Source organism: Amblyomma americanum, chromosome 11 (assembly GCF_052857255.1).
Source record: "Amblyomma americanum isolate KBUSLIRL-KWMA chromosome 11, ASM5285725v1, whole genome shotgun sequence".
Classification (NCBI taxonomy): domain Eukaryota; kingdom Metazoa; phylum Arthropoda; class Arachnida; order Ixodida; family Ixodidae; genus Amblyomma; species Amblyomma americanum.
Window position 1 is genome coordinate 37308516 of NC_135507.1, and position 72089 is coordinate 37380604.

Here is a 72089-nt window from a genome sequence, read left to right on the forward strand (position 1 = left end):
GTCGCCGAGGATTGCGTTTGATTCATTTCGAATACTGGCGGTGGCCGCGCATTGCATGCAGCAACGACTTTCACTTCATGAATTAATTCACGGAAATACCCGCATGTAGGATTTGTCAGCAAGAACACGGCCGTAATAATTACTGGTGGTAGGAGAGGTTTGCTTTCTAATACATATTTTACTTAGAAAAATTGGTACACTCAGTGCTAGGACATGCCAAGAGCCGGCACTTATGCGCTCAAACTAGTTTCTCAGAAAATCGGCAGATCGGGTAAATCTCTCGCGGCATGAACATATCCTCCTACCCTACTGAAAAATGTATATAGGGTTGAACGGGTCAGCAAATAGGATTATGGCACATTTGGTTTGGCTTTATAGGATGGACGTCCCAAAACGGCTCAGTCTATGAGGGACGCTGTAGTGAAGGGCTCCGGATAATTTCGACCCCCCTGGGGTTCTTAACGGGCACTAACAATGCACAGTGCACGGAATTTTCCCATTTTCCCTCCATCGAACTGCTACCGCAGTGGGCGGGTTCGAAGCCATGACTTGCATGCACTGTAATTAAACACGGGTAATGGTAGTTATACAGAGCCCTCCACTAAGGAGTCACTCAAAGGCTGAATAGCTTTGGAAGCTTTATGCTATAATTTTAAACGAAGTGTGCCATAATCATATTTGTCTCCTATTCAAACCTGTACACATTTTTCAATAGGGTATGCACGGACATAAGGCGCATCCCGCAATAGCAGACTACACAAATGAAACGTTTCTATTTTTCACAATACGAAAACAGAAGCTTCTAAAGCGTATTTTAAGCGCTATCAATTTTTTTCAAAGAATATTGGCTGTGAAAGGCCTGTCTCGCAAACGCAAAAATTATTTTCCGTGGTTGGTGCATTTGGCGGCATAAAGAGAAAGCCTTCACTAGCCATGATCAAATTCCGTTATTGTTTGCTTTTATGCTCACTTATTGCAAGGTACAGTGAGAATATTTTATTTCAGGACATACCAATTGCAGAACAAGCTTCCTTGCAACATATATTTGCGAAAATTTATATTTCTGCCTTCGTAGTCATGTTTAGGGCCAAGCCATGTGCGCCTTTCTGTCTTCCCTGCATTCCTACGGTGGATGAAGTGCTCTTTCGTGGCTTCTTCAAAAACTCGCTTTGACGGTGGCGTCAGCTTTCCCCCTAGGTAATGTTTAGAAACTGTATGGCGCCGAATTTCCGTTTCATGCGAAAAAGAACACCAGATATTTGTGGGCTCCTGGGCTTTATAAGATAACTTTTTTTGCTTTAAAACAAATATTGCATTTTTGTCTCTGCGGCTAACAACGCGCCATTCACGAAATCCGCCATAACTTCGCTAACTAAAAAGTTAATAATAAATATTATTAACCAGTAAATAATTAGCACGTCTTTGAAACTCACTGACGCCTGCCGCAACTAAGAGTTTCCTTCTGAAGGCGTATCCTTCTTTTCTCCAATGGCGTATTTTTAAGAATTTTTTTTAGCGTTCGCTGCAACACCCCGTATACCTTTACATATGCGTACAGTCTTTGTCAAAAGTATACAGGCCAAGGGGTCTGCTTTTGAGCACTCCAGCGCAGCTCTTTTTGCATACTCAGAGACCTTAATTTGATGAAGGCGGGACCAACATCTCAACCCTACCTTGCTTAAGACTGTCAAATGTGCTTAAAACCCCCGCTACATGGATTTGAAGCAAAGTCTTTGGGCTGCATATTTTTGGCAAGGACTGTAGATACGCATCCTCTGTGTGCAGCTGCCTGAGGTCTCATGCACACTGAACGAGACCGCAGCACCATAGCAACAGTGTGCGGCACACCTGCGAATTTTTCGTTTTCTGGTCTAACGTAAATGCCGGCCTATATTGAAGCTGGTCGGCTGGCAGCACATGTGTTATCTTCTCGTTGTTAACAATACTCCATAGAGCTTTATTTTCTCCCAGCGCTTGTGTATTGCCAGAGAATTTTCTTTACGCAAGCGCTTCTTGGCGCAGCGACGCTGCTGAACTTCGGTTAGGGTAAGTTATGAAAGCAGCAGTATGCTGAGAGCTCTCCCCATACCGAATGTAAGTATATATCCGGGTACTCCAGCTGCGCAGACAGCAAATGCGGCAGAGCCAGCAGAAAAAGAATAAAATCTGAGGCATCAAAAACTATAGGAAAATAAAATAATCGCAACTTTCTCAGTGTAAAGAACCAAAAGCACAACTTACTTGCTTTTATTTTTTATTTCCTTCGAAAAGGATGTTGTAAGCCTGTCAGAACCCTTTGTGCATCAAAGCACGCCTATGGGTTCAAAATAGTGTTGATTTTCTGCAATATTCACCAATTTCTCACACTCATCGACCCTTCAAGGATTTGATATGTGAGGCCGGTGGTATCCGCTTTGTAGGCCGTTGGGGCATTGCCATCTCCTACTGCATAAATGATCAGTTCTTTCAGAGCACTCTGAGAAAGCATTGGCCTGATGCTTATTTGTCTGATGTTTCCGCTACTCAAGTCAAGGTAGTCGCTCATTTCAGTTTTATGGTTCCAGATAATAAGTGGTCGATTGTTCCAGTAAGGTTTACCCGGGTTAACTGCCGAATTCGAGCGTTGGACCTAATTCTTTCCCAATCTCCTGCATGTGTCAAATTTTTTTCTTTAACTGCCATTGTTGTGCGGGTCAGCTCATTCTTCTAGCCAGATTACTACACATTCCTCGTATAAGTCATTTTTCGCGTAATCTGCCCATGGTACCAGAAAAATCTCACTTCTGTTCTCACTAAACGTTGCGATTCGTCTCACGTTTTTTTCGTCCTCTACTGAGTTCCTTCAATACTACTGAGCGCTTCATGATTTTCCGCGGTAGCGTAATGAGCTCGTTCCGCTGAAAATTAGACATCGACCGTTGTCCGGCATCAGTCGGAAAAAATCCTATGATTCCTGCAATCAGAATGTAGAAAAACAAAAAAAAACCGGCAGTGAGGTTTGAGCCCAGGACCTCTGTGGGCCAGGCGGACATGCAACGCTTAGGCAACGAATGTTCTTTTTTTTCAAGATGATAACTATTACAATAATTCCGTGTATTATATATATATGAGCTATGTGCAAATGATCGTTCGTCAAACGTGCAAGAGGGTCTCCTAGTCAACACGTTGCAGTGTGTATGACTTAGTAGCGTATCTTGGGGATTTGTACTGATCTTGTAATAGTTAAAAAACGTAACATGCTCCTAAGGCGCCCTAAATTGCGAGGAATGAAAAGGCCGTGTTTTGGTTCTTCATACTTCACTGCACATAGCGGGGAAAAGATCATTTATGCAAGCTATGATTTCTTTACACCTGAGATTTTCGCAGATATTTGTAGCTTTTGCAGCTCTACTCCACGTATCAGTATTTTTATTGAATAACAAAATTCTTACTTCTTGTTCCTGCGCTAACCATGGGTCGATTTTCAAGTGGAACGGATAATGGGGAGGGCGGCTGAACCCGAGATACGTAACTGTTAATTCGCGCTAATAATTCATACAGTAGGTATCGCGGAAATTGCAAGAACAATTGCTTCTCGGAAAGCTCGCTTGGAATGCAGCGCCTTCCAAGAGAGCCTCATGAGTGTTTAATCTCGCTCTACTGTACACTCGCTCTCCGGCGTTGCTTTTCATTTTTTCCTGCAACTGCGTTCAGCCGCATATTGATTTCGTGCTCGGAAAGCTGAAAATAGGTTTTGGGGGAAAGGTTTAGGTTTAGGTTTAGGGGGTTTTACGTCCCAAAGCAACTCGGGCTATGAGGGACGCCGTAGTGGATGGCTCCGGAGATTTCGACCACCTGGGGTTCTTTAACGTGCATTGACATCACACAGTACACGGGCCTCTAGAATTTCGCCTCCATCGAAATTCGACCGCCGCGGCCGGGATCGAAGCCGCGTCTTTCGGGTCAGCAGCCGAGCGCCGTAACCACTGAGCCACCGCGGCGGCTCCATTTGGGGGAAAGGAAATGGCGCAGTATCTGTCTCACGTCTCGGCGGACACCTGAACCGCGCCGCAAGGGAAGGGATAAAGGAAGGACTGAGAAGAAAGGAAGAAAGAAGTGCCGTAGTGGAGGGCTCCGGAGTAATTTCGGTCACCTGGGGAGATTTAACATGCACTGACATCGCACAGCACACGGGCGCCTTTGCGCTTCGCCTCCATCGAAACGCGGCCGCCGCGGTCGGGTTCGAACCCGGGTTCTCCTGATCAGTAGCTGAGCGCCGTAACCACCGAGCCACCACGGGGGGTAAATTTCGTGCTCGGCCGCGAAGTTATATTTATGACTGCTTGGGCTGTTCGACGTGTGGTAAGCCTCGCTCACATTAAAACCTTGGCGTTGCGTCGGGGCGCATAATCCGCCGTCTCATCTTCGAGTTCAGAGAATTGAAGGTCGCGTACGCCTATCTTGTCTTCCTTTATCTTGAATGATTCGGCTCCCTTTCATGGCGATCGCTTACGTATACCTCAGGCGTCAACTCGAAGGCGCAGAAGAAGGAGCTAATCATTGACGAAGGTAATATAATTGTTAAGGAAGCTCTTTATGCGTTTAACAACCTTTCACATGAGATTCTTCGGTGATGACCCATTGCCTTCAGGCATGGAAAATAAAAGCAGCGACATGCGTTGGAATCTTGTTTGAGCCACTGTGATTAGAATGCATTTTTCTGCTTGACTGGTTTTAACCGTGATATCCCATAAATTTTCTTAGAGTCTTGCATCCATTTCTGCCGCTTGTTTCATTTCGTGTTTGAATTAGATTGCTTGCTGAGTATTTAAAAAAAAATGCGCCTCTGAGTTCGCCGGAAGTGGCAACTAAATGTTTCTCGTCCTGAGAAATGTTGCTTTATTGATTTGAAATTTGTTTATCATAGCGGAGAGAAGGAGCGTGGTGGAAAGAAAGGCTGGAAAGGCCCTAGTAACAGGCGCGTTTTGCAAAGGGGAACCAATTTGTAGGGCTTTCTATTAGCAGCAGCTATTCAAAATTCCTTTGTTTTAGCCTCTTTATATCCACGCGGTCTCTTAAAAGACAAACGTGACTACTCTCAGAGTATAGCGAACCCTGCCGATCCAAGATGCTAGATGTACAAAAAGTGGCTCTGTTCGCATTTTAACAGCTCAATAAAGCAATCTATATTTCGCAAATGACCGACACTACGCAAGAAAACATGGTTTCGAAACAACTTCACTCATTATGCTGAAGGTTATTGCGCGCTGATGAGATATCAGTGGAGGTTTGTTACAAAATCTGTGGCGTAAACATTTCGAAGGAGCAGTTTTTTTTATCATAGTACAAAGCGTGAGTTTTGTGATCCAATCTAGTTCCAAGTTCTGATATTCTCAGGCCACTTAGCAGAAACGTCTGGCTTGAGACAAAATAATAGTTATTTCTGCGAGGGTACTGTGAAAAAATGTTGGACGACTCCTTGCTGCGCTTATGCCTTGACTCAATAGCGTACGCCGTTTGGTGCGTCATCTGATGCTGATGGCCCTCTTTAGAATTTTTTTCACAAGATTTTTTTATTCAAACGAAGATATACACCAATACTTAGCACCAGCAAACTTTGGCTTTCCACTCTGAGCAGTTTGACATCTTCGAACTTATTTTTTATTTTTTATCAATTGTTTCATTTATCAGTTTATCAATTACACGTCCTGCATTTATTAATTTGCATCTTCAAGCATTGACTTTTATTCTGTGCATTTGACACCTTTCAGCCCCCTTTTATATATTTTTTAACTTCTTTAAACAAGCAGTTACTCAGTTACAATGATTTCATTAACTCGTCATCGCCTCTCACACACCAATCAATCATCAATCATTAGAACCACAAGTTACCATTATACAATTTTTCTTACGCAGCCACTGATTAATTCCGAGAAGCGGTGCCAACTACTACTACGGCGACGGCTTTTCGACCGAACGAGCTATCGCTTAATATGCTATGCTATCCCGTAAAATATTAGCTCTGTCTCGAACCAGAGGCTTGAGTATATAAACGATGCTCACGCAGGGTCCAGAAGCTTTTTATATAGCATCATATATAGCAAGGCGAGCAACCAGAAAAGCATATATATTCAAAGTTAACTACGGAAATGCATACCATCAGTGAGCAGAGGATTGTCTGAGGTACAGGCCACTTCAGTATGAAAGGGATGAGAGTTAGATCATATAGATAATAAATACTGCGTAAATACGCATGAAACTCCCTTTTTTCTTCTTACGAAGTAGATTTCTTTTTTTCTACAACGGTCAAGAAAAGCATTCAACTTTTTTATGGAAATTACAAAAGTGCGTCTTATTGCGGAAATCTGCTGTTCCTTTTCCTACCGGAGGGACCTGCACATTACCCTTGTAGCCTAAACTGGATATGCTTTCCCGATAGTGAGCGTTATCGATGTCGGAAGTTTTTTCCGAAGAGATGCAGGTCACAATCGCTATAGTTTTGGTTCCATATACAATGCAAGAAAGGGTGACGAACCCTCAGGTACCTTTCGACTGTGAAGACAAGTAAACATTTTTGTTGTTCCCGCTGAAAATTGACTCCTGGCTTTGAATGAGCCCCGAGAGAATAATCAAAATAACCTTTTGGGCACTTTTAGCGTGTAGGTCCCGAATCATGAACATGAATTCATTTATTGAGTTAACTGGGCAATACTAACAGCTGATTGGGTTTTCCTCGGGTGTTAGTATTTCCTCACACTCTTAGTAGCAAGTATATCTTGATCACTGGGTCAGCGGACACATCTTTAGCGTTGTGTGTAGGCAGGAGCGTCCACATAAAAATGGGGAAATTATGCGCATTTCCCTTCCTTAAGACCAGCTCAAAGTTTAGACTTCGTCGATTGTTAGGAAAGGAGAGGCGCATAACTGGCTCTGTGGGTGAGTGGGCACCTCAATCGCGCTTTCAGTTACGTTGCGATGGTTTTCACCTACAAAGAAGCGTGTTTTCGCTCAATATTTAGAAATTATATTTGAAGATATGTGTGCTGCAGACAATGACGGACCCTGCAAATTTCCTGTCGTTCTAATCTGGCCAGTTAAACTTAATTAATCGCATCCAGGAATTGCCAGGACGATAGAGGCGCAGCTGCAGTACCACGAAACAGATAGCACTTCGCAGCGGCAAGAGATTTGAAATGATGTCGATTTCGAAACTTTCCCGATCTTAAGCTCAGCAGCGTAGCTGAACCTCTGAGTTCTTACATTAAGAAATAAAGCATACAATGCACACCTGCAATGGAGATGGAAAATTCTACGCTCGAGACTTTTACGTAACAACAAGGAGATAGCACACCTGCTAGCTGCTTGCTTTCAGCATATGTCTGCTCGCAGTAAATTTCGAGGTCTGGCAGGTGGTTAGCTAGGGTGCAGAGGTACGCTCTAGACATGTATGCAGGATGAACATGTACATTCATGTAAAGGTATATCTTCGCGGCTTGATCTCTCCATACAGGCATATCCGCAAAGTCTAAATGTTCATGAAAAGCAGTAGCTGAATAAAAAAAAAATGTCTTGAGTAAGACGGGCATGACAGACATGACATGACGGATGGCCTTCATAACATTCACGATAATACAACCCACTTATCTATAGAGTATATCATGTCAGCAAATTCACCATTGGTCAGCAGGAAACAGCAGCACAGCGTTTAAACGGTTTTCATCTCACACATAAACGCAATATGCCGCTTCCCTAGAAAGGTCGTTGGTCAAGGTCAGGGCTAAAGCGTTCGACACCATAACAATACCACATTCTATCTTTGGTTGGGCTGAAGGTCGTTCAAGGTCTTTGTGTTGCCTACGCGAAGGCTGCTTGACCTAGCGTAGCGAAGCTTTTCGCTTCAAATAGTTTGCATGCTGTGCGCTCTCAGCTAATGCTGACGAACTGCAGGTGGTTTATATTTTTCGAGAGTGCATCGCTGCGGCAGCTCTCAGTGCCTCGGTGTCAGTTGCGAGCATCAAAACCCTGAAATTCACATTTTTGAAACTTTCTCTGGTTAAATCATGTTGCAAACAGGGGATACACCCAGCCTCCTTTATGCTTTTCTGCTCACGTGTCACCGACGATGATGCCGTACTTTTCACTGAACGAGAACCTTAACGCTATAGCGTTAAAACGGTTTCTATGCATATCTCGAGCATACTTACTTCAGCATTTTGCCTACGAAAGAATGACATATGTACTGCCAGATTAGGTATAAATACAAAAAAGCAGAAGAAAAAACTCCGACCGAAGTGTTTTTTATATAAGTATATCGAAGTGCCTGTAATGTCCATGAGTTGCGGTATCAACATAGCCTCCTAAATTACCCCATAGCTTAAAACCCTGCAGTGTATTGAAAAGATATCAATTTTCTGTTTTGAACAGAAGCGAAAGGAATACACAGATAAAGGAAATGCACCCAGTTACCTTTGCTTTTAGCAGTATTGTCTCATATTTAGCCACATTTGCATTTTAGGTATGTCTTCCACAGTGCATCAGTAGTTAGTAAACGACTCTTAGCGCGCTCAAAACTCCTGATTAAAGAAACACTTATTTGTTTTTTTTCTTTTTTCGAAATTCAGGGACTCAAATCTATGAAACCGCTATGGAAAGCACGCCAATTTTTAGTGCGCTAACAGTAGAGCTACCACTCACCCATTTCGCTTATATTTGCACTTTATCTGTCCAACACTGAAGAGCTAGGGGCCTAGGTGTACCAGCCTGTGTGGTAGGTGGGCCCCCTAGGTTACATGACCTAGTGACGTCATCAAAACATGACAACCAAATTGTGAGCAACCTAGTCCTCACAAGGCACATCACTGCAGCACCTGTCATCGCAGGGCAGCGGCGCATCTTCTAACCACTACACCCCTGCTCGAGGAGTGGTACGAGCACTCCAAACGTTGTATGAATGCAGAGTATAACCACTACCTTATAAATGACAATTATTCCATGAACGCTATTCGTCATTATCTTAAGGCGAAGGTTAATTGTTCATTCTTGTGTGCGTATGTGTCCACTTTTTATGTGCTAGCATCAAAAACGGTGACGTAATCACAGAATCAAATTGCGGTTGCATTCAAGCTCACCTGCCTTGCGTCGTCGAATGTTGTTAAAGAGTGATTACGGTACCCAGATTAGTCGCTATGCTGAGCCAGGGCAACTTTGTTAAGTCGAACCGATTTAGATCATAATGAAGTAAAGAAGAAAATCGCATATGTTTTTATATTCAGACAACCTCTTTCTAAACAGTCTATCTGTTAGTGTGTGTAAAGCTACTTATCCTTATTCTTTCTTCGGTGGCATTTAAACAGGCGTCTTTGCCACTAAAGAACGCACTGTGCCTACTGAAACAGCAGCTGGGCTCTACAAATCTTATAATTTTCTGTGCCCACTGACAAAATTTTTTCCTATTGAAAGGACGAACTGTGTTTCCACAACGGTTAGATTTTCTGGGCACTACCTGTAAAACACTAACTGTAAAAATAGCAAGTGTTGGCATTCTGCACATCATCCTTCACTACGCGAGTCTTCATCTTCAATATTCAAAATAAGGAGGCAGCTGTTCAGCTAGAGGGAGGAACATGTAAGTTGAGGATTCAGTGTATTCGGTCAAATGCCAACCCCAATCTCATTGGCTAGTTAACAAGAGCGTACGTTATCGCTCCTTTAATTCGAGCCTTCTGAATACTTGGCATTTCATTTCAGTTTTATTTCCCTAAAGACCCCTTATTAGGCGCACTACATAAGGTGTGGGTACACTGTTTTGCGTGTCATACATAGTTATGATATGCTACAATCACAATAGATAACTGTTGGGGGCTGATATATATCCCCCCGCACTCCGGTTCAAGAGGCTGCGGAGAAGCTGACGAAAGCGGCGGTCACAACTGTGATCCAACCGAAGTTGCTAGGAATGCCTCTTACCGGACATGCCGCTTATAGAAAATCAACCTGGAAACATTTTGCGTGCGACCTTTTCCAGTGACACCTGCCGAACAGTGTTTTTACAGGAACTAGTGGGCATCGAGGGGGGTCTCATAGTGCTTGGTAAAGTTAGGAGGACCGACAAAGTATACAGAATGTTGAAGGGCAGGCACGCAATATGCAATCGCGATTTTTCGGACAGACAAGAACTAGGTGACTAATTTCTGTAAAAAAAGGTAACTTGTAGGTTTGAGCCCATCTATAACATTAACGATAAAGGTACAATTTGAAGGTAACACAGACCAACGAGTGTAGATTCAGTCATGATGGCCAGATAGTCGAAAGAGTCTATAAAGACGAGGGATCGGCAGGGGAGTACGGTAAAGACGCATTACACTGAACTGATGAGCAAGTTTCTTGTCAAGGTATAGAAGAAGCTTGCGCTGAAAAAACCGAAAATATGTTTTTGGAATAACATAAGGAAGTCATTTAGCAGACTCGCAGAACGCAATGTTTACACATTATGAATACCGTTGCTGCAAACCTAAGAAAAGAACGAGGACGTGGAAGGACCGAATGACGATATTATGAAATAAATAGACGTAATATGGTGCGTATACCACGGTATAGTCCACAATGCGCTAGTGCACGGCAACTTGAGATGCAAAGACCCTAGGCAGGTTAGGTCTCGAAGTATCCTAGACGACAAGCCAATAAGCAATCTACCCAGGAAGATTGTGATCAGTAAAGGAATTCAGGGCCTCTCTACGCCCAGTTATTCCGCTTTGCCTTGGGCGACGCTCATACTATTTTAATAATTAATGATAATCTCACATACATTTACAGTGTGTGGAACAGAGGTTGGGGGCAAGGTACCTGGAAGGCATACTGATTAGCTCTCTGAGGAGCCTCCGTCCGGCCTCTCCCGCTGCGATGCTACGCTGTTGTGTCGCCTGTGGCTGGGAGCGGCATTCACAAATGTCAACTCCCACTTAATCGCAATGGCAGACTCTCCTGCGTGTGAGATCTGTGGGTGCGACGTAACTATAGGACGCATTCTTTGTAACTGCCCTCGGTTTCAACACTGTTGCAACGGCTGCAACACTCCGCCGTTTAGATCCTCGGCCTCTTAGTGAAGCCAAGATTCTGGGTCCTTGGAGTAAGACTTCATCGCAGAGTACAGCTTTGAAGACACTTTTCAAGTTCTTAAAGGCCACAGGACTGAGTGCAAGGTTGTGAACTATCAGTGTGTGCCCTGTGTACCCTGCAACTAATTGCCAACGGACATGTAAAAAAGGGATCACCTCCCTTTGTTCTCAACCCCTTTCTATCTCTCCCTTTGTTCCCCATCCAACATGTATTGTAGCATACCGGGCGCTGCCTAGTTAACCTCCCTACCTTTCGTTCGTCTTTATCTCTCGCTCTTTCTGAGGAGGTGAAAAATCAGAACAAGCCAAGCTAATGTATGAAAGCCTCTTGACAGCTTGACCTCAACAGACAGAGCTGAACAAAATAATCAAAAAGCACACAGTAACAAACATAAATGGGCGCAATATTTAGATAATTTAGAATGTTCGGAAGAACACAAGCAGCATAATAATGGCCAGCAGGCAGCTTGACATAGATAAAAATCAAATCTACGAGCTGACAGGGAAGCCAACCAATATCATTATGAATATGGTTAAGATAAGTACCCGAGCAGTTCTAAATTTTTACTAAAGCCGAAATAATCAGAATAGTAATGATAGAGGCATATCATTGAACATACAAGAGCACAGACATTTGGGCGAGTTTGTGCATTGCAATCATGTACAAGCGCTAAAAACAGGGACAAAGCAGGCCTGGACAACACGAGCGCTCATGTTGTTCAGCCCTTCTTTGTCCCTGTTTTTTGCGCTTGTACATGATTGCGTTTAACATACAACCAGAAACAAAAGAAGTAAGTAAGACCTTAAAAGCAACACAAAGGGTTCAAAGCAGCTGTTGAGAATCAGGAAACTTCAGATGTTTTAAAAAACAGCAGAGAGATTGGGCTAGAAAAACAGGCCATCCTGCGCAACCAACGTATGATAACATCGAACTTAACAAAATCTTGGCTGAACGATAAAAAAGTTTAATAATCTATAGGAACCTCGACGTGACGGACTTTTTCCGTCCGAGCTGGTTACTCTCCGTAGCCAACAATGGCAAACACAGTCAGAGCAACCTAGCACCTCAGTCAATGAAAGAAATATGCTGGTTTTGTTAAAGGCTTTTCGAGAATATCCATATTAATTCACACCATTACTCAGGTACCTGAGAAATACCCAGAACATATCGAGCCCATTGTACAGCATAATTTATTTGTTTGTTTGTTTATTTTTTATTTATTTAGAAATAGTGTCAATCCCCGGCGACATTTTTACAGGTAGGGAAGAAACACATACAAAAAGTCAGACAATGTTTTAGCAGTGTTTTACAGCAAGAACAGTAATTTGTAACTCAAGTTAAAATGCAGTAAGAAATGAATGAAGAAAATGTTAAATGTACATCATTAACCGTATTACAACGCTGTAAGATAAGAAAATACAACATGAATATTGACTCAGAGATGCTATTGATACTGATCATTAGAAGGTTACAGTGAAAAGATATTTGACTAAAATACGTAAATTGTGCATAACACAGAAAGCTTTAGTACAATTTCCAAGTCATTAATGTATGCTGATAAGGAAAACGGAACATAACATTCAAGAACTTGTGCGCGAGAAGTCCTCCACTAACTCAACAGATTCAACTAGTGTTGAACTGCATGCAATTGATGGTTTTAGGCTGTTCCACTCCCTAACTGCAAGAAGAAAATGAGTGTTTAAAACTGTCAGAATGACATAAAAATTCATTTACAGTCAAAGATTGTTCACGGTGCGTTAGTCTTTTATCTGCGGTGGTTATGTATGTTGATGTATATATAGTAAAGTGATGATGCAGGTGTTGGTAAAAAATTCCGGGCGTGCAAGTACGGCGCGTTTTTCCAGGCTCACAATACCAGCTTTCTTAAGTAGGTGATTTGGTGAGTCAGTCAGTTTATGTTTGTTAAAATGTATCTGATTGCCTTCCTTTGTATCCCTTCTAGCTTTGCTTGTTTGTTTTGTTTGGTTGCTGGGAGCCATATGAAGTTTGCATATTCTAATGTTGATCGTTCGAAGCGCACTGTAAGCTAGCAATTCAGTTTCGCGTGGTGCAAATCGGAGACGACATCTGAGGAAAAGTAACCTTCGTGTAGAAGCTGCGGTGATGGTATTTACGTGCGAGTCTAATCTGAAATTGTGCGTGAGTGTCAAGCCAAGGTATTTGTGCTCACAGACTGGGGTTAGCAGAGTACTGTTTATGCTGTAAGAAAAATGCAGGCTATGTTTTTTTTTGTTATTGGTAAGGAAGCGCATTTGTTAACAATTAGTACCATTTGTCACTCGGTACACCATTTTGGAAGTTTCCAGTGCCCTGTTTAAGGCGACGTAGTCTCCTAAGGAAATAATTTCACCGTAAAGGATGCAGTCGTCTGCGAAAGATGATATTTACATGAATATTTATCGGAAGGTCACTTATAAAGATCAAAAATAATATTGGTGCTAATACACAACCTTGCGATACTCTAGAAGTAACAGGTACTGTTTGTGAGTTCTCAATGTTTACTTGCTTAACCTGGAGCCGATTTGTCTGGTAACCCTGAATCCAATCTATAATAGGGTTTTCATCGAATGTGGATATTAATTTCCTGTTTAATTGTACAGTCGGGGTCAAAAGTCTCTGGACCACGTGTTCCTCAAATGAAGCCGATAGCTCTACTATCAGCCGGCGGCTGGAGATCAGAATTGTAGAGGTGAAAGTCAGAATTTTGCTCTTTCATGTCCACAAGTGTGGTCTCCAGCCGCCGGCTAGTAGTAGAGCTATCGGCTTCGATTGAGGAACGCGTGGTCCAGAGACTTTTGACCCTGACTGTACATAAAAAAACGCGATCGAAAGCTTGAGAGAAATCTATGAAGATGAGGTCGATTTGCATCTGGTTATCAATGCTAAGCGAAATATCGTGTATTAGTTCAAGTAGTTGCGGGACAGTTGATGGCCTATTTCGGAAGCCATGATGAAAAGGTGATAACAAAGGTTCGTGTTCAAGATATGTGTTTAAATGTATCAGTACTGTCATGTGTTCTAAAAGTTTGCAGACTGTAGAAGTTGCTGATATTGGGCTAAAGTTAGAAACATCATCTTTGCTACCGGACTTGTGAACGGAAATGACCCGTGCTGTTTTCGATTCTCTTGCTAATTTACCAGTTGTTAGGGATACTCATAAATATTTCGCAACCTACTGAGAGTACCTGTTGTTTAAAATAGCGGAAATAATATCGGGCTTCATTCCTTTCTTGACATCAAGGTTTAGTAAAAGGTTTAGCACCCCCATTAGGTTCCTGAGAGTGGTTTGAAGAGATTTGTGAAGCTGCAGGGGTCTAAATTCGGGGAGCTACCATAATCTGTCGTAAAGACAGATTGGAAATAGCTGTTATGCTTGTTTGCGCTAGTTTGGTGGCCTTCGTTGAGATTAAGAGAAAGAATTTGACTGTTCAAAAATCAGCATTTCTGTTGGAGAAAAGGTATTCAGAGATCGTGAATGGTGAGAGGGGATAAAAAAACGAAATAGAGAATATTTTACTAATACGCTGCTCGTTGATGACATTGCATTGTCAAACTCAAGGAAATAAATAGAAACCGTGTTGCATAACATTTATAGGCTAACATAGTACAGGACCTTTGAAAAAATTTTAAAAATAACACTAAAGCAGTGGTCAATACTTTAGATGTCAACAGTAGTTTGCGATATGCATAGAAATGTCGCAGTAAGTAGGGGCTGCATTTAATTATAGGATATGGTGACCGAAGCTGCGTGCTTGGAGAATGAAACAACCAAAGCAATAAGATTGCGTTAGCTCAGGGAAGGGTATTCAACTCTGTTCCTTAAGAGAAAATGATATATCCACTGTATCTGGCAGGTAATTACTAAACCTGTTGAAACAAGCAGCATGACAGAAAAAGTTTTAGTTAAAATGAGGACAAAGCAGCTAGTTATCGGAATGAAAATTACCCTTTTATGGGTAGGGTTCAGAAAAGCGCCGAACCGTAAAAGGAATAAATGGTAGTTTGCATCCAAATATAAATCAAGAAAATGAAATAAGAATTTAAGAAAGATTGTGCGATAGAAAAATAATCGTAGGTATTTCGAGTGCAGATTTCAGGAAAAAGCAAATGTAGCATAAGACGAAAAAACATCATTTGGGTGGATATGATTTGGAGATTTGCAGAGATAGGGTAGACTGGCGAATGGATTCAATAGAACGATATGAGAGAGCTCTCCGTTTTGGTTTAGCGGCCGTCAAGTTGACGCTGATGATTACTACTTTTTAAACGGCAAGTGTCAGGGAGCCACCCATTATCAAGCGTATTTTGTTTTTGTTCTGGCAATCCGGTCGTTTACTAATTTCATAGGCTCCCGCAGTAGGCTTTGATAAGCCTTAAACATCTCCGACGCGTTTGTTACGGCGTTCTGCGCGCAAAAACTGACCGGTACGGGTGTGCATTCATGCGCACTATTTAGCAGCCGGCGGTGCCGTGAATGTAGCAACGTTCTGTCCATGCTTTCGGCACCGTATTGTTCTACCCCCCCCCCCCCCCCCTACACCGCCGCCGCGGTTGAATGGTCGTGCGATTGAGCACTGCAATACTTCGTCTGTTAGCGTTGCGCACATGATGGAGTAGCAACGACCAGCAGGTTGCCGCTTCACAGCATCGCTTGCCTTCAGATATCGCCGAGCAGTATGCTTCCAGCAATGAAATCAAACTGCGCCTATCCTTTGCGCGCACCACGCCACTCATCTTCATAATCATTTCGAAAAGCTTTGCCGGCGTCCTCATATACATCTGCCTTCTCTTTGTTTGCGTTTCATTGCGCATGCACGACCTTTAGGAATATATGCATGTGCGCACTCTCTCTGGATTACATAAAATAGTTGGTAGCACCACCTATGACCACTATCGCCTCCCGGTCTTCGTTAGGGCCTGCTATTAGACAAAGATTTTTAATCATAGTCATATATATTTGAAGGATATGAGTCCTGGCACTTGATTCTTGTAGGAAAAACCCACTTGTGAAATCAAAGAAAAAAAAGAATGTACTGCCTTTAACGCTTTTAACTCGAACTTCATATGTGTAGAAGCAATCCCAAATGCGCTTAAAAAAAACACAAAGCGTTCAGGCTAACCTGAGTCATGCCATTCGCAGCTGACATGAAGTTAACGAGCCTTTGAAGTACGCAACGCATCGAGACGAGCAGCTGTTGTATGGTTATAAAACCTGGGGCTCATGCGACCCGGGAGCAGTTATTGTCGTCGATGTCCACATTTCCCGTCTGACGATGAAGTGCTCTCATTGCCTGTGGCGCATTGCCTGTATCCTTTGTGGTCTCTGTCTGCCGGCGGAATCCCAGATGCCAGAACTTTCAAGTATGAATCCTTGCACTGTAGACTTTCTTTTAAGATGCAAAAGGAAAAGCTTCTTCGCTTCCTCTCGCTTCTGTATTAGCACACATGGTATGAGCAGCTACCAATGGGCGTGGTCTTCCCACCTTTCATTCTGCTCAGTATGCACGCTTTGAGCCCCTCTTTCCTTTTAATTTCTCTCTGCCTCGTGAGGATGCTGTACTAGAAACGGTTCGAGCATTCTAATAGCCACATTTATTTCGGGGACTTTATTTCTAACATTGCATGTTGCCAAAACCTCCACTCTTGCTGAACGTGATACTGTAAGCCATGGCTATCGCTCATAGATGCAGGGCATGCATTTTATCAGAATAATATGAAGGATCAAGAAGAAATCCAGCAGTCAGTAAAACCAAGGAAAGCATAGCGGAAATGACATCTCCAGTTGATGAGCGCCAGAAATTAGAAGAAAACAAGAAAAAAAACAGTTTTAGCTCCCATGCTTTCCTTCGTTATGTGATTGTTGGGTTTCTTCATGCAAAGCCTCTCACTTTGCTACACTCTAAACAGCAATAAGCTTATATGGGAGAAAACATTGAGTCAGCTGTCCTCTTGCACACTCCACTTAAGGGGAAATGCATGCTATCAAATTCCCGCATAAAATATTAATCACTGAACTTAGGCAATCCTTACTCTTTGCCTCAGAGGCATATTCGCACCTTATTAGTTGATGCAGTTATCAATGAGGAGGGACCTTTAAACGTGGCACCGCGGGCCTTAAGCTTAGCAAACATAGGACATTAAACCTTGTGTAAAATCTCCCTAACATCAGGAAGTTTCCACAGTTTTTTTAACAGGCATTTTGCTTCCATTGCCAAGCGTAACTATTTAACATTTTTACTTATGGAAATCAACCCCATCGCTGAAAGCAAGCGGTATAAAGGCAGCGGACTATACGACAGCTTACTCCCTTTTTACTCATAAGAGGCTAATTTATGTTTAGAGTGTAGTGTCTGCTCGTGAAAGAACGTGGTTGTTTTTTCGCCTGGCAAGGGAGATGTTTTCTTTTTAACTTTTCTTAACTACGACAAATGATTATACGAACTATGTTAACCTATATTTATATTGTAGTGATAACTACATTGCGGTAGCATTTTGAGCCTTCAGCGTGGCGGCGCCGCCACGCTGTCACGTGGTTGGTCACGTGGTGCGGAGCAGCTGCCGGCAGTGCGGCTGATCACGTGGTTGGTCCCGTGACCAAGTTCCACTCAGCGAGCTGTAGCTATCTCGTCACTCCAGGTTCAAGCAGAGCTAAACCATCGTCAATTCTTGTTATGCATGAAAGCAAGCCCGCTTTTTTGATTCTGCACGGTAGAGGAGCTAAAACTTTGAAGCAGCGCTCATACTGCAGGTCTCATGCTTCATTTTTTTTTTTTGCGACAGATGCCGCGCAGCACTGTTACCACTTGATGTTCGTGTTGCTTGAAACTTTGCAGTATCGAAGCCTCGCGGTGCAAACGGTCTCCGCTCTAGTTTGCCACCAATAAAAATGTTAAAATTTGACATGTTGATTATACAGCCTAAGGCACAACTAAAAGAGGACAGAAACAACCAAAGACACACACAGCGCCCGTGTGTGCTGTTCAGTGTTTTTGTGGTTATGTCGTTGTACCTCGCGATGTACACTCGCCATGCAGAACCAAGTGGCCCTTCAAATCGTTCTTGTAAAGCTTGAAAGGCCAAGGCAAGAGGTTCTTTGATACACCTCGCTATTATTCCCGTGAATATTACACAGAAAAGTAAACTACTTTATTTTTTTGCCTTTACAGGATGCGATCCAATTACTTTTCCTATCCGAGACCTCGTAAGTTACGAATGCTCTTTTATTCAAGTAGAATATATTTTGCCAATTTTTGCACTTTGGGCTAGAACTTGAACGTGGCTATATTTTGTGCTATCTTTGTGCATACGCACAATAACCAATTAGGTAGAAGTTCTAGTGGTAAAGAAGTATTTGTCCTCAAAAGAATACATAACCGTCCCGCAACCCCCCTCATCGGAATCGTCCTGTATGGCGTTGCAGGCTATATATATATATATATATATATATATATATATATATATATATATATATATATATATATATATATATATATATATATATATATATATATATATATATATATATATGCATATGTCATCGTCCGCATTTCAGCGAACGACTCAACAAAACCAGTCGATGCTTATCTGGAATGCGCAGTCCGGCTTTGCGGCGACCGTGTGAGGGGTCGCAGCAGTGGTTTATAACGTGTAGTAAAAGAATACATCGTTCGTAAATCGGGAAACATATAAAAGCAAGTTTAACTTAAGCGGCTTACCTGGCCGAGATTACAAATATACATGGCCGAAAGAAAGTCGACTCATGTCTTGTAGTTGGCAAGAATGAAGAACGTTATTCAAACATTCGAAAAAAAACTTTTTCAAATAAAATTCAAATAAAAACTTTTTTTTAAAACCTCCATGCGTCCCCTTGAATGATTAGAGAGGCACTTTAGTCTAGACGCTTTCAGGGGGTGTACAGACAAAACAGCTAAAAACGGAAAAACTGGTACGAACGGAGGGGAAAGCTTCTACGAAATAAAGAATATGAGTGCTATGCGATACTGCGCAATGGGTTCATAGCGTGGTTCAAAATTTCTTGAGAGTAATAATTGCTGCAAAAAGAATTAAATGCACTTGACCAGAAAAGGTGATCGCGGAAAAACGAGAAATGTTCATCATCATCATCATCAACCTGACTAAGCCCAGTGCAGGGCAAATGCCTCTCCCATGTCTCTCCAATTAACCCTGTCCTTTGCCAGCTGCATCCACCCTTTGCCTGTCAACTTCTTAACCTCTTCCACCAACCTAACCTTCTGCCGCCACCTGCTACGCTTACTTTCTCTTGGAATCCACTCCGTTAGCCTTAAGGACCAGCGGTAATCTTGCCTTCGCATTACATGCCCATGTTCATGGTACCAATGTTCAGGGTATCAATTAAAACACCGTACTGACCGCACTATTCAGCTTTAAAACATTTTTAATGTGCCTATACTGGATATGTCTGTCAGATGTCTTACTGTCATATACGTGCCTAGCTTGGCCTGGTGCCTTCGTGTACAAATATCATTGCATCAGATGAATGCCGTGCTGGTGCGGCTGCACACCTGCCAAGAAACAGGCGACGGTTGGGGCGCATAAATTTGTAAACGAGCCAACAGATGCCAAGGTCCATGCCTGCCTCACCTCTTTCATTTCATTCTTCTATTCTGCCTGCACTCCATTACTTCCGCTGCCCTAGCTCAGGTGCTTCAGTATCGATGGCAAATGCCGGGGATAGCGAAAATATTTCCCTTCCTTTTCATCATTATTGTAAATATAACCCCTTACTACTACATTAACTCAGCACCAATAAAGAGCAATAAGCGTGGAGAGACGCAGAGCGTGCTCTATAGCCGGTGGGAGAGAAGCGGCTGGCTGCCGCAACGAATTAAGCCTCAAAAACGTCCCAGAAAACGAGAACATTGCCTACTAGAACCACCGTTAGCCGTCTTAGAATGTGCTGCGCAGTACCTGCAACGCATTTCAAACTAGCTTTTATTGTCGAGGACGAGACAATTCAATTTAAAGCCATAATTACAAGTTGTATTCGTAAACATGAAATATACCCTCTTGCGAACATTATCAGTGTAACCCGTCATAAAGAAGAATACGTCGTCTCGCAAGTTCCTGGTTTTACTTGTATTTTCTCTGTTACAGCGTTATACCACGCATTTACACAGGCGCCAACCACGTACACAGTCGCAGTACGTGCACTATCTAACTAAGCACATGATAAGCACAAGCACAGGAAATTATGACTTATCGTGTTCAACCTGTTAGCTATCAAGCATTGCGCACAACTCTCCAGTTTTTTGAAAATGTGTGATTAATCCGCGATTGCTTATTCGCTCCTTAACGCTCTGCTACTAATATTATACATTTTAGGAGCTTTTCTACTTCAACCTTGAAATTGATTCAGAGAACTGTCAGCGCATCCTCGCAACACTCACACTCCCTTCGCAACCACGCTCTGGAATCGTTTGCCACACCGTTACTTCAGATGCAATGCTTCGTTTATAAATAACCACATTTTTCACTTGAACTATAAGAGGAATAACAAAATTAAGCCAACTTGTACGCATTGTTTTGATGTTCATTACTGAAATTATGTTACTTAACTGTTTCAAATGCACATTTTCTATTTTTTGGGACCCCTTCTAGTGAATTCATTTCGTTTATTATGAAAACACGTTAGACAACTCTGCACAGTTCTGGTGCCCTGCAGTGTAGCATACCTATTGAAAACCGCAGACCAACAATAGAAGCTTTCTGCTGATTTCCAAGTTGCGATCTATTCATCGTAAGCACAGAAGATAGATGCATATGTGTATTCCATTGTTGTTATGCGTATACGTAGATGTTCTTGTTTGTAAGATGTTTCTGTGCGCCGCTCATACCGTTCGGAGGAGGATTTGTCCTGAGCCTCATTCCTCTATAAACAGAAGTAGGCAACGGCTTAAAGGAAATAAATTTGATGTCACGAGCGTTTAATAAATAGGAGGTGCATTTTTTGCTCAGACATTATTGTTGCTGATGAAATAAAGAACGAAATCTCCAGCCCTGGGAGGGCTATGAGCGGCAAGACAATTTGCGAATAGCGTCTATGTAAGGTATCTGTGGAATTTCTAGTCCTAACGACGCTGCATGAAAGCCAAAAGAGATGCACCTTTCGCCGTGAACACATCGTTATTCGCGGTTCACGTCGCATATGTGCGCATGCTGGAAAATGAGGTTGCTTTCATTTCTTTTACAGCTTCCTTCCGAGCGTAACCTCAGGAAAGAAAAATTGGTGAGTACGGAATGCGTTCGGAGAGCGTTATTGAGGAAAATGCATGTCATGTGAGCTGTGTCAAATATGATTCTCGTAGATTACTTTGTGCTACATAATATGCGCTATTATCGCGTGAGGACATCGTTCTCCAGACATAACGCTAATATTCGGAGTTTAGAGAGTCCTTTAATAATAATAATAATTTGTTTTTGGGGAAAGGAAATGGAGCAGTATCTGTCTCATATATCTTTGGACACCTGAACCGCGCCGTAAGGGAAGGGATAAAGGAGGGAGTGAAAGAAAGGAAGAATAGGTGCCGTAGTGGAGGGCTCCGGAATAATTTCGACCACCTGGGGATCTTTAACATGCACTGACATCGCAGAGCACACGGGCGCCTTACCGTTTTTCCTCCATAAAAACGCAGCCGCCGCGGTCGGGTTCGAACCCGGGAACTCCGGATCAGTAGTCGAGCGCCCTAACCACTGAGTCACCGCGGCGTGGTAAGAGAGTCCTTTCGCCAAAATTATATTACAAAATACCACTGTTTTGAAAAATAAAAGTATTACAGGGCGAAATATAAAATCGAACGGACACATCAAGATCGAAAGGCAGATTAAAAGCAATTTACTTCAGGGTGAGTACAAACTTAGAACTCTGATTTTAGTTCGGGAATGGCAGCAGTGCTTTTTGAAGGTGGCGAGACACGCCATTTGTGTTCCTTCTCAATTTTACTATATATATTTAGGCTGTTATGTTCTTGTCTGCACTTTACGTTTGCGAAAAGTACAGTACTGCTAAGTGCGCAAAGTTTAAGCACGATATTTTGTAGACTGAAGGAAAGGCGACATTGATCATTTTTGTCTGGGCGCTTGGAGTCAACGAAGTGTTAATTTCTGCATTGAGCAGGGAGAGTGATAGAAAATGGAAAGAAGCAAGATTGCATAGGAAAAATTCTAATAGGTTGCCTTAAGCCAAGAAGTGCTTAAGGAGTGCTATGCACGTTAAAGATACCGGATGTCAATAAGACACGTACCCGCCATCACCATTGATGCAAAAGCATCTCTTCACTTCATCTGCAGATGCAATTCAATTTACCTGTGGTTGCTGTGTTTTATATCAAAGCAACATCAAAACATCTCGTTAAAAAATCTTCTACTGAGTGCCTTCAAGGCACGAATTTAGCCATATGTAGTATTTGTTAATTACCCGAGGTATTGTGGCGCCTAATTTTCTTTGCATATTTGCATTGGAACGTTGTGTATTATCATTTCTGTACTTCCCAATGTTCTCGTGCGGGCAGGAGAAATGTCTGTTTCGGCGCATTTTTAATCAATTATGTCGAACAAACAGTGCCTCGAAAGCTTGGGCAATTTCGAAGGCGTCATTATGAAAGGACGAGCCTAGTTTCCAGCCAGCTTCAATAGCGCTGAGAGCTCTAAGCAAGCTGATCATGGTGAGCAGTGCAATGCCCGTGCAAGCCATCCATAAGCACTATTCAGAGATAAGATTAAAAGATATCAGGTTATATATGGACTCTGCAACACATCATGCACCTGATACAAATTCTGCTGGAACGCCATATGCACACCCGGCGCAATCCACTATGAAACCAAGTAAATCTCTACGGGACCTACGAAAGGAAATTGGCTCCACACGTTGTTTCAACGCGATTTGGCTCTGGTTTCCCATATTGCCTTGTTCGCTGCGGACAACTAACATTTCAGTACTAATTCTCAAATACAATACAGCATTATATCCTCTGAAGTACTGATTCCGGGCTTGTATCTGTTTTGTTCTCCAGTACGATTATAGAACGAGGCCCGGAACATGCAAAGAAAACTTGGTGAGTAAAAACTGTGAAGCGCGCATATCTGAAGATTAGTCGCGCACGTTAATGCACTACGCGTAAGAACATGGAAAGAATGGTGATTTGTTGTTCCATTGTGTAGGAGTTTGCGATATCTATGTTCCAGCCTAGGGTCTGATAGAGATATGCGCAACTACATTCAGTGTAAAAGCGCTATAAAAAACTAGAGAAGAGTGTAACTACGGTCTAATAACGAAACCGTAGTCATCTAAGATAATGATTTACCAAAAAGAAACCGCAGATCTGAAGAAGAGACTCAGAAGAGAAGAGGATAGAAGCGATATCATCTCACAATTCTTGAAGCAATGTATGGAGTGTCAAGCACGCAATAAATAGTCGGCAAGAATATAATAGGTACGTTTACGGTCGCTAATATAGATGCCAAGCGTCAGGTGTCAGTGATCTTATGGTTTGGAAAGGTGAATAGTACCATGGAAGAACATTTTGGACGGGAAACCTTATTCGTAGAAATATAAACCTTTGTCCGTAAAGTTTCAAGACTGATTTATTTTCTCAACAAATTATTACCCAAAACAAATGTTGGTGCGTATGTGTAGCGCCATCTTTTCGGGCTAACCTGAGCTATTTTTGTTAATTGCTGTTACAGCCGGTAGATGGCACTACGTGTATAAAAATACGTTTTCGCTAGTCGTCTGCACATATTAGTGTGAGTGAATTTGCAGAGATGGACTTCCACATCGAACAGCGTGTAAACATAAAATTCTGTGTGAAGCTTGGCAAGACAGCCGAACAGACGTATGAGCTCCTTCGTGACGCTTACGGCAACGAGTCTTTATCGCGGACGCGAGATTTCAAGTGGCACAACAGGTTCGTTTAGGGGAGGACGTCGGTAGAAGACGACAGAAGGCAGGGGCGCCCTTCAACCTCAGGGAATGAAAACAACGTGGCTCGGATCAGGGAAATCGTACAGCAATACCGCACCATTTCAGTCCGTATGCTACCAAATTCTCCCGACATCAGTAAGACAACATGCCACCAAATTTTGCGTGAGAACTCGGGGAAGCGAAACGTGAATGCCAGACTTGTGCCGCGCTCCCTCATACAGGGCCAGAATAACACGCGGGCATCAGCGAGCGCTGATTTGCTCTCCAAGGGCGAGAAGGATGCCGCATTCGTCGACAGCATCATACTGAAGACGAAGCATGGTGTTTTCAATACGATCCTCAAACAAAAAGGCAGAGCGCCGAATGACACTTCACAAGCTCTCCGGCGTCGAGAAAGGTGCGGCAACACAAGACAAAAACAAAGACAATGCTGATAGTTTTTTATGCCAGAGGTGTCATACACCCAAAGTTTGTCCCACAAGGGCGTACGGTGAAACAGGAGTTTTATATCCGCGTCCTCCAACACAAGCGTGATGCACTGCAACGCCGTCGCCGTGACTTATGGGCATCTGGACAATGGAGCCTTCTTCACGATAACGCAAGGCCGCACACTGCTCTCAGCGTGGCAAACTTCCTCGTCAAGCACATCATTACTGTAATTCCCTATCCGCCGTACTCGCCTGACGTCCTCCAATGCGATTTTTTCCTGATTTCTCGTGTGAAGAGAGCCCTAAAAGGTTGCTGGATGGGGAGCGTGGAGGCCATTCAGGACACCACGACAAAGGAGCTGACAGGCCGGCCAAACGAAGCGTTTTTCACCTGTTTTCAGGACCTCAAGGAGCGTTGGAAGCTGTGTATAGACTGCAAGGGAGACTATTGCGAAGGAGTGCTGCACAAATGATTTCAATGGTAAACGCATTTTTTTGATAGACTCAGTCTTGGAACTTTACGGACAAAGGTTGTTATTGCCCAGAAATTCTGGACAAAACCATTTTTGAGCAACCGTTTATGGACGCATTTTTTTCCATATAATGTAAGACTTCACTATAAAGATCAACATACCCGCAAATCACCCGACGGCAGTCTTTTTTTTTTGCTATCGTCAAAAGCGTTCCCCATTGGTTTTCTATTCCTAACTTAACTTATCGATACGATCGATGGAAACAGTTTGAGAGAAAGATTTTGCTGCACATCAGAATAATAGACCTATGCCTTCAATACTTTGATAACACAGTCTTATAATTTTTTCAAACGTTTGCAAAAGAAAGCTGGACGTAATGTGACGAAGGCACTAGGACGACTAGAGATGAGACGTTTATTACTGTAAGAGGGAGACCATCAGGAAATGTTACCAGTGCAGAATAGCGATTAGGAAGAGGTGCCCCTGAAATAAAAGCTAGATAAACCGACTGAAAGGTATAACATTTTGAAGGCAATCGAGCACAAAGCCGCGTTTTTAGCCTGCTCATAATTTGTTTACAATGGATGAAATTTGCCGCATTTCACGCGGCTTTCTTGGCAAGATCTCGGAAACAGCCATATGAATTGATGCGAAAATTTGTGGCATTCCTACTTCACTGTTTTGTTGTTGTTCTTTTGTTCTTGGTTGTTCTGTAAGACACTAGGTTTGAACTTCATTCGACAAAGCGTTGTTATTACGGTGAAATTGTGAGCTTAGTGCGCATGAGCACTTTTGTCATTTCCTCCTAATCGAGAGCAACCAACACATATGGGATTCGATTTCGTGACAATTCTCACAACAGTCGACGATCTTTGCTATTCAGCCACTGCTTTTTGTTGATGAGGCTCGTCTTGTAGCAAAGGTAAAAGGGCTCAAAATTTAACAAAAGCCACAAAGAAAGACAGACTGGATGGGTGCTGACTCGAGCTGTGTTTACTTAAAGCCACATGTTGCATATTTATAGCCCGAACAAGGTGAGCGCATACGCATTTCTCTAATGCTGAAAAAAGCAACAAAAACCACCGCACAGACAAACTCACTCATTATCGCGTATTTTTCACCAACCTATGTTCACTTGCTCGTAGTGAGATAGAAGTGGTGCTCACGCACATGTACCTTTCTCTGATAAAAAAAGGCTTCTGTCAGTTATCAAGCTTACCTATGTTTACTTGTAGCAAGATATTTGATCTCCCGAAAGCGTGGCTCAAAGTTTTTTTGTTTTTATCAATGCAGGACCAGCAATGGCCGGGTAGATTTTCTAACGAAGCCAATGCGTTCCCTAACGACCTTTTATGTTCCCCAGCACACTCTTTGACGCAGCGTAAAGTGTGACCGACGTACACCTTGCCACGTGTATGGGGGATCTCGTAGACCATTCCAGTGGCGCACCTTACTTAGGGCTTCGATTGTTTCTTTCCACACCCAAATGTTGCTTTAGCAGCGCTGATAATACAGGGGCCCATCTTGGCCACTTTGCAGGGGGCGGAGAAGACCGTGGGAACTCCGTATTTCTTGCCAGCTCGTTTTAGATTGTGGGACACCTTGTGAATATGCGGTATCACCACTGGTTTGGCTTCGTCGAAATCTTCTTTCCAGCATTCCCCTTTGGTCTAGCCTTGAGTTCTTGCAGCAGTACCTCGGTCACGGCTGCCAAGACGGGGTCAGGGAACCCTGCTTTACGCAGTCTATTTACCCCCCCCCCCCCCCCCTAAAGCCCGCCCGCATCATGTGAGAGCACGACTAGACGAGTGCTGATTCCATAGAAAGGGTGGCAGTAGCCCTCTTAACAGTTTATGACTGGGCCGAATCAAACGGTAAAATTCCGTCTTGGCCCTAGGCCCAGCAAGAAATACTGTTAATAGTCTTGAAGCCTTGGCGTATTTTAGTTTAATCATATTCACAGCGGTGGATATTATTTTCTGTGCTGCCACAGTATATTCTTTCTTTTTTTTCCCGATCGGCTGCGCATGCTGAATAGTTCCTCAACACTCTGCCGTTTCAACTAAACGTAAGTACTCAACGTGTTTGTTTTTTTTCTGGTGAAGAAAATTTGACGTCTTGTTTGTTAGCCTTTATTTGCATATATTGGAGTGAAAAATTAATTATTCTCCTTACAATCAATCACAGACATTATGTGCACTACTCGGGAGACTTGAAAACTAGGCTTAGGAACCTGGTCCTCCATTAAGACTTCATTAGGCGCACTTTATCTGCCTGGTGCTGAAGGGGTAATATTAGTGGTAATCAAGAGGTAATAAAGTGGTAATATTTTTTTACTTGCTAAAATAATGACGTTGGCGGACACATCACTCCTTAAGTTTGCAGTGTCATTGTTTTTAATTGTTAAGGTTTTGTTCAAGGTTTTCTTCATTGTAGTGTATTAGCCGAAGCCGACTCTGCGTTAGCAATGTAAAATTACCATGATTTCAATGAGGCGGCAAGCGATGCAGTATTTCTAACGTCACTAATCATATACTTCGTTCTTTGACCTACAAAAAAACTTTTTTCAGCGCACTTCACGTTCTCAAGACTGGGAAAGTGCTCGGATGATTGCCAAAGTGTATGCGGATTTCCTTTATGTCATAACAGGAGAACTCGAATTCTATGAAGGTGAGTTAACTAACGGCTGCCCCCACCCAAGAAAAATCTTAGACTGAAATGGAGCATGAAACTATTGAGTGAAAAGAATCAATTACGATCCTTTCAGCGCATAGCGTAATTACTCGCATCTAGGGCGACCGTGTTTGTAAGCCGACATCCGAAATTTGAAGGCCAAATCAAGAAAAAACTTTCTACGAATGTAAGCCGGCCGAAAAGAAAACAATTGAGAACAACAGCAGGGATATTGCGTGCAAACGAAATTTATTTCGTAAAAACCAGCTCCCGCTCACTTGTCCTCGTCCTCACTAACCTCCCTATCACTGTCTTCTTCGTTCATTGCACACTATTCGTGCCACCAAGTGCATTGGAAATGCTGCACTTTCAAAACGAGCGCACAACCAAACTTACCGGGATGCCATCCCAGGCTGCAGCGATCCAGCTAGCTAGAACTGACGACGCACGCTGTATACATGTCTTGTTGGTTTTAGCTCGTGCTGTTCACTGGTCCCGTGGAATCAAAGTTGAGTTCGAATACTCGTATCTTAGGCGACCTGAAAACACTATCAGTTTTGAAAACACTATCGGTATTGATTCGAATATATACGGTTCCTAAACGGCGATCCCAAAATTCCAAAGCTCCCTGCTATGAGCTATAGCTGGCCCAGATGCGCGGAACAAAGCAACGCTCGGTTCCCACTTCAGACCTGTGTTTCTTTATTCGTGGCAATGAGGTGTGGCTAACAGTGAATGGTAGCCTACGTTATAGCATGAGTTGCTTGCATCATTGGTGCATTCTAATCTACAATTAGGCACTGCCTCAAGACTAAAAAAAAACTTTTTTGCTTCCTCAGTTGTTGCGCTATCCCGCTAGTGACAGGGTGCGGTGACCCCGAGAACCCATCCTGAAGGTGCCAGAAAGCCCGCGAATGGTAAAATCTACAGAAAGACAAAATGAGGGAGCTTTACTTGCCGAAATCCACATCTGCGAGTGTTTTCGATTTGAGGCCGCACCGATGAGGCGCAAACGCGCGTAAATCAGGAACCCGGTGTGCGCTGCTATGCTACACACACTTTGCGAGCCTTGCAATCAGAGTGCCAGAAACCGACTGGCAGCAATGCTGTATTCCTATTAAGACGGCTCGGCTGCTGACCCGAAAGACGCGGGTTCGATCCCGGCCGCGGCACTGGCATTTCGATGGAGGCGATATTCTAGAGGCCAGTGTACTGTGCGTTCTCAGTACACGTTAAAAAACCCCAGGGGGTCGATATTTCTGGAGCCCTTCACTACGGCGTCTCTCACAGCCTGAACCACTTTGGGACGTTAGACCCTCATAAACCAAACCAAACTATTAAGACGCTTTTAGCTGCTATTCTTAGCAAGGTAAACTGAACTTCTTCCCAAACTTCAATTTCACTGCAGCGATCAAACTGTCCCGTTTTTCTATTACGTACAGAAATACAAAATACAGAAAACAAAATATTTGTAACCGCCAAAAGCCGTATTCAAAGAAAGGCTTGCGTGAACCTGCTAGCGTACTCGATTGCCCCCTCAGACCACTGGGCCAGCGCAACACTTTTTAACTGTGTATTCCTTTATGGACATTTAATAAGGAACTAGCAAATAAATGCAGATTGCATGGGAATAAAATGGCAATGACGATGCCATTACATTTTTAAAAAAGCCACCTTGACAACTGGAAGCTCACAATAGGAGGATACAACTCCTTTAGGGATAACAGTTGCTTCCAAATGTGTGATTTCATATGGCACTAGATTGCGCTCTGCACGTGAATCCAGAAACTAACCCCTAGCTTGCGAATATATTGCCAGAAAGGTAGGACATCAATGTCTGTACAAATCCCCGGCATTGTAGAAATTTTATCACAGTAAAGGACATCTAACTTCCAGGTCACTGTCCACACACTCAAGGAAAGCTCCACTCAATCCGAATTGAAGCGGAGTTCTTTCCACAGTTCCTCAGAAATATCCCATAGAAGTCGCATTTCGAACATTGCAGGATGTGCCCAGTCGATTTTTGTTCGCGGCACAAAAAAAAGTAAACTGCCCACAAAAAAACATGCCCTTTTTCCTACCGCATTTTTCTTTCAGTATGCCATTGAAAGTGAAAAAAAAAAGAGACTTAGGTTCATGCGTCAGAAGCACTTGCTTCAGTGAATTTGATGCGCATAATGGACTTCACTTGTCCGCGTTCCGCACTGGAGAAAATATATTTTAATCGGTTTTTACAACTAATATGACCACAGCCTCACCCTCAGTACAAAATGACTATAGACCTTATGCCCGAATAAATTACAGTCCCGTTGTCTGGGAGCGAGTAGAAACGATTTTTTTTCTTTTTTCGGCCTCCCTATATTGAGAAATCATTGAGTGGTTGATTCAGCGGTATATATTATGTACCATAGTAACAAAATGTAAGAGACCGTTCCTCCACCTGCTCGCGTTCCAAACCTTGTCGCTCAGCATGGGGGAAGAGTGGAAGGCACTTACAAAGCGCTCCTGGTGTCGAGAAGGAAGCAGCTGGCGTCTCTCGACACCAACAACGCTTTTTGAGGTGCCGCCATATGTTCAGAAGGGAAGTTCGCGACACTAGTCTCATTGGATCTCTTACTTTTGCTGACGATAATACATTCGTACACGCTGCGAGCCAATTACTGGTATTTAATTTCGATATTTTCTCATCTCTCGGCTTTAGTGGCTGTGCCCCTAAGAATGGAGCTGAAGAAGATAAATGATACCTTCGAGGATCGTAATTGCTCGGTTGTGGCACAAATGTCTGTGCCAACTAGCCTACAGTGGGTAAGCACACCTCTAAATTATTCATTGTTTTCAGGCCCAGTATGCACATTCTTTCTTATTAAAGATTAAATTGATTACTTTCTTGATTCTCATCATCTCATCATCAGCCTGACTGCGCCAACCAGCGGCCTTCTCATCCGAGAAAACTTCTTAATCTCGTCCTCCCACCTTACTTCCTGGCGCTCCTTGCTACGCTTTCCTTCTCTTAGAATCCATTCGGTTAACTTTAAGGGCCGCATTACATGCGCTTTATTTCTGAATTAACTTTAACCTATTCAGTCTCGCTGCGGGAAGTTTTGTATATATTTTGCATATCTTTAATTTAGACCGTGTGGAGACAGCCAGTAGTTAGAGTTGGCATCTGTCCACCTAAAAACTGTGCTCCAACTCACGCGAGCATTTCCTCCTAAGCAGGCACAATGATGTTTGCCCAGGGAAGTTGGTGGTTCATCTCTGTGCAGTCCACAGAGATGCGGAATGAATTGTTGCTCTTCAGTGCAGCTATTCGTTGTGCACAAATTTAGTCTCAAGGTTGAATCTCAACACGTCTATTTCTAGGAGTCACTGCAACTCTCCTTGTAATTTAGGCAAAATTTGTTTAAGCACTTGTCTGTGGCTCCTGATTTGTTATCTTCCCCGTCCCATCGCACACATATAAAAAGAGCGTTGATTACTCCTCAAGTATTTACTCTACCGGGCCACTAATTTTCTGCTTTTCTGCGTCTAAATTTGGCACCACCGGATAAACTTGGCTGGCCTTTCCAGAAACGAATGTTTAAATCTATATGACTGATAGGGATTTCCTAATGCCGTCTTTCCATTCCATGCCACTCTTACAAAGAACTTTCATCATGTGCTCAGCGGAAACAAGCCTGCTCTAAAGAGGCTTGTCCCAGCCCTCTGCACTGTTGACTAGGTGGCTCCGTCACGCATACTCTGTACTAGGACTCTTACGTAAGCACCATTGCCCGCATTGAACGATGTCCACGTTGGGTATCAGTGCTAACGTGCACAGGCTGCCCTGAAAGGATTTCCTTCAACATACGACCTGACTGCTGCGGCCTCTGTTTTGAAAGAGCCGACTTGGAGAACTGAAATGCATCCAAATTGCTGAACTTTCTTGCAGGTGTTCCATGTCCTGGAAAAAGTTGTTTGTGTGTCTTAGCAAGCCATCACACTATCGGCAATTCAACCACGGTATTTGTTGGTAGAGCGTAGAGGGTCTCTGGAATGCACACACGCGGGGTGACTAAACTGTGCCGTATAAAATGTGTCTATACTCTTCTAACTCAGTGACCGTCTTCTGCGATCACAGAATGCGGAACTATGTTAGTTATTGCTTTACCCTCTTCTATGGCGTGAACGCCGTGATGTTGCTCTTTAGTGTTAGATCGGTGACTAGTTGCACTTTCTCACGCAATCTGATGCCTTGCGCGCACTCAAAGATCCGACTTCGGGTGAGCTCATCCCACAGGGAACCCTGGTTACGTGTACCAGACAAATTGAAAATTGAAAAATTGGTTTTTTGGGGAACGGGAATGAAGCAGTATCTGTCTCACATCTCCGCTGACACCTGAACCGCGCCGTAAGGAAAGGAATAAAGGAGGGAGTGAAAGAAGACAGGAAGAAAGAGGTGCCGTAGTGGAGGGCTCCGGAATAATTTCGATCACCAGGGGATCTTTAACGTGCACTGACATCGCACAGCACACGGGCGCCTTAGCGTTTTGCCCCCTTAAAAACGCAGCCGCCGAAGTCGGGTTCGAACCCGGGAAGTCCGGGTCAGTAGCCGAGCGCCTAACCACTGAGCCATAGCGGCGGGTTGTACCAGACATCCGGTAAAATATTTTTTGTGAAAGCAACCCTGATTCTCCGGTGAAATATTTTTGAGGTGATACCCTGTAATGGCTCATACTCAAGTCCGTTACAATTTAGGTCACGTGACCTTGTGATGTCACGTGATCTCTCTACCACGCTCGCACCAGCTGCTCTTCTCCTCTGTGTTGAAATGAATTCAAGCGCGGCAAATTCAAATCAGTGCATTGAGTAGCGAACGGCTTTCGCCTTCCCGCAGCTAAGACATATCTAAGTGCCTCCAACAAATTTTATGAAAGCCGCCACTGGTTCGCCACTGTCTGCTTTCTTGAAACAAAACTTCGCGTTTTCGAAAAACGCGGTCACGTGTAACACGAAATGAGCCTGGAAATGATCAAGTAGGATTCCCGTCGTGTTGTCTACGAATTTCTCGAAGTTCCGAGAACTTCTACTTCTCACGTAGTTTCTTGGCGAGTGGGTGGAATGATACGCTACCGATAGTTAATATTGCCGGAATACTACAGCGGTTTCGAACCATATCTGCGTCCGAGGCGGTGGCTTCCTAAAGCAAAGTTCATTAAAGTCGGGTTTGACGCTTCTAGGCTTCGTACTTGGAGTATTGGCACCTTCCGGGAATCCTGAGGCCTGCCGGACACGCCTCTCCTCCCCAGGCTGCCACCATGTCGTGTACCGAGAGCCCCATGAGGACGGCGCTGGTAAAACTCGGGCTGAGATGTACGCACGAGCTGCTTTATTACTCAGACATCCCAGACGAATAGAGATGCCGAACGAAACATTCAGTATGCGCGAGGAATAAAATATTTTTCACGCCGTTGTCCATAAGCCGACGCGCATGCATAGAGCGTCCGAGCATGTGACGCATCCTGCTACAAGCGCCATACTTATGTTCATCTTGTGAGCAGCCCAGAGGAAGCAGTGAAATTTTGCCACGCTCGAGCTCCGTTTAACATCTGGGTTCTGCATGCTGCGCTTCCTGACTCAGCGCAAATCACCAGTGATCGTCATTTTCGTCAAATGCAGGGTATACAACCGCGAGACTGCGTCAAAGAGTTGCGAGAAAAAAAGGCATGGTTTCTCTCCTATGTCCAGTTTAGTCACTGTCACTGTCAGGGGAAGATAGTATGTAACTAACTATATCCATCACCACACTAGTTCCTTAGCAATCGACAGGTAAGCCTTCCGCGCAAATTTGTAACACCCACTCTCCCCTCTTCTTTCACTGTTTCTCAGTAACACCCACTGTTCCTCACTTCAGCCTATACTCTGTGTTCTGAACCTCTCCCTTCTGCTCTCCGTCCCCTTTCTCATTGCCCGGCTTCTCCTCTCCCGCGGAGCCTAGAACACCTAAAGGCCTGGGATGATATGGAAACAATGCTGCGCTCCGTGGCCCCGGTCATGCAGACCATCGCTACCTACTGGGATCCCCGCCTTATGCCTAGAAGGGACACGGTTTCTGCGGAATTAACGTCCCAAAGCCACTTAAGTTATGAGGGACGCTGTAGTGAAGGGCTGCAGAAATTTAGACCACCTGGGGTTCTTTAACGTGCACTGACAACGCACAGCACACGGGCCTCTAGAATTTTGCTTTCATCGAAATTCGACCATCCCGGCAGCGATCGAACCCGTGTCTTTCGGGTCAGCAGCCGAGCGCCATAACCAGTTAACCACCGCGGCGGCTGGACAGAAAGAATATTAGACAGCTTAATTCAGGGGGGCCGAGCGGGGATCCGGGAACCTCCGTGCTCCAAAGTCCTCAGTTATGATAATAAGGTTTTTCGGATGATAACGAAGGAAGTTAAAAAAACTGATGTGAAAGGAATATCGCCGAAACCACATGTGCCGAAGCTGCGATGACGGTTGCTTTTCCGATGTCGCTCTCAGGGACCCGCATTTCTTAAGCCCCAAGTATGCTTGATGTCTACTAGAATTTTAATGCTCCCGCTTAACTTACAGCCAGAGCGCTGATTCCCTTCACTCTTCACTTATTTGTCCTCTTCTGCCCTGTTTTTTTCTGCAGTGCGTCCGCCAGTCTGGACCCTGCGCTGTAAGTAACCACTGAAATATTTGGTAGTCGTCACTTGGCCGCAGATTATTTAAGGATGCACAAGCTAACAGTCATTTTGTAAAAGTTTTATTTCCGGTTTACGAGTGCTGCACGTGTTGTTATTTCGCAATTAATGTACTGTGGCCGACTTTAGACGTAAAACGCTGGGCTGTACACACTGAATGAAAAAACAATCTTGCAATGAAATTCAATTTATAGAAAGAGCTTTGAAAGTCTCATTGATATTGTACATTTCCTTAAGACGGTGCGCTCTTTGTGTCATCTTATACAATTTGGACGAGGTAGAATCTAGTGCTAGTGCTCAGAAAAAGAAACCGGCACTTGGCAGGCAGCCTGTACCTCAGGATACGCAGATTAGGGGTTTAACTTTATGTAGGCCTTGATGAACAAGCGTAATTGCCCAGATCGCGTAGTTGAGGTATTCACAAGAAATGTTCCCTTTAAATGCGCGCGCGCGCGCATTTAAAGGGAACAGTTACACACACGCACACGCACGCACGCGCGCGCGCGCACACACACACACACACACACACACACACACACACACACACACACACACACACACACACACACACACACACACACACACACACACACACACACACACACACACACACACACACACACACACACACACACACACACACACACACACACACACACACACACACACACACACACACACACACACATTAATTCCACCACCTGTCTAGCGTGGCACCAGGGAATATAGTCACCGACAAAAGTCTCTGGACCACGACTTCCTCAAACGAAGCCGATAGCTTTACTATTACCCGGTGGCTGGAGACCACACTTGTGGAGATGAAACAACAAAATCTTGCCTTCCACCGCCACAAGTGTGGTCTCCAGCCACGGGCTAATAGTAGCGTTATCGGCTTTGTTTGAGGAACACGTGGTGCAGAGACTTTTGTCCCCGACTGTACATTTATTTTTGGAAGAAGCCGTATACCAGAAGCCTTTAACAGTCGTGACACATAAATATTGCCATGATACATATTTGCGTATGTATATGGTCTGTATATATGTATCTAGATATCCATAGTTATGTGCATCATATCTGATGTTTCTGACCTACTCGGTCTTCCTTACTGCCGTTTTTCTTTCCTTGTCTTTTCAAATATTGCTAAAAGTTCATTAGTGTGACGTTTTGGGAACAGATCTTTGGTTCATATGCCCTCCTTAACGCCCTTACGGTATATGAAGTGAAAATAATCAATTAAGATAATCTTCTTATTTCAAATGTTTGAAAATCATTTCGTATGCTTGTCTCGTCTTTTCCAGCAAAGAACACTTCAAACATATCGGGTAAGTGCACAAGGATGTTCTTCATCTCTGTAGGCGAGATCAAAGTTTTTATTAGGCCACCGGGAATCCAAATTATGTGAAAACAAAACATTTCAGCCCAGAAAGAAATTTCTAGAAAAAGATAAATAGGTTAAGTGTTCACTGCTCCTGGTCGGAACAATATTATTAAAGTACACATATATAAAGAGCACCGACAAAAAGTTCAGAGGGAAAAGACTGAAAAACATTCCACCCTCATACGCGTAGGTCAGTTCCCCTGACTGCAGGAAAAGTGCATCGTATCTCCGTGCCTTGATTTTTTTTTCTTTTACCAATTGCTGCTTACGAAAGCTCAAATATTTTAGGTAGCTATAATGATGTTTCCAGTGAGCGCATAATTTAGTGCGGCAGCGCTAAGACTTCCAAACCCGAAAAAGTTCTTCGTCTCCGAGAGTTCCTGATGCCAGCTTGACCTGCAGAAATAAAATAACAAAATCATTCAAATGAACATGGACGCGACTGCGCCGCACCTCGATTTCGAACCCGTGGCGGCGCGAACAGATCACCTTCGAAGGCCATTGCACGAGAGCTATATGTTATCGGCGCTATACTGATCCCTCCTCGTGTTTAACCACCACTTTCTAGCGCTGTGAATTGCATATCGTCGCCTTCATCAACTTGCATCACCAGCCTGACTACACCCAATGCCATGTCTCTGCAATCGACTACATCTTTTGCCAGCTGAGGCCAACGTAACCTCAACCTCGCAAACTCCTTAATCTCATCCATCAAATCAGCTTTCTGCATTCCCTGCTACGCTTGCCTCCTCTTGGAATCCATTCCGTTACCCTCGACGACCAGCGGTTATCTTGCCTTCGCATTACATGCGTTGCCTAAGCCGACGTCATCCTCTTGAATTCGACTAGGTTGTCATTAACCCGCGTTTGTTTCCTCACCCACTCTGCCCGCTTCCGGTCTCTTAACGTTACACCCATCATATTTCCTTCCATAGCTCGCTGCGTGGTCCTTAATTTAAGCTGAACTTTTTTTGGTTAGCTTCCACGTTTCTGCCCTGTAGGTGAGTACCGGTAAGGTGCAGATGCAGTAAGCTGCCAATCATGATGTGAGAGAACCTGGCCGATGCGTTCCACCCAATTTTTATTCTCGTTATTTCCCTCTTATGCCTTTGCTATGTCCGCCATCAACAGCTTCTACAGAGGTAAAATGAATCAGTAAAAATGAATGCTTGTGTAATAACTATGTTGTTCTGCAAAGTTGCCTGGAACTTGCTCTCCTTAGAGTTTCTTTACTTGCTGCCTCGCTGATGTATTTTTTTCATTAGTACAATATTACCTGTAGTATATTGCTCTTTGGGGATCGTGAAAACTTTTTTGTTACAGTTTACAATTACTGCTTTATTTACGATTTATTTACAATTTCCTTGCTACAGTTTGCGTTTGGCTGTGTGTGTTGTGTTTGGAGATTAATAGTACCAGTGATTCTACATTATGTTTACAAAAGAGCTGAGAGCTTTCGTAATTTAAAAAAATGTTATTTGTTTTTCTCTATTGAAATACGTTCTCATTACTGCATCGTTTCTGATAAAGGAGCTGTTTTTCTCTTCCACAGTGTCTTTACAGACAAGCTTTCAAGACTCAAAGTGACATTAGGAGGAGGGTGAATGACTGCGAAACGGTTGAAATCTTCGCCTCCCTGTTTCGCTCTGCGGAAGGAGAGCCGCTTAATACCGCATTGAAACTCCTTGAAAAGCTGGACTGTAAGTTTTTACTGGCGTACATGAAAAATTCCCGAATATGCGAATAGCAGTGCGCGTTAGGCAGCCCCGTCAGTATCGGCAGGTTATAACTATCGTATTATATTCACAATTATTGGTTGTCCTATGATTAAAATAAATTGCTGGCTGGATCTGGAAGAACGTTTAGTTTATGGAGGTTTATCGTCCGAAAGCTACTCAGGCTGTCAGGGACGCCGCAGTGAAGGGCTCTGGAAATTTAGATAACCCGGGGTTCTTTAACGGGCGCTGACATCACACAATAAACGGGCCTCTAGAATTTTACCTCGATCGATATTCTACCGCTATTGCCGGAATCGAACCTGCATCTTTCGGGTCAGCTGGCGAGCACCATAAGCACTGAACCACCGCGGCGGTAAGAAACTCAGGGAATTCGGGCATGTCACAACTCCTCATTCTGAAATCCGTGCTTTTCGAGCAAGGGAACCTCGCAGCTGTAAACTCTTTTATGTTTTGCCTTAAGCTTTTCAGACAGGTGCGCTTCTTCTCAAACGGTATACCCAATTTGTGCAAGCGTAACAGCGGATTGGGGGTTATTCTAAACGCCAAATTTCGTGTTTTCAGCCCACAATTCATCCCCAAATGAATTCTTAGCTATACGGCACACATTCTTTGCTTTGTCTTAATTTCCTTTTTCTTCGCTCTTTTTAAAGGTTCATTGGTTTCCCAATACAAAGAAAAAATTGCATTGACTCTCGATTATAGAAACAAAATTATGAGATAAGGCGTAAACTGGCTAAATGCTGCTTATATACTTTAGTTTCGTCGACGAAATATTTTCTTCTGAAGCAAATATGAAACCAGCACGAACAAATATTCAATGATTTACGGTATGGAATTGTACCGAAACTGTTTAAGGGAGATGCATGAAGTATGGTGACAACCAAGAGAAAACTGTCTCCTTGTTTTATTCTTATTTTGCTTTACAAAGACTCTAAACAGAATACCAGTGCACTCTATTGAACTGCTGTCTATTGAATAACGAATACAAAACGCGAAGGCAAAATATAGTCGAAATTATGAACAAATAAATAAATATAGCACAGCTATCTAGGCCTCAAGCAAGAATAAATAAAAACGCACCCTTAACCACGCGCTGTTCTACAAAAACAGCAGCAGGATTAAATAGCATGCTTACAATTTTCAAAAGCGTTTGGCGCACTTAAGCTAGGGAATGGGGCATAGATGTCCTAAAAGAAACCTACTCCTTATAAGCGGAAGCAGCGAGTTTATCTTCTCAAACCACGGATACAGGGCTGAAACCTCACCCGTTTGCTGCTAACCTATTGCATGTCGCAACAATGCAGGGAAGACTGTGTTCTCAGTGCCTGTCTGGAAGGTGTTCTATTCCTCACGCTTTTGTCATCATGTTAAAAGGCTGTTGCTAGCCTGAAATCTGCCTCCTCTTAGCAAGAGACTTTCTCGCGCTAAATGCTTTAGCTAGTTAGAAAAAAATACATTGACATCTAAAAGTTCGTCTAAAAGATGTTTCCTGATTAATTTCATGCAGGTAGAAGAACCTTGGAAAACAACAAACTCAAAATGTGGGAATAAGTTGCTCCTTGCGCTCTTGCAAAATTGAATTCCAAGAAAATAAAGAGATTGGCATTTCTTTAATAGGCCCTGACTCGTGTTCTCTTGAACTCTGCAAGTACCGTTTCCAGCAGGAATGGACATATTTGCATGATATCGTGCATATCGTGTTTTAAGAAAAAAAGTCAAATGCATGTTTTCTTCTTCAGACCTTCTTACTTAAATTTTTTTTTAATTCTGTCTTGAGTGGCGGCAAATTCTAATGTATTCTTTCGCCATCGTTGTTTTTCCAAGTTGTGAATGATACATTAATTGTGAGCATATACTGTCCGAAGTTAAACTGCCATTGATCGCCTTGATTTCTTAATTGTCTGCATTCTGTGAGGTGTCATATTTATAGCTTAGAATGCCAACCTGCTGTCATGTGTAATCCCGAGGTGAAGTCTTCGTCAGGAAGCATAGCTGTCTCCTTCTGCCACTCCTCGCGGACATACAGTGCCATCTATGTATGGCGAAATAAAGTAAATAAAAAAATGTTCGCGTGGTAACAGAAGATGTTCCGTTCTCTTCTGGGTGATTCCATGCCTAATGTACCAGATTTAGCGCTCTATTCCCTTCCATCTTTTCAATAAAATCTGTGCTTCTTTATTGAACCGGCTAAAGTAACTGCCCTTAATAATTTTGGCTAAAAAGTTTCTTGGTCATGTGACAGCCCTTCGAATTTTTCAGAAGGGAAAAGTTGGTTTTACTGAAACTTTACAAAAACAAACTGTTTCGCTAATGCACTTGAATTTTTTTTACAGATAATGAATATGCATTGCTAGTTTTAATCACGCAGGCAAAAATTTTTAGCGAAATGTTTTTGTTTTTCTTCGTCATTATTTTTACTCCAAAACACCGTTTTTGCCATTTTCTTGCTCTTCGAGCAACATCGCATGTTTCGCCTCTCCTCTATAATATGTACTATCTCATTAAAGGGAAGCTGAAGCACTTTTCGAAACAAAATGAGTTCTCTACGTCATTTTATAGTTTTTAGTCCACTGAAACAGAATATTTCATTTAAAAAAGCGGAAATAAACGCAAAAAGCTGTTTTTTAGAAGAAAACGGGCCCCATCGCCTTAGGGCGCCGAGCGAACGCCGCTCTTGACCGCGATTGGTCGGGACCGTCGTGACGTCATCCACGGGGATATCCGACCGGCACCGACGGCGTTGCTGCCAAGCGCGTTGCTTCAGAGGGCTTTTAAGGACTGCGTTCTGGAAATTACGGATAATTCAAGCAGTGTTGAACAGTTGGGACTTTCACCATGCATGTTCGAGCCATCAGCAGCTTCAGAAAACGGCGGTACCAACGACGCCGCTAAGTGCGCCGGCCTCGAATGTCAAGTCGCGACATTTTCACGTGTTAGAAATCCCGACTGGATGGATGGGTGGATGACAGCTTTTATTTCCACCGTAAATGGAGACCCCTTACTACTCATCGCCCCCGGCACGCAGGCCTGGGGGGCGGGGGCTGGAGCCTCCGTGACTAAAGGCTAACAAAGAGACTTTATCTCTTCGCGGCATCAGCCGCCAGGCGGATTGGCTTGTTTCTGCCGAGCAGGTTCTTCGCTGCACAGCAGGGCTTCGCAGCTTTCTCTGCTATCAATATCTTCGTCGACTCCGGGGTAGTCAGCGCATTCCCATATTCTTTGCTTCCGGGTAACCGTGCAACCGCCGGACTATCGGAATCTGGACGAGCACGCGCAAACCTATTCCGAAATATTTGAGAATACAGACTAAACCGAAAACTGTTGCCACTGCCTGATAAGAACCCAAGTAATAGAGAAGCGACCGCGTGGCAGCGCCTGCAAGCCGGAAATTTAATTAACCTAGTATGGGCCTTTCACGTCCTATCAGGGTAACACGAACACCAAATCTCGACTGATACGTATGTTTTGAGTAGGTGCATGCGTGTGCGTATGTTTTGTGTAGGTGCAAGTGGGAATAAAAAAGTAAATTCGCCGAAACGTTTCTGTGCACCGCTTCTGCATAAAAGCCTGGCCACCAACTTCTTGTAACGCTTGTAAACATGATCTAATTCAGATCACCGGCACGCTTACACGAGTCGCGCGAGGTGAAGCATTTGTTTGTTCATTAATTTATAATTACTTGCCTAATTACCCACGCAGGCCTTTTAGAACTACAAAAGAATGCAAGACTGCATGAGTTGGAGTGGGTGCACTGCTGTACTGCAGCGCGAAGAGTCGAGGTGACCGGGAGGAAGCTCCCGGACGTGGGCGCTTTCCTTCTTTCGCATGTTCGGGCTACTGTTCAACCATGAAACTTCTGCACTTACCCCCGTGCGTTGTTTGTTTTTTTTCATGCTGAACACGCTTTTGAAAATAATTATGGCTGCGTTTTGGAGCTCGCAGTGCTGCTCTTCAAAACTAGTGTGCTGCGAGATATAGTTGCTGCTGTTGCGTATCGAGATAACGAGCAGAATTATACCTGTGCTGCACGGGTACGTTGAAAGGACATTCGAGTCGAACGGCATTATGACTGGACGGACCCGCACGGTGCTACACGACTATGTCAAAAGCATTCGGAAGCTTCAGTATTCTGCCGCCAAGCTACAGGGGCGCTGCTGCCGTCAATGTTTGTTTTAAACAAATATAGGAGCAACAATTAATTTGTATAGTTACAGCCCGATATAAAATTGCTACTTTTAAAAGTAATATGTCATTTCTAATAAATTTTACTATTTATACATTACTAAATGCCTCTGTTCTAACAGAGGCCCAAGCCCATAGCCCTGCCATTTTTTGTGTGCGGTCTGTTGGCTACAATGGGCTCTATCTCCTGCGTGTCGCAAAAAACGAAAAAGTGCAATAAACTTCACTGAATAAAAAAAAAGCTCACTTAAAATGTACGCACAGACGCAACGCCCACAAAATATAAAGACAAAACACAGCAAAAGCAACAGCACAAAGTGAAAAAACTGGCACCGGTCCAGAATGGCTGCCTTTCTTTCCTACGATGGGTTCCACAGTACGCGGTAAATATTTGCTTGCTAACAAAACTTCTGGAAATGATCCGTGTGGTGTATATAAATAGTATATAGAATTTCATCGATAAACGAACGTATTTGCTCTTCAAAACTTATGCTGCCACCTATGGCGCGAAGACGCTGCGGTAGAGAGTAGTCGCGCTTGCGCCTCGAAGGCATTCCAAAATCTCGAATGTTTCCGCGGAGCTCCGTCGACTAGAATGTCATGTGAACCGAATGCCGTTCAAAAACGTCGTGTAGCAGCGCAGGTTTGGCGGTCGAGTCAATTGACCTTCGCTTGGAAGGAATTCGAAACGCCCGTGTAGCACAGGTATTACTTGTGGCAGATATATGCGTACCACTGCTAGACCACTTTCCGTTCTGACTCAAGGAAAATTTGTATGAATTCTGGCCCCATTGTCGATCGTCAGCCATGACCAAGCGCTCATGAATGCAAATGTTTGCTATGCTCAAGCATACTAGGCCTATATAATCGGTTTTTTGTTGAGTTAGGTGCGGCTGCATGTGCTTTCGCGCTGATGAATGATTAAGAGAATTGCTTGTGCGGCCACGAGGTGCAAGCAATCAGGAAAAAGCAAAAAGGCACACAGTGCGTAACGAGCTCAAAAATGTTCAAGACTGTGTGCCTCAGTAAAGCATTGCTGGAAGTGGCTTTAGCTCAGCATGGATGTGAACCAGCTGGGAAAGGCAAATAGTTTACAAACAGGTAAGAAAGTAATATAACGAAAAGAGAAATATTGCTGCACATATTCTGTGCAGGCAGTTTCGGCGTGTTGCGTACAACCAGATTGTCTGGTTACCGTGGAAGAGGCTGACGGAGAACAACCGACAGATTCTTCCAAGCTGTGGGCTGAGCGCTGTTCGAAAGGAGTACCGTACCAAAACTGGTTTATATACAGGCTTCAAGCATTACACGGAACGCCCGAACGAAAGTAAACGGCACTGGCAGAAGATTACGTTGATCTGTGGTTCGCGAAAGCGCGGGCCGCAGCGAAGCAAGCGTAGCCGGACGGCCGGCAGACTCTGTGAATGGCGTCACTTCCGCCAGCTCTCCCTCTCTGCCGTCCCCCCACCCGACGCTTCCGGAAGCGACGAGGGCGTGCCGGCGGCGGGTTTTTAAGAAGCGATTGCAGCTCTGTTTGCGGATTGAATCGGGAAAAAATTTCACACATAATTTTCAATGGCCTTTCTTCCCAACCACAGCGTTTGATGCGATTTGAAAACAGTTTCAGCTTCCCTTTAAGTGGTTTAAAGTATGATACAACCCAGTATATTTCAGAAAAAAAATGTCGAACTTAAAAAAAAGTGTGCTGTGCAGCATTTTCGGGTATACATTTCGTGCAAGGGCGTTGCTAGTAAAAATATAAATTAGCTCAATTGATAGCTTGTTGTATTCAAATTTCGCTCAGTGTTTCTTACCGGAGTCTTTTTGTTTTAAGCCAAAAAAAAATTTTGAATTTCAGCGCTGTACCTCAAGCCATGGTTGCTCCACACCGCCACTGCACTGCAGAACACGGCCGTGGAGACACGCCGCACTGTACCACCATGCGGTAGGCTAGGAGACAATAGCAGAAAGCTTTGCGGCTACGTAACTTCCTATATCGCTATTTTGCAAACGAAGTACGTTATTTCTAGCTCGGTTTCAGCTAAGGATTTGCCGACCAGGTACAGCCGCGGTCAAAAATACGCGGCCCACGGCTCCGGCGCAAGGAGCGGATGCGGGGCCGCACCGCGGCGCTGCTACCTGCGTCGGGCGCTCAGTGCGAGGGTGTAGAGAGTAACGACAAAGCTTCGCCCTCACTCTTCCCTGAACACGCCACACGGCTGATGAATATTAAGTGCAGAGTCCAGCTGTTTCCCGGCTGACGTTCCGTACGAAAGAGGGCTCTGCAATGCATGCTGCGTGTGACTTTCATCGCCTACTCGGATATCTCGTATTCCCTATGCACAGAACGGCTACGGCAGGCGCGCGTTCTGCAGTTAATAATAATAATAATAATTGGTTTTTGGGGGGAAAGTAATGGCGCAGTATCTGTCTCATATATCGTTGGACACCTGAACCGCGCCGTAAGGGAAGGGTAAGGAAGGGAGTGAAAGAAGAAAGGAAGAAGGAGGTGCCGTAGTGGAGGGCTCCGGAATAATTTCTACCACCTGGGGATCTTTAACGTGCCCTGACATCGCACAGCACACGGGCGCCTTAGCGTTTTTCCTCCATAAAAACGCAGCCGCCGCGGTCGGGTTCGAACCCGGGAACTCCGGATCAGTAGTCGAGCGCCCTAACCACTGAGCCACCGCGGCGGGGCTTCTGCAGTTCGACTAAGCGCGTCTGCCTGCGAAGCGTCCAAGTTCGGTTCGCATTCCATACTTACGCGCGTCTCGCGTCCGGGTACGCCGGGCTCCAGTGCCCGGCGCTGGGTCGGGTTAACCCTAATTAGTAGCTGGAGCTCGCTCCTTTAAAAACGTTAATTCAAAGCTAAAAAAAATGTAAGCACGTTCCTGCTGCAACGAAATTACGAGTAACACACTACCAGAAACAAAACAGGGCTTCACCGAGTTCACAGACCGGGCTTCTGACGCGACAATAACTTGTTCTGCGCTATTTCTTGAGCACCGTAATGCCCTTGCACCAAGGCTCACCACGCATGGGCGCGTGGGGCATACGAGAGCGAAGCAGAATTGAGGCGGCAACGGCGAACCGCGCGCACTCCCCTTCAGCAGAACGCCGCACTTGACATTTATCAGCCGTGTGGCGTGCTCAGGGGAGAGTGAGGGCGAAGCTTTGTCGTAACTCCGTGCACCCTCGCACTAAGCGCCCGAAGCAGGCAGCAGCGCCGCGGTGCGGCCCCGCAGCCGCTCCTTGCGCCGGAGCCGTGGGCCGCGTATTTTTGACCGCGGCTGTACATGCTGCCAACGTTCGCTTCGTCCCGGATAGATTGGTGGAGCAGCTGACATGATCCATGCACAGAAAGAGCTTTGTAAATGTCTGGGAGCAGTATGAGATAAACATATTTTGTTTTGGTTTAAGTGGTTTACCGTCCCAAAGCAACTCAGGCTAGGAGAGACGCCGTAGCGGAGGGTTCCGGAATTTCGACACCTGGGTTTCTTTACCGTGCACTGACATCGCACAGCACACGGGCCTTAGCATTAACCCTCCATCGAAATCCTACCGCCGCGGCCAGGATCCAACTCGCTTCCGTAGGGTCAGCAGCTGAGCACCATAACCATTTAGCAACGCGGCGGCTAGTAGGAAGGGGAAAGTTCTGGCCTTTATCAGGATCAGTTATTATAAGTATCAGGACTGGAATACATAGTTAGCGCCGCTTCACTACTGTATTATCAAAGAGAGATTTTCATCAGTCATTTTATCAATTCTGATGCAGCACTAGCGGTGTCATACATTCCTGATAACGCAAGGCGACTGAATGTTTAATCGGTAGCAACGGATGCTAAAGAAAATGCATGTCCTATAGTAAAGGCTCTTGGCTTCGTGGCGTGTGCCTGCAGCTCACGGGCACCGTCATTCGTAGCGTCACCTGGAGCATAGCCTCATGCAATTCCAGTTTAATCTACAGTCTAAAGTACGCTTACACCTGGAGGGTACTCGAAATATGGTGGCTCACCTCCTGGCGATATTCAAAGGACGCAGATTGACTTGCTTGCGTGTTGTCTCCATAACCACTGCCGAAGTCACGAAGTAGCTGATGCCTTACGCACGGTGCGCAGCCTACTGAAGCCACCTTGCCGCCGCTATCACAACACCGCTTTTGCGCGGCCTAGCCATGGGCCACTGTAGCAGTGGTGTGACGGCAGAATTTCGTTTCCCTACGTCATGCGTACTCAGCCACTTTGATTAACCCGTCACGACAGGCGACGGGTTTGAGTTTCCAGCCGGCCAACACACAGGCGTCCGTTGACGACACGGAGCCCCCTGGAGCACTCTTATCTCTTTAGAGATTGCGGCAGCGCGCTTCCTGGGCAGCGTACGACTCTCGGGAACCGGCCAAATCATGTCGAGCAGTGCAGTGGCGGTACGGGCAAACATGTCTTTAGGAGCAGCACTGCAATTCTAAATTTGTTCTCGCTTGAAACAAAAAGGGTCCGATAAAAATCGCTGAAGAAAATTTCAATGCAACTAGCTATGAATTGAGCCATTGTACGATAATTTTGTCCGAAAATGCTGCAAAGCACACTTTTCTTCAGTTCGACATTTATTTTCTGAAACATAGTGTGCTGCATCATAAAATAAACAATTGAATGATACTACATATTATAGAGAAGCGTCGAAACATGTGATATTGCTCGTCAAGAGCGCGGAAGAGTTTAAAAACATTTGCAAAACGGTGTTGTTGTTTTTTTTTTTGGTGGGGGGGTTCAAAATAATTACACAAAGCGACACAAAAACTTTACGCTACAAAGTTTTTAGCTTTCGATCAAAACCTACAATGGATATTCATTATCTCTATAAACTTTTCAAGCGCAACAGTTAAATATTTCATTTTTTGCTTGGTAAATGGGTCTTTCACCCCACTTTTTGCAAGGAAAATTACATTGTGCCATGGCGCTCTTTGGCCGAAAGCTGCCCTCGCGCCATAAAAATTCATCATCATCATTTTCTCGAAAACTCTGGCCGATAAAAAGGGAGGAGACAATTTTGCCTCAGTATTTTTGCATATATACATTATTAACCCTACTTCTCTGAAGCAGTGGCTCCGCGCACGCTGAATTAAAGGCCCAGGCGGATGGATTTTCGGCGCGTTATTTGAACTTGCTGCACGAGTAACCGGCGGCGCCTTGACAGCCAATCAGTAACCACCGCTCGCTTCGTTTGTTCTTTGATGTTGGCTCGTTGGTTTAGTTGGCTCGTTGGTTAGTTTGCCCGTTCAATCGTTCGTCCGCTCCATGCCCACTCATTTGTTCCCTAGTTCGCTCGTTACTTTATTTCTTAAGTACTTTAAGAGTGCGGGCTAGTTAGTGTTCCATGATATAAGTATACCAGCGCAGCAAAGCAAAAGACACAATGAAGGCAAGAGGACACACAAGCGCTGAACTTCCAACTGACATTTAATAGGCGAAACACTACATATATGCCGATAACCCTCTCCCTTTCCCCTCCAGCAAATGTAGTGTTCGGCACATTAAATGTGTGCGCTTGTGTGTCCTCTTCATTGTGACTTTTGCTGTGCTGCGCTCGTATACTTACATCCTTTCATTCCTTAAGCAACATAATCATTGGTCCCAGTTTCCGTACACACATCTCGTTCGTATTTTCGCTCGCTTGCTGATCTCGCTTATCTCGTTCGTTCACGGAGTCGTTTGCAAGTTACTGATTAGTCCGGTCGTTCGTATGTTTTTTATTGCAATAAATTTTAGGTTTTCATCAGTGAAAAATCATAATGCTCCTCTGTAATGAAATCTCCTTAATGGTCGACAGGGTTGGGGTGTCATCAAATTAAGAAGGTAGCGCCGCCGAAGGACGCCAGAACTTTGGGAGTTGCCAAGCTCCCAATGTATGGTAGCAAAGGTGCCAAATAAAAGAGTGCTTCGTCACGTAGACGGAGCAGCGATGAGCAGCAGCTCAGTGCCAGCACGAACAGCAATGCGACGGAGCTGCGGTAGCCGGGAAGCCTTATGCTGTGGTGACGCCGACGATGGTGGCGACGAGGACCTCGGTGACGCCGGCTTTTCCGCCTCACGAGCTCCTTAAACAACCGAACCACGGCGCTAATTTCCAAACATATCATTGTCTTACCGCCTTCCTTGTTGCGCAGAGATTTCTAATTTTCGCCTGTGACTTGCTGTAAATGGTACTGAATGGGGAACCTGCGCTGCCAAGGTGGCACTGCAATTGTTCCATTCGGTGACTCAAAACTGCTTTTGTCAGCCACTATAGGCGCTGTATGCGCGAGAACACATTCTGCGCGATTAGATACCCGCGTTTGGCTGACAGCATTCATTGCCTAGCTTATCTCGGCGCAGCCCAGATAGCTGACGCACGGCACGTGCGCCTTCGACAGATCGCGCATGCTTACGTCAATAAGCGCCTGAAGGTGGCGCGGAAAAGTACTTAGAGTGCTACCCAAAACTGCATGCTCTGCTCGCTAGGCGGTGTGTTATGGCGCTGCAATCGGCACCGCAAACATTAGCGCAAGTTCCCCATAGCAAGCTAGCTGTGACATGCATCCCAGAAATAGTTGCCTTTTCGCTTAAAACCCAATTTCAAATAAATGAATTCGCCATAATTTTATCAGTGCTTCTCGTTTTAAACCAAAAAGACCATTATCCAGTTATAATTTACGCATACCTGCTTTTTTAATCTGTAATTTTGATAACGAGCAGCATAGTAGTGTGATCATTTTGTGACTAACATGAAACAGTCAACAATTGTTGACGGGGCATCTGCAGTGCGCTTCTCAGACGCTTTCACAACAGGACTGGTTTTTTTGCCTATGTCATACGAGCCGGTCATTGCCGCACCTTTGTCATCTGTATTGCAGCCACTGAGCCATAGCCCTAAGGCAATGTTCTTAGATGTGAAGTGCAATTGCTGTGTTTCCTCTCAATGGTTTGCAAACTCTTTTCTTTTTGTGCTGTGATCGTTCGTGTCTGAAAATTATCTGCCTTGAGACTGACGAAAGCTTGCCACCAAACTGTGGTCGTCCCTTTCACCGCGTCTGCAATTGCGGACATAGTTTTCGATTCAGCAGCGTTCGAAATGTAGAAGAAATGTGGAAGAAAAGGCGAGCGGCATTGCTTAGAGCATGCTGAGCGCTGTCGCTGGTCCTGTGGATAAAAAGGACGTTTCGTGATCTGATAGCTGCGCGATCACATTTCTTTTCAGAAAAGTTTATCATCACATATTTCGAAAACGTTGACTGAACATATCGAACGTCGCTAAACGGTGCTGGTCCGTAACAACTTAACGCATGACGGAAACCTTAACAAAGCAGCGTTAGCAGAATGTGTTGGCAGTGTAGGCAGATGTTTCACGTAACCTAAAACGGCGTTTTTTTTTTTAAAGTGAAGTGCAGGCCGGTGTCAGATAGGTTGGTAAGTAAAGGCTCCGGCTGAAACAGGTGGGTGCCAGGACATTCTCGTCGAGTTAGCAGAGGCACGTATACCGCTTTAGTTACACAAAATGGTATTCATTATCCGCTGGAATGTCGCAGAGGCATTAGAAAGGGCGAAGAGCCACACACTGAAATTCATACAAGCCGTTGGGGCCCAAGAGCCGTGTTAGGTCTATCTGCCGGCTACATGAGGAACTGCCATTGCGCAGGACGTAAATGGAGGGATTAGATAAGTTGTGCTCCTTGCAAACAATCCTGAGTGCCGTGTGTATGTATATGTGGGGTCGTCACAATATCAGTTACACCGGTCTTCACAATGTCAGCAACATCCTTGAACGCGTATTACAGGAGAGACTAACAACGGTAAATCAAATGTTTTTCTCTGCTAATGTCGAAAAGACGGGCAAAATTACATACGTTAATCATTTTACTGCATCTCTGGTATCCTTGAGTGCAAATTTTGTAAAATACTTTGATTCTTTCAGAAGTACTTTAAGTGCTGCGGACACCACATAAGTCCACAGCTAGTTTGCCACTTTCAGCGAAGTCTGTATGCACTTTTTACTGTAATTGTTCATCTTCTTGATCTTCGTCTTCAAGCGTTACTTCATCATCGGAATAATGGTATCCTTCTTCAAGTGTTTCTTCATTCTCCTGGTCCGCCTCTTTCTTTTCCTGCTTCTTGGCTTTTGACCTGTAAATACACGTTTCAAATAGACGTTTAAGCAGGCAGTATATTTATTTGATTTTCCCCGCCTCTCCGTGGAATGCACCTACCCTAGTTCTTAGTTACGTATTGAATTCTGTTCTTATGATTCTTATGAAGATCAGTGAGATTAAGTCTATGTGCCACACAGGCAATTATTCTCGCTTTTATCGCCGCTCCACGACGTGATAAGGCGCTGCGAAGCTAGCTGGGCACTATTCGCGCTGTAATACTAAAGCATTCGCAGGGTGTACGCCCTGTTATGAATTTCAGGCAGCCGGAGAAACACTTTGGCTCTCATTTCAGCCACCGAATCGGCTATTTTCTGCAGGTACCAGAGGTGTGAGCATGCAGCTTCAGCGTGTGAAGCTCGAGCGTGCGGTCTTCCGTGTTTTGTGCGGAGCGGAAAGGCGGAAATGCTTTGAGACATGTCGAAGTATACCTGTGAAGTACCAAATTCATCCACTTTCGCCTTTAGATTGGCTAATTAAACAAAAACGTTCGCATTTGAGAGTTATGCATGCAGTACGTGAGGCGGCGGGAGGCAAGCCGTGATTTTAGCTCCGGCCATTGAGCGCTCGTCTCTACGGCGTGGTTGTCAGTAAAAGAAAGTTAGTAATAGAGAGATATAGTCAGTGTTAGAGAGTTATAGCATAGCGCGATCCGCGATCCGCTACCGTGATTCGCTACCGCGGGGCACCGCTGAGTACACGCTGACTGGTTCCGACGCAGCTGATGGGTACGTGGCGCCATCTGGCGTCCCAAGGGCGATCTGCGCATACGCAGTGGCGCCTCGCGGAAGCGAATCACGGATCGGCATTGCTATAACTCTCTAATGATGGCACACACGCTTGCGCGATAAAAACCTTCAACCAGCTAGCCTTTGTTCCTCAAGGTTGTAGTGCTGCCAGAAGAAAATGAAAGACGGGACAGACAGCTTGGCAAGCCGTGTCGCAGAACTTATAACGCCGGCGCGTATAACTGATTAGCTCGGTCCTCACGGAGCAGCGAGCGCTATGAGCAATCCCTTGTCTTGCGCTTCCGGCTATCACTCTCGGTAGCTAAGATCAGTGCTTGTTGGTTTTAAATTGGCACCCCACGCATTTTTTGGAGCTAGTTGCGATGGATTTAGAGAGCGATTTGCACCGTTTGAAGCGGGTCGGCAGCTTGCCCGCTCGGCATCCGGCAATGAGCCCATGTCGATACACCAACGGCCAGTCTTGATAACTTGATTCAGTCATGATGCTGCCACTGCGGCGTACCGTGGAGCGCTGTTCTATTTTTTCTCCGAAAGTTGAAAGGCTTTGTTTTGGCGTCTCCTTGGGCAGCAACCGCACCCAGGAACGGCATTCTTCATTTAATGGTGACAGAAAGGTTTGAACGACCTAGGAGCATGTTAAATCTTTTGTAAGGCAGAGCGTTTTGTTTATGAGATCATTTATTCTCTGAAATTGCTCACCATGGTCAGTTAACTTTTTGTCCTACTCAGTAGAAATTTTTGGGCAAGTGGAAGCCCCCGCTCATATCCTGGTCACCATTTTGCAATCATAATGCCTCTTAGATCTTATAACTCTTGTACAGAAATAGCACAGAAATATCAGACTAGCGAAATTTTATTCACAGTCGTTTCTTATTGCTGTGGTCGTTCGTAAATGAGAGAGAAAAATACATTTGTTCGAAATGGAGGGCAGACGGCAATTTGAACTCAACTCGCTACTTTCTGCCAGTAATGGTTGATTCTGATGGGGCTCTGAAATTACAGAGCTAGCCCGGATGGAGCATGTGGCAAACGGGGTTCCTGAGAAAAAAAAAACGTCCCCGAAAAAAAAAACGCCCCCGGAAAAAACGTCCCAGGAAGAAATGCCCCCTGAAAATACGTCTAAGGAAGAAACGGCTCGTTGATTTGAACATCCGTCTCGCATGCGGGGAGCAGGGGGGGGGGGGGGGGGATGTTCGTTCTCCTGCCACCTGGCACCCACCTGTTTTCTAATGAGTACAAGCTTTCACCTTGCCCGGTGCTCGGCATACCTTACGTTACGTGCCATAACGGTATGCAGTGCACCATGAATTGCATACTTGTCCAGGTATTGATTAAAACGAGGCGGCATTTACTTACAAAATGCAAACCATCACATAGAAAAAATGATGCATGAAAATTGCCTTGGCGGTTATGTGTGCCCGACACAAAAATATACAATCCCTTTGGCATCATCTGGTGCTTCTGCTTAAAATGATGGCTACCGATATGCCTTAATTGGGTACATTTCCTCAGGGGACTAAGGCCAGCACATTCCCGGGAAAGACTAGACTGTTTGAATATGTTATATGTTTCCGGTATCTGCAGGCAGGTAACAGAACTCAAAGGTGGCAGCTTTCCGGACAACGCCTTGTTGGATTGTTGGCGAATGAATGGACGGAAAATGTTTTACGAAAAACACTGCTCTAGATATCATATTTTTTAACGTAGTTTCTATGTTCCGCATGGTTTTGCTTACTTTAACCGTGCCCTGTGCTAGCTCTTTCGGTCTGCAAGCCATCGTACCCAAGATTAAAAAACGCCTGTAATGTTATCTGCGCCAGAAGCGCTTCAGAAAAGGCCTATATTAGCAGACACCTTCAGTCAGGCTCGTTTGACTAAGACTTCAAATATGTGCCACACAGTACTCCCTGACCGAGTGCTATCACTCCTCGTACGCCACATAGGGAACCCTCATGTTTGCATGCCGGCCTGGAACAAGCGAAGAAACATGATATTCAGTTATGCCCGCATGCAGGCTGTTGTAAGACTAGATGTAGTACGGAATTCATCTGCCATGCTACGGGGGAAAAAATGAGCGGCGAGACTGTCTCAAAAGAGATCGCTTGCTAAAGAATTAATCGTTTCACTTTTTGTGGTGCAGTTTATAGACGCATTGAGGTCAATAATTTTAGCCGCATTAACTAAAACGAGAGCTACTCACCGCGAGGAAAAGAACTTTTTGGCCTTGGCAAAAAATTTGTACGTGGCGATGGCGCAACGCGTAACCACTGGCACAATGGCTACGATTTCACCGGGCAGACCCAACGGCAGCAAGCCGATAGCTGCGACGGCTGCTGCACTGCCTGCCCCGGCCAGGTCGGACATTCCGCTCTTCTTCTTGATCATGTCCCTCTTGAGGTCATTTTTCTCTTTGTAGTCCTTAAACCGATCCTTCGCATCCTGCAGAAACAGCACATAAAAAGGCCGCGCCTAGAGAAGGAACCAATACTCCTGACAGAAAAGAAGGCTCTGTCTTTTCAAGATGCTATAATTACTAGGGCGGTTATTTTGGCTACCAGTCATCTAAGCAACATGAAAGTCCATACATGGCAATCTTGAAGAAAAGCGGGAGAATGTTTGGCCAAAACTTGTTCATGAAAGGAATCTTTAGGTCCTAGCATGAAGCTCGGCTTGCTAATTTTTATCACTATAAATTCCTTTTCATCCCTGTCTTCCATTACCATAATTCATCTGTCTTCTTATCGTCCCGTCCTTTTCGCTAATTAGTAGTCACGAAATTTTTTCGTGTACACTAATAATGCAACATAGCAACCAATATAACCGGCGATGCATATTCGGGAGGCATGTATGTTTCTGCGACCTTTTTTCTAAAACGCACCTTTTGGTTTTTCATGACCATCATAACTACTCGGTTCGAGCACAAGGCAAAGTTTAAAAACAAACTTTCCTTGCGCATCAAGAGGCTAGACTATTTTCATGAACTAATTCCTACCATCGTCATAAAATGCGAGAGTAGTCTCACAATTAAAAGCGTCGTACAAGAAATCTGGAATTCTTAACATCTGAGAAGTGCTGGGATTTGCTAAATATTTCTCGACACATCGTTACAATGTATCCAAAAAGCGCAGCGCATGTGGTGCAAATGGCAAAAATCACCGAGAGCTAGCGTAAAAGCTTCAATGTGTTAGTAAATGTCTCATTCATTCACTTCTTCAGTGCTTTCCTTTACGGTGCCTTGCAGGGGTGCACCAATTACAAGACTTCTATCGTATATTTTCGTATTTTTGCTTGTAACCCCACGAAGGCGTAGCACTCGCTCTGTTTTCGGTAGAACAAGGCCTTGGTTAACTGGACTGGGTTATGAATCAAGCGTGAGGCGTCAGTAGCGCGGACAGCTGCTGACACGGGGCCGTCCTGGCGCCGGGACCGACGCTGGCGCCGTGCACTAGACATGGTGCGCAGGAGCGACTTGCGCTCTTTGGTGGGGAGTGGTTTCTCGAATAGTGTAACTGGAGCTACGTGGGCTTCTTCGAGGTCGGAAAATATTCAAACTCCCAATGTAAAACTCTTTTTGAGGGCATCTGGATTTGCCCTGCACTTCGGGCTTTAAGGGAGTGGAGGGCATGTGGAACGCGGATGTAGTTGGGATGGTGGTTGTTCGCGTTTCGAGAGGGTAGAATTGTGTAGGTGGGTGGGTGCCCGGGCTCTTGACAGATGATGGGCAGGAGTAGGGTGAATCGGCGAACCGAGAGGCTAAGGGAGGCCGATGGGGGGTTGGCCGATCAGTGGCGCTTCCGAAGGGTTGATGCGGAGGGCGCACCTCCGCATAGGATTTGCAGACTTCCAGATTTCCGGGATGAGAAGCTCCCCTTTCGCAGCGTAAAGAAACTGCTCCAGTGGAAGCAAACTGTCATGTCCACCATTGTCCAGCAAATACAGACCTCAGCGCCAATTCCTCCAATAGCGGCTGGAGGGAAGCCAACTATAGCGTTATATCGTCATGTATCCACAACGGTATGCATAAGAGAATAACTTCGTCCCAGAGATCCGAACCACCGGCCTGTAAAAATGGCAGCCTCGTATCCACGTCACTTAGACAACTCGGTCATGGCGGCAGACTTATTGCGCAGCGTGCGTGGGCAGGAATCATTCAGTTTTAAGAAATAGTTCACCTACAGTCGCCAGGTACGCTGAAGTAGATGAAACCGAAAGTAACCGGATTTTGCTACCACTGACTTCCCTGCAAACAAATTCCTCTTGGCTCACACGCGACAGCAATAGCTGTGTTTGCCTCTACTGCTAATAGCGAACGTGTACCCCCAAGCCCTGTTGAAGTTTTCGACCGTAGGTGGTGCGTTGTGTGATTATTTTATGGCTCGAACTCACTTTTCAGCGTTGTGTTTAAGCGTGCAGTGAGTGCAGAAGTACCCGCTAGCAATCCTCTGCGGTTCCGAGGGCAATGACAGTTATTCTGCAGAAAGTGCATCACACGACTTTCGTAGTGAAAGAAGAAAAAAAGCATTGCTCAAGCCTTCCTCTTTACACCGGAGAAGTGACATGTAGTAGGGTAACTTCGCTAGCGCCATACCTGAGTAAGCCTGGCTCTGTATTGCTTTGAAATCGTTGAGCCACCGATCTTCGGAATGGAGTCAAACAGCAGTTTGGCAGATTTCAATGACTTATCATGGGCTTCGGTAAGCTCACTCTTCGTCAGAGGCGCCTGTTCTTCATTGCAGAGCTGTGTTCAATGGTGGGATCATACGACTGACTTTTCACTCTTCATTAGTCTTTTTCCTCACCTCGTTCATTCTAGTCACGTAGTCTTTCATGGCTGACTGCACGGCTACCTCGTGGTTTGCTCGGGCGTTTGCCTGTGAACAAATGGAAACGCTTAGAAAATGTTCTTAATTGCAGAGCCGGATTTCACCTTATGCATGGACTCAGGGGTTGGTAGCTTTCCATTGCAGAATTTTTTTTTATACTCCTGCATAAAAGAAACATGAAACAACAGCTTGGGTAGTCGCCAAATTGTTGTCGCCCACCTTAAAGAATGCCATCAGTTCTTCACAAGTGATCATCTTCCCACTGCATTGCTTTGCTAGCAGATTCTCTGGCTTCAACAGCAAATTTACAAGCGCTGCAAGATGCTCCTTGAAGTTTTCAGTTAGGTCAACCAGAGACCCAATGAACTCTTTTTTCTCCACCACCTGCGCAAAGAACCCAGTTGCAGCATGATTTTTTTTTCTGCGCGACTTACCTTTAGCCCTGGGTGAGGCATGAGGAAGCAGTCAAATTTGTCGAAGCAGGAAATTAAATCGTCCTGCAGTTTCTTCATTTCTGGCAGCTTCCCCGCGCTGTCGAATAGTCGTTTCATTAAAATGTCCCGGCCGCCAGCTGATCCATACGGGGCGTCCAAAGGAAAATTCCAGTCCCGCACCAGGAAAAAGAGCTTTTGGAAAGGTTTCTCGGAGGTATGCTGCATTGGTGTACACAAGTGCGGTGAGAGCATTTATTGCTTTTGTTTAGCTCAATTCTTCACCTTTTAAACTGCGCTGTTGCAAAAACAACTTCCCATTGACACTTGACATATGCTCTTAGAACCAACCTTGAAAAAACCTAACCACATATAAAATGATCAAGCCTGTTTTGTTTTCCAAGTAACTCTTTTGAAACACTGGCGTTTCCCACCTAAAAATGGAAATGCCGTCTAAAACAGCATTTATATTCTGTGGACTGCAAATTTCTTCATGCTATCTGAAGACAACTATGCAGCTGCCTGCAATGTCTTCGCAAAAAACAGGCCGCAAATTTATTTAAAGAGTCGGCAGAGGCACTTAAGACTTCTTACTTGCGAGAAGGCGAAAGCCCACCCGCTCACTGCGAACGCAGTCGCAGTGCTGCGGCGTGGTGGGCCGAAGGAATCGAGTTTTCGCGCCACCTTCAACGTCCTACCTCTACATGGCAGTCCTAAGACACCACTGCACTTTTTCTGCTCCAGGCGCTGTGGCGTGTTGCAACCCAATGTCACGCAGCTTGCAATTGTACCTCTACATGGATGTACGTAGCCGTCGCCGCGACGCCACGCTAACTTGGAGGATGGATGGTTGGATGGATGGATGGATGGATGGATGGATGGATGGATGGATGGATGGATGGATGGACGGACGGACGGACGGACGGACGGACGGACGGACGGACGGACGGACGGACGGACGGATGGATGGATGGATGGATGGATGGATGGATGGATGGATGGATGGATGGATGGATCGATGGATGGATGGATGGATGGATGGATGGATGGATGGATGGATGGATGGATGGATGGATGGATGGATGGATAAGGCTGAACCCTTTAAATCGGGCGTTGGCTCAAGCCACCTAGTCATGCCTTATGAAATTTTACTCTTTTCTTGATTTTAGTCACCTATCAGAGAACCTTCGCCTGGTTACTTCTACCCGCTTAAAATCTACTTTCCGTTCACTGTCTTTAAAACCCAATGCCTTGTATAAATCAGCCCAGCTGCTTTCCACAGTAGGGTGAAGCCCTTTACCGAAGAGTGTCAAGTGTTCAGCCGTTTCCTCCTCCTCTCCGCACACTACGCACAACGTGTCTATCTCGTGGTGCCCAACTCTATATGTCCTAGTCCGCAAAACTCCCGTCCTGGACTCAAACAACAGAGCTTGCCCTAAAATTATCGTAGATATCTTCTTTTTTTGTTGGCAATTTCCTGCTTCAAATCCTGTATGTTCCCAGTGCCGATTTCGTCAGCATCCCTGTTTTCCATAGAGCTCTCTCTGTTTCTTTAACCTCCTTCTTAACCGATAATTGCTGAATTGCCCCCCCCCCCCCAACTGCTGTCCAGATATCTTCTTGTCAATTTTCTAGTTCCCTATCTCCATTTCCTGTCAACATTGCTTATGTACAGGTATCTGAAAACTTTCTTAGCCCACTGATTTTCCCCCTATTTTTCTCAATCGCTCCTCAAATGCTATCTTACTCCTAGCTTCTCTGCTCTCGAACAACGCCTATCCCATATCAATCTGTACCTCCTGATTTGGTGTATTACCATGTGCTCCCAAAGCTAGCCTCTCCGTTGTTTGTATTTCTAACCTTGCTTGAACATCTGGTCTCATGTACAAGATCGCATTACCGAAAGTCAGGCTAGGAACCATCACCCCTTTCAAGATCCCTCTTACCACTTCATACATATTGAAATTCCACACTGCCCTATTTTTAATGACAACTGCATTCCTACTCGCTTTATTCATTACATATTTTTCATGCTCTACCAGATACCCAGCACCGTTATTTTTCCATACACGAAGATACTTGTACTCATCCACTACTCCTAGCGTAAACTCCTGCATTCTATGCTTGCCGCCCTCATCATTAAATATCATGACTCCAGATTTTTCCTTACTAAACTTGAAACCTAATCTATCTCCCTCTGTACCACCTTTGTCTATCAACTTCTGCAAGCCTTTCTTGTTGTCAGCAATTAGCACTATATCATCCGCGTATATTAGTCCCGGTAATAGCTGTTTAACCTTTTCCGCTTGCTTGAAAAAAGAATGGTTGATGCCTAGACCAATTCACTCTAGCTTGGTCTCGAACCCTTGCATGTACAACATCAACAACAAAGGAGACAGAGGACATCCTTGCCGAAGCCTCCGCTGTGTCTCTACAGGCCCTGATACATTTTTCTATTTTATAATCGCTCTTTTACCTTTATATATATATATATATATATATATATATATATATATATATATATATATATATATATATATATATATATATATATATATATATATATGCTGCTTCCAATTGCATTTCTGAGTAAAAATTCCCCTCTGATTGTTCATCTCGCTTCAGTCCTACGTTGGTTTATCATCTGAAACTCAACTTGATACGCTTGTGGTTACTACCTAGACTTCTGGAACCATGTTCATCTCTGCTCATTATCCCCTAATCTATTATACATCCTCTGTGACATTAGTGCATAATCTATCGTCGAGTGCAGAATCCCTGCCTCCCATGTTATGGGCTTCACACTTCTCGGTACTGTTGCATACAACTGAATCATGCCTGTCACACATATCCTGCAGCATGTTTCTTGTCGAACCTGTGTAACTATCAATGTCTTCTATATGTGCGTTCATGTCGCCTAATATAATTACCTCGACCTGTCCTCCTAGCCCTTCAATGTCGCTTGCAATACATTCTTACATTTTCTTATTTTCCTCTTTGGCATTAGCTCCTATTCACAGGTATAGAAAGCCAAGGAGTGTTTGCTCCGCTGTTACTTCTCTTTTTAGCCATAAATGTTCCTTCCATCCCAGGTTAACCCTTTGAAAATTCATACTTTTATGAATGAATGCCCCAATTCCACCCCCCTTTCTGCTGCCCTCTGTTCTATTGCAATATTCCCATGCGTAGTCTGGGTTACAGGTTGGTTGCAACATGTCTCTAAGATGCGTTTCCACTAAACCATTTACCATTAATTCCTCCTGCCTTACCTGTTCTTATATTTCCTCCCATTTAAGTCTATTCCTGCCACCTTGCATGTTAATGAAACCTATATTTTAATTAACTTGGCCCTGGCGCTTGTCTATTTCTTCTCCTACGGTTCCATCGTCCCTTTAATCTTGGTTCTTCCTTCTCTACACTGGTTCGCTCAGAGCTCTGGGTCTCCCCAAAAAAGCTGTTGCCTGGCGACCTATCCTAATACCCACCCTCTTGCCAGTGGCACCACCGTAGTGAATGCCATCCTGTTCAAAAGGGTGGGGCCTGACCTCGTACACTTCTCTGTTCCATTCTTCCTTTGCCACGTGTACTAGTCGTCGACTAATTAACCTAATTACACGGTTAGCCTCAACGACCCTCCTTTCCATTTCGCTAACCTGCCTCTGGACCTCTGGGATTGTGCATATGGTCACATGCACAATCTCAGAGGCCTCTCTGAGCCTAAGTATCCCCACTTCTAACTGCTTCTCGAGATTCTGGCTCCACTCCTTCAGCATATGATTGAGACCAGCATGGATAACGACAAGGTGTTCGCCATCCATGTTGCCCTCTACCACCTCCTGGGCTTTGGCCATTCGTGAACGTAGTCACCGCCCTACCGCGGCCACCCCTCCCTTCCCTACCAGCTGCCGCATCAGGTTGCCATATTTATGGGCAGCATCGAGTGCGACCACGTGCGCACCTCCGCCTGCTCCCCCCCCCCCACACACACACATACACATGTTCCCGCTCAATGGGATGAGGCAAGAATGGCTTTCGCCCTACCTAGAACTACGTTGATTAAATTTTTTTGTGCTACCATATGAGCTGTATTGTATACAGCCCTTAGAAGCTTTCAGAACTGCGCGCCCAGAAATCCTGACCTCGCATTGTGGTGGGCACAAATGTCCTCCGTTGTTTACTGACACCAGCATAATAGGACAAAGAAATGAAAGGACGGAAAGAGAGATTAGAGTGGCATCCGCAGTCTTTGAAGAAAAACCTGAGAAGTGTGTTGGTGACCTTTCCGCTGCTTTAGCACTAACAGAGATGGACATGATTAGAAACAGATGAGGGGGGGGGGGCAGCGACATGTGCGTGATTATTACTAAACAACCGGGCATATCATGCGCTAAAGAAGTACAAAACGAAGTGTTGCCTGTATAATAAAGAGGTATTTAAAGCCTCCTATGTACTTCTCTGTCGCTTTGTCTCATTGACAGTGGTGTTGAATAGTCACGCGAAGTAAATCAAGATGAAGAACCAAAAGGCCCCTGTTTTAGCTTTCCTTTTCGGAAATTTTAAACTGCGCTGCTAAAGCCATCTCTGGTGGCATTGGTTGGGCGACAACGGCAGGAAGGAGGACACAAGCTTAAACGCAACTGTGTCGTGTACAATCAAGCAAGAAAATATAGCGGAGAGTAGACAGGACACAAGACAAAACGAACAACGCGAGCTCTATATTTTTCTGGCGCTTTAGCGCTCGTGTTGTTCGTTTCGTCTTCTGTCCTGTCTACTCTGCGCTATATTCTCTTTTTTGATCATGCACCAACAAGCCCAAAAAGCCACACTTGTGTTGTGTACACCACCACTGCATTTGCTTTTCTTAAACTGTCGGCGCAAGACCTACGAACCTGTCTCCTCAAAGGTGGCAGACCTGACGGAGGTGTCGTGCATTTTTAAACCACATGTGGTACTCAGTGCTCACGGCTGCCAAGATAAAAAAAATGGACTACGTAGGTCAGCCTAGGCAGCGACCGCACGAAAGAACCAGGCTTAAATGCTACTCTGCTCTTTGTAGTATACTTATTTTTCTTGGTGTTCCTTCCTCATGATTGTGTTCTTTCTGAAGGTTCCTCCCCTGCTTATATACTTGACTGCGGTCATTTTCACGCATTCGGTTCACTTTGTCAACCTAACTGCTCAATGTGCACAGGCATCTGCCTTTCTTGCAACAAGTTTGCGTCGGGTGAACGCTCGGTGTCATGTGTGGAGTTTAACCACTCCTACTAAAATTTAACATGCGCTGCGCTAACTGGAAGCCAATCTAATGGAACTGAGCTAACAGAGCAGAAATGGCTACGCCCTAGATAAAACAGAAAACCATTTAGACAAAGGTCAGGGTACTTGCTAGTGAAGATATTGTCTACATCATATTCAGCTTGCTTAGTATGAATCGTAATTTAAATGAACTCAATCTACGTAACTATATTATTCCCCCACATAGAAATATACTTACACCTGACATAGGAGAAATACCATTAACGTCTAGGCCGCTTGGCCACCACGGAATAATTTTCTTATGGTTGCAATGGCTGTAACATCCCTAAGGGACTGGAAAAACTTGAGAAATAATCCTCCAACAGAGAAGAAGGAGAACTTTGAAATATAAGTAAATGATCGCAAGTGGTAAAGCTAAATTATTGTCATCGAATTGGACAGAACTTCTTTTCCCAGCTTGAAAATGAGTTACTCAAACTGAAAGCTGCGGCCGACAACTTAGGCATTTATAGGTTTGAAAATCAAATGTCGATGCCGTTCATGGACTACTGGAGACGCTGGACAAGATACGATGAGTGACTATTAGGGGGTATGTAGGCGGTGAGAAACCAGTGGCTCGCAAAGCCGAAGAAACTGCTAGAATAAGGCTAATATTTCTATTCAAAAATATTTGCCTAATTACAACCACCAGTTCCTACAACATGCAAAGGACCATGTGAAGGAAAATGCGTGCTACTTTGTCGCACAGAAGTGGAAAAGACATCATTCGTGAAGTTCATCGGGCATCAGTGATTTTGGTTAATAGCACACGTGAATTTCATAGTTTTTTGTAACTTGTGTGCGTGCGCCATTATTTCAATGGTTTCTATGGCTGGTCCTAATTTCAGCGTTCCCAGGAGGGTAAGCACATTTGAATCAAGTCAGCACCAAAATTCATTAAAAAAAGCTGGACTGAAACAATTGTTCCTTCTGCAACAAAAGATTAACGACCGATACTTTTTTTTCGAATCCATTTCTCTTGTTTAAGGCAATCGTGGTATTACGAAGTGTGAAATAGATGGCCGTATACAACACGTCCCATTTTTATTACTGATCAGGCAAAATGTCGATTTTTACAGCTGTCTTCTTTGCATTTCGTGTTTTTTTTGTGTGTGCGGGATAATTTAAGAGTACTACGAGTAGGTTAGCCCAAACATTGTTTTCTTTCTGCAATCAGTCGGCCGGGGAAAAACGCTTCGCAGTTGTTTTTAGGGAGTAATTAGAGGCATTTGATCTCCACAATGGACTCTCTGCAAACATCAGAGGTGATGTTAATAAAATTTGTTGAATTGCTGACCTTCTAGAAAATAGAAAAATCTTATTAACTTTTATTGCTATGACAGTGCGGTTACACTACAGTCCAGGGTAACAAAAGGCAGCGATTTTTCATTTATCTGCGCATAACGAACTTTAAGAACGCGAACTCCCCGAGTGCAGCTGCTTAACCCGTTCATAGCGATGAATTGCAAATGTATTTCCATAATTCAGAAACGTATTCTGGAAATCAGTAACATGCGTCCTTCTGATGTGTTTTAGCCAACTGTTAAGACATGTTTACAGAGCTTTAACAATGGACTGCTGTTGTATGACTTCAAGCAAAAACTAAAAATAAAAAAATGCCCAGTTACGATTTAGATGCATTTAAAGAAAGAAATAGTCCAGATATATGGAGTCTGTTTCTGATCATATTGGTTAGCCCAAGAAAGTAGTGAGCCTTGAGTTACTCCCGAACTCTATAAAAATTTACAAGGTGATGCTTTTTAATTGTTTTTAAAAGAACACATCTGAACAATCAGAAAAATAGTGTGCACCAAACAAAATTAAACGAGGAACTTAAAGCAAGCAGATCTCAAAGTAGTTTGCAATAATTGGTTTTTGGGGAAAGGAAATGGCGCAGTATCTATCTCATATATCGTTGGACACCTGAACTGCGCCGTAAGAGGAGGAATAGAGGAGGGAATGAGAAGAAAGGAAGAAAGAGGTGCGGTAGTGGAGGGCACCGAAATAATTTCGACCACCTGGGGATCTTTAACGTGCACAGACATCGCACAGCACACGGGCGCCTTCGTGTTTTGCCTCCATTAAAACGCAGCAGCCGCGGTCGGGTTTGAACTCGGGGACACCGGATCAGTAGCGGAGCGCCCTAGCCACTAAGCCACCGCGGCGGGTAGTTCCCAAAAATTCCAAGAAGTAGTTCCCAAGAAGTTCAAAGTTTCTTCTTCAAACAAAACTCCTTTCAAGCAAAAAAATTGCTTTTAAAGCCTTTAAAATCGTTGCATTCGGTAAGAAAACAGAAAGAATTATCCCGCGTTAAACCTGCAGATTCTCTATCTGGTTATATTCTTAAGTATTATGGTTGGGTACTATTGTATGAGATTGATAAATTTATGCTGGTTGTTAACAGGTATTAATCTCTTCAGTACCCTTTTAGCTGTGAGGCTGAGTTCGCAAAAATTTGGACAAAAAAGTACGCTGCAGAAGGACTTCTGTCTGAGCTACTTGGTGTGACATACTGGAAAACAGCAGACAACCCACGGACGCCAGGGAGAGAAAAACACACACATGAGGCTGACTAACAACTGAAATAAAAACCATCAAAAGTGCAAAATATGTACAAACGACAAAAAGAAGGGTTGTAAAGGGCCATATCAGAAGTAAGATGAAAGGTTAAAAGTGGTTGTCTTTAAAACGATTAGATCGTCTAAATTTTTAACATTTTACCTTCCTTCCAGGGTGGCCCTTAAACCATCTGCTATTTATTGGTTCGTATATTTTTGTTTCTTGGTGTCTTTTTACTCTTTTAACGGAACTAATTCTGTTCGCCCGCCATTGTGCATACCTTCTTCTGTGTTAGAACCTCCACCTCATATCACTATATATGTGCTCGTCTGTTTGTTGGCTGTTGTTTTCCAGGAAAAAGTACGTCCCTGGGAATCTATGTCCATGCCTAACTCACATTTGCGTTATCTCTCCAGTGCCACATCTCCAAAACGAATGCGCGCTGTTAACGTAACCGTGCTATATGCAATATTAGTAACACTGACTATATCATTATCTATGGACAACTCTCTGTACGGCCATTTATTTTCGAAGGGCTTTTAGGAACAGTCCGTCATACCGTATTTAACTTTTATCTTTCTTTAATGAACAAATTATATCACCAGTGCGGTATAAGCTTATGAAGAGTAAATGTAAAGAAATTGCTTCGCTGGAGGAAAAAAAATATTTTATGCCAGTTTGGACAACGGATGAGGAGATATTTGTTTCTGGAATTTCTGTCGCCTTCTCTAATTGTTGCATAGCATTGTGCGCAATATATAATTGAAAAGCGCTGATTTTTGTGGAATTCGTGGTCGTTCCACGGAACAATTAGTCATGTTTTATTAACTTACAGTGCTTAGTTCAAACCGACTGGTATTTTCTTATCGAGCTCACTGTTCGTTGCCTACAAGGTATTTGCAAGACAATAAATAATCAATTGAAGACGACCTTATACTTCGACCGACAAAATTAGCGTTAGTATGTTATAAGTGTTAATGTTAACATGTTCTAACATAAGAACATATTAACACTAACAAACAGGGCTGTAGAAGGTGCAGAACACAACCAAGATCTATCTAAGCCTTTATAGATTACCAGAAAGTGGTTGACATAGTGGAAACCTCAGCGGGCTTGCATATATTACTACTGTATCAGGGTTTGGATCAGTCTTATGTAAAATATATTCGAATCTAACAGCAGTGCGTCCAGCACAGTCCTCCATTAAGTGTACAATATAAATGCTATATGAAAAGGTGTCAGTCAGCGAGAGCTCTTTTCAATACTATTCCCTACATCTTTAAAGGAGGTAATCGCAAACCTATACTGGGAACAATTGGAGATAAGAGTTAATGAAGAATACATCAATAATCTACGATGCGCTGATAAAATTTCCGTTCTAATTCGCTCATGGGATGAATTGCAAAGCATGATAAGTGGCTTAGAAAGAAAAAGAGTAATGGCAGCTATAAACATTAAAATGCAGAAAAGTAATATTAAATTTTGTCGAAAAACAACAGTGCGATTGGCAGCACGGCGCCGGATGTGGTAAGGGAATGCGTCTACTGAGGGAAGATAGCGACCGCAGATCCGGATGACTGGAGTTAAATAACCAGAATAAGAATAGGTTGCAGCTCGTTCGACAAGTTCTGTCATACAATAAATGATATTTTGTCGATATCCTTGAAGAAAAAAGTATATAACAGCTGCTTTTTAGCGGTACTCACCTACGGAGGAGAAATGGGGAGGCTAGCGAAAAATGTTGGCCATAAACTGAGGAGAGCACCCGTCCTGTGCAAAGGATAAGGATAGGTGCAACGCTAACATACTGAAAGTATGCAGAGTCGGCCAGTGAGGAAACGCGGGTTTATGACAGAGGCGTAGTCCAAATCAGAAAGAGATTGGGTTGGGAGGACATGTAATGCGAAGCCAACATAACCAGCCGAACAGCAGCAATTACCACCTCTCCGTGTAGTTAAACCCAACTGGCACTAAAAATGCTTGCGTAACCAATTTCGCTTCCGTCTGCATTGCTCTTGCTCTTACCTTTCGTGAAAGCTTGCCGTAGTCAGTAAAAAAACGTAAATTCTCGAGGTCGTCCTCCTGGATGTTGTTTGAAAGGTTGTATATCTGTACCGAGCTCAACATAGTGCTGAGGGCGATGTATATAGTCGTTTCTTTGATCGTAGCATCGCAGCCGAACGCGCCCTGGGTGTCCATTAATATCACAGCGACCTTTTGGCCGTCGGGTTTTGTCACCTGCAAAAACATGCATGGACAGACGAACGACTAAGTAATTTTTGGTTTCGTTAAGACCTCACCTGAATAGCTTCATGCCACACCCAGATGCCTTTGGTGTCGCTCTCGTAGCCTCTGTGCCAGTGGAAGCCCTCCAGTGGAGCAGTAGGGTCTCCCAGCCAGTCGTCCTTACACCCATTGCGCAGGTAGCGCAAGAAGAAGTTGAGAATGAAGCTCTTACCCTTGCGAAATGCTCCGGCAATCGAGATCACTACAACGGGCAAGTCTTTAACGTCATCAGCCATGAGTATTCCGGTGAGGGCATCCTCATTCAGCTCAATTGTCTTTTCACTTGTGACTTGCAGGATAAGCACTGCCCGGCAGTTATCCACACGGTTGGCCATTTTGCTTCTGGTAATGACAATTGTACATATGAATAAAGCTGCTCGCTGGTGCGGAATAGAAGCATAGTTTATTTTCAGCAATGCAATGAACTTCACCTCGGATACTTCGTACCTGGGTTACTTAGTCGCCGGTGTGGTAATTTCAGAAGGCAAAGAAAGTAGCATTATTTGCGTCCACATTCCACCTAGAAAAGAAATGAGAAAAACAACAAAAAGCGAAAGGAATCCTATTAATATCTTAATGCTCCTTGACCCTCTCATCATGTTTCCGCACTCTTCAACCCATTCCTGGTGCATGCTGTTGCGCCATGTCAGCATGCAATCGCCAAAAAATTCGATATCAGAAAATGGTTCGGTTTCACAGTCACATACTTGTCACATGATTTCTTGCGCTTAGTCATGTCCCGGTGAAGCACACTCAGATAATGTCGCAGCCTCGAAAGCATGACGAAAAAAAAGACCCACTTTTGGCTTCGTGAAGCCAGAAATCTTTTCCATAGCAATTCATATATTGTGTATGCTGTGGGCATCGCAAGTAACACGCAACGCGATCGCACTGAGACCAGTCGGGAGCAAATTGTTAAAATAACGTCTCCTTACCAGGCCCAAATCACTTAGGAGATAGGTGTACGTCCTTTCTTCCATAGATTTCAACTGGTGCTGACAACCACAACTGTCGTTCTGATATCAGAGAAACCAGACTAAAGAACAATACGTAGATGCTTCTTGGACACTCGCGCCTATATGAGTGGTGGCCGCTTCGGTAAAGCGGAACTTCGTCAAGCGTTTGATAAGATTATCTCCGCCGGTGCACGATTGAGAAAAAAGGCTCGTCTTAGTTGTGCGTGTCCTTGCTGTTATTTTTTCCCGCAATGTCTTTCTTTTTCACACTTATTTTGCGGCAAAACACGTCGGTGTAATCTCTGTTCTCAGTGGTACCTCTCGTCAACAACGGTAGCCTCTGCACTGTTTCCACTGAGTGTGCCTTGCGTTACATCCCATTGCGATGCCTGAGAGAAGTCCCGTGTCAGTAGTTATGGGTAGTTATGCAAAGGATAGGTTTCCATAACTGGATATATAGCTAAGCTATCGCTATTAACACGCCCAGCTGAGCACTGCCAACCGTTCTGATTCATATGTTCTGCGAGCTTTATCCCAAGTAACGCTAGAAAATATCATTCCAAAACAAAAGGCTGTAGTGAAATATCCGCCTATAAAGAAACTAGCGAAGGCGTCGTAACCACGCATTTTCGCATATGGTCGCTAAAAATTAAAACCTCATTTAAATAGCTTAGTCGAAGAATTAAGCCACATCTGCTTTAATTTCTCAGTAAAAAAAGATCTACCTTAGACAACTTCATGGTATACTGAAATCTGTTTACAGCCATTTTTGCATCCGCAGCTTGTTTTTTACAGTGCATCAAGGACGGTTCTGTCACATTCCTCTTCTCACGCTCTGCTGTGTCCCACGTAAGCGTTAACGTTCCCCCCTTGGCAGAATTATATCAACAGAATATTCGAGCAATTATCATGGAGCCATACCGAAAGAAGCCACAAGAGGATTGACTTTTTAATGTGCAGTTGTTTCCTTCAAATTTCCTTCCCTTCTTACATACTTCCCGTCGTGAGTGAGTGGAAAGCAATTAATTGCAAAGGAACAAAACTCATGTCCACGGTTTCGCTGACCTCCCGAATACAGCAGTAACTATCTCTGACTGCGTTAAATAACCTCTTGAAGGTCATCGATATCCGTGAGATTCGCTCTCATATGTCCGACAGCTTTAGGCTACTTCGTATTACTTTCGCAGCCATCCCTGATTACAGACCTGTTCGTTTAAAGTTTGCTCTAGGTCGCAGTACTGTTCCCACATATTAAGCTGGGACAACGAGGTACGTCCTTCTAATATGTGAGGTGCAAATTGCGACTGTATCCCTCAGAATAAATGAACCTACAGTAATTTTGTCTCATGTAAGAGTCTCTATGCAGATAAGGAAGAGAGATCACAAGAAAAAACTAAAAGAGAAGCAGAATAGAGAAGATAAAATTGTAAAGTTGAATAATTAAATTGTTTAATAAGAATCGAGACGGCTCGGTGAAGGCAAGATAGCAAGATGAAACACATTTACGAAGTATATGCAAAAAAAAAAAATGCTATCCACCGAGCAGTATTGTAGAAAGTTCTCGTGGACATTTTTTTGTTCTTTATACGAACCGACCGCCAGCATGTCTCTGTTGCTTATCTTATAATAAAAGTTTTACCTCACTAAGCCATGTACAGGCGACCGAGCTTATCATGTTGCCGCAAAGGATTCTTCGGCGCCACTCTTCCTCTCAAACAGCGTTGCGCTTCGCTGAGGCAACTCTATTACGGTCCTGTTAGTTCCTCCTTTCTAGATACCCTTCAAGAGTTCCGCAGGCACTACTCAAGATAGCGCCGGTCGTGGGCAACGTCGACTTTTCGAAGGTGCTCCGGGCAGCATCCGTGCGTACTGAGCGCTTGTACATTGCAATATCAGGTTATCAGAGACCAGATAAGTAGCTGCTGTGTAGAAATGCCTTCTCGGAGCTAATACTGGCACATGCTGCCGCAACATTGCTGGGCATTAAATCGCTCTTCTCCTGTGCGAAGCTGACGGCAAGGCCTTATGCTAATGTCAACACGTGGAGCGAGCTGTGTCCGGCCTGCGGCCAGAGAGGCGCCACGTGAAGGGGCACTACTTCGCCGGTTCTTAAGTCACTGGAACAAAGGAACTGTGACGTAAATGTTTATTTAGCTGTTGTGTCTTGAAACGGTTAAGCGCAGCGAACGCGTCGTCTGCTAGACGAAGACAACACCGACACAACGCGCGTCGCGTGTTCCCCGCAAGCGGCGTGTTAATATATTTTCACAGAAAAAAATGAGCGAAACTATATGACTGAGTGAAACTACATAGCTTAATGAAAACTAAACACCGATTTTGAACACTCACAAAGCAGTTGTCACTATAAACGCTGCCGAAACTAGCCTGACGTTCTTCAGCGATGGCACTCGGATAGCTGAATCAGAAATGTTCCCTCTCTGCGCTCTTAGCGGCTAAACGCGGTACTACAAAACCTTTGCCCACCAAAAAGATTAGTTAGGCTTCATGTGGGTACCGCCTCGTAATTATCTGCGTTACGTGTAGCTATTGCATGTCTTCCGGAGTGCAAGAAGTAAGATAGATATAACGCTTCATACCCTTATTGCGTCGACTCGTGCAGTGCGAACGCCTTTGCCTGTCGGTTCCGGAACACTGAAGCTATATTGGCTCGTAAATTCACCGGTTAGCAAAAAAGACTCGTAGAAAAGTCTGGCGTCTCGAAAGCATGCTTTCTTTGCACGCGCGGAATCACGGGGGAGGGTTTGTCAAATAACATGTCATTCCCCAACCCTTACGATCGCTTCTTGGTTTCAATTTTGTTGATACGTTTTTGTCCTTCTTTGTTTGCGCCACCCTTCCAATAACTTGGCATCTGGGGTGTCTGGTTTGACCCTCCCCCTGGCGACAATACGTCTCATTTCATTGAATCATCATTTCTCAATGCCCATTGTGTGGATTTTCTCAGAGACCGTAGTGTGCTTGCGGTTACCCCCTCATTGCGAATGACATAGGCAGCTGTGATTTGGGCATTTTTTTCTGTTCTATGTTTCTTGGGATTTGCCTTCTTTTTATGATCATGGAAGCGTGTACTCTTGGTGTTCTTTTTCTGTGTCCTCTTTTTTCTTGCCTTCTCTATCCTTTTTATATGCGAAGTACCAAACACGTAAGCGCGTTCCACAGAGCCCTTTTCCTGTTTAGTTTTTGCAAATTTTCTTCATTCTACAGTTCAAATGTATGGGTCTTGCTCTGCCGCAACTGTGCGGAGAAGATAGTCCAGTCCATTGCTGTAGCTTGGGAGCAGCATGAGGCAAGTCAAATATCGCGGAACGTTTCTTTAACTGATTGCTCTGGAAATACTCTGTGTTCATTCTGCAGCACAACCTGCAGCCAGAACACCAGATGAGACAGCCATGAAACTTTCTTTATTGTGGCACATTACATGGAACACAAAATGTTGGAATACATCAATATTACCTTTATTTCTCGAAAGAGTGCGTCTTGCTTCTAATAGGTCAAATTCAGTCCCGCATTGAATGGGGAAGTTTGCGCTACAGAGGTGCAATAGTACTCTTGCGTAAGCAGCATAGGCACACAACCACACGGTGCATTGGTATCTTACATAACACGGCAGTAACTTGCACCTCAAGGAAGGCAACTTTATCCGACCCCTACTGGCGTAACCGTGTGCCACAGGGGTGAAAACTTCGCTATCTTGATAAGGCTCTAAGTTAACTGTGGAAAAAAACAACATTGCACCTCTAAATATAGCATACATTTCCCACCTCGAGGTGCAGACTTTGCACCTTTCTTGGAAGCATATGTTCATGCTATAATCAGACCAACACTTTGCCCTCTTATAAAGATCTGATATTACACCTAGAAAGCTTACAGTTACGCTTCTAAAGGCAGTGGAATTTTAAATTATTAGACACTACATGCAAGGGCATAAGAGCTTAATCTTGAAGAAAAGTTTACATTACCCGTGGAAAGGTGTCAACTCAGTGACAAGTGACATACACCAAAAAGATTAACTAAGATCATATTTTTCACTTTAGAGTCGTACATTAAAAGTGATAAACCGCTGAGCGATCTGTCAATGGCTATCAAAGCTAAGAAAAATAGTAACTGACGAGCGACTCTTCCCAAGACTCGATTAATCACCTCTGTAGAATTGCGTGTGCTGAAAAGACGGCAGTAGTAAATATTTATTGAATGCAGTTATAATAGCCATTCAAGAAGTGAACAAGCGCCAAATATATGCATTCTTCTTCTACACAATGTCTCTATTAAGGCTAGGGGGGAGGGAAAGAGAAGATTTTTTTTTAACTGATGTCAGAGTTAGCGTTCATCGGGCCGAAGTCAAATGCTTTGTGGCTCATTGGGGCTTAACGTCCCAAAGCGACTCAGGCAATGAAGGACGCCGTAGTGAAGAACCCGGATATTTCGACCACCTAGTATGCTTTAACGTGCACTGACATCACACAATACACGGGCATCTAGAATTTCGCCTCCATTGAAACTCGACCGCCGCTGACGGGATCGAACCCGTGTGTTTCGGGTCACTGAGCCACCGCGGCGTTTTATAGGCCTCATATAGCTTCCTAAGGTCGGAGAGCAAGTGATCAATGATGGTCGTGATGGTGGCCGTGAGGCTCTTGTGAGCTATTCGACATTTACTGAGTGAATGCCCCTCAATTGGACGGGGTTGCACATTACGCAGCCACAAACAAGTGCAACCATATGCATTTGGTGTTAGGGTGGGAGCGGGCAGGGGCGCTGCCATATAAATTGTGGTGAATTATTACTGTCTATATTTTCCTTCTTACTTTAACCCGTGTCCGGTGATAAGCGGGAACATCTTATTTTCACACTGTAATCAATTAAACGACGACACATACTTTTAGTCCGGCGATAACTGCAACTGGATCCCACAGAATAAATGCAGCTACAGAATACAGCGCATATCTTTGTCACGTAATATTCTCTATGTATGTAAGAGGAAGCTGTTGTGAGATAAAAGTAATTGGGATGAATAATGTAAAGGTTGAACTATCAGTTTATTGACTGAATCCTTTAAATGGAATCAGGATGGCTCAATTTCAGAAATATCAAAAGATAAATCACACACACGAGGTGTGTACAAGAAATAAACGCT

General features: G+C 44.2%; 2 protein-coding genes across 3 annotated transcripts; one reads left to right on the forward strand and one right to left on the reverse strand.

Moving 5' to 3' along the window:
• The first annotated feature begins 16364 nt into the window (after positions 1-16364).
• Positions 16365-39076, forward strand: LOC144110113 (uncharacterized). 2 transcript variants are annotated; one of them, XM_077642929.1, is made up of 11 exons: positions 16365-16476; positions 18282-18316; positions 21347-21382; positions 23166-23207; positions 27016-27045; positions 27548-27647; positions 30352-30455; positions 34306-34332; positions 35656-35679; positions 37288-37435; positions 38982-39076. In XM_077642929.1, exons 1-11 carry the CDS (start codon positions 16389-16391, stop codon positions 39023-39025), a joined length of 678 nt encoding a protein of 225 aa, XP_077499055.1. In that variant the 5' UTR covers positions 16365-16388; the 3' UTR covers positions 39026-39076. The 2 variants fall into 2 exon arrangements, with proteins under 2 accessions (XP_077499055.1, XP_077499056.1); XM_077642930.1 differs by lacking the exons at positions 21347-21382; positions 23166-23207.
• A 10539-nt stretch (positions 39077-49615) lies between these two features.
• On the reverse strand, positions 49616-67052 carry LOC144110364 (atlastin-like). Its single transcript, XM_077643217.1, has 11 exons — positions 66914-67052; positions 66426-66498; positions 65993-66320; positions 65718-65930; positions 55842-56060; positions 55627-55791; positions 55512-55568; positions 55384-55455; positions 55173-55322; positions 52785-53023; positions 49616-49812 (listed from the first exon to the last, which is right to left on the reverse strand). Exons 3-11 carry the CDS (start codon positions 66311-66313, stop codon positions 49680-49682), a joined length of 1569 nt encoding a protein of 522 aa, XP_077499343.1. The 5' UTR covers positions 66314-66320; positions 66426-66498; positions 66914-67052; the 3' UTR covers positions 49616-49679.
• Positions 67053-72089: the final 5037 nt, after the last annotated feature.

Bases quoted from the DNA above. Each gene is read 5' to 3' on its own strand.
- LOC144110113 (XM_077642929.1), top strand. From the start codon at position 16,389: ATGAAGTGCTCTCATTGCCTGTGGCGCATTGCCTGTATCCTTTGTGGT. The intron at 16,477-18,281 runs GTATGAATCCTT...TTGCCTTTACAG, and splicing joins CCAGATGCCAGAACTTTCAA to GATGCGATCCAATTACTTTT. The intron at 34,333-35,655 runs GTAAGTAACCAC...CGTCTTTTCCAG, and splicing joins GCCAGTCTGGACCCTGCGCT to CAAAGAACACTTCAAACATA.
- LOC144110364 (XM_077643217.1), bottom strand. From the start codon at position 66,313: ATGGCCAACCGTGTGGATAACTGCCGGGCAGTGCTTATCCTGCAAGTC. The intron at 55,792-55,841 runs GTAAGTCGCGCA...TTCTTTGCGCAG, and splicing joins TGCCTCACCCAGGGCTAAAG to GTGGTGGAGAAAAAAGAGTT. The intron at 49,813-52,784 runs GTGAGTAGCTCT...GTGTATTTACAG, and splicing joins AAAAAGTTCTTTTCCTCGCG to GTCAAAAGCCAAGAAGCAGG.